The following is a 64,548-nucleotide window of genomic DNA, read 5'->3' as shown; positions in this document are numbered from 1 at the left end:
GAAAGATTTAATGAAGAAAAAACCCTGTCCTTTACACTGCTATATAGAGAAGACAATTTCAGATTGACAGCACGTAACAGCTAAAACAGTAAGTTTAATTACTGTCTTTTTTGTGCCCTGAGTGAGCCTGCAGTTTTCTCCAAGAGCTTCTGTGTTTGGATGAGTGTTCTTCTCATATGTTAGTGCATATTTAGGGTGAGTTCTGATGCTGATGTTTTGAAGAAATAGCCTATAGGACAGTCTTGGCACAGAAGATTTTGACAGCAACAACCCTGAGATTAGCTGAGTTGCTTAGAGCATGGTGCCAATAACACCAAGGTTGTGAGTTTGATACCTCTGTGGACCATTTATGTAAGAGTTGGACTAGGTGGTCCTTGTAGATCCCTTCCAACTCAGAATATTTTGTGATTCTGTCAATGACAGTGAATTCAGGAATAAAAGTCCTAGAAAAAGTCTTCAGGGGCTGGTAATTAGTATGTGAGGCAGTAGGTGGTGCACAACGCCTATGAAAATGCTGGAGAACCGCTCTGCTGTTTCATTGTGTCTTCAGAATTGGCATTTGGGAAAAGTTTCATTTCACCTAAAAGTCCAATTTCTGTAGCTTGAACACAGTAAGACATTGATAATAATTATTGGAATTTATTATATGTATTTCAAATATTTGTGTTGAAAATAATATTCAAATGATGCATTTGTTTGTTTTGATAGTTATATTTGCCTTAATGAGAATCATCATTTCCTGAGCAGTTGGAGTGTATATATAAGCATGGATTCATAGAAATGTAGGAAATTTTGCTCATGTAATATCCAACCACATGTTTTCCAGGAAAGGCATTCCAGCCTTAGCATATAGGCATGCAGTATTTTCCTTGTTTATGCACTGTAGATTGCATTCATTACGCATCTGAGATTCATGGGGGAGCCCTATAGAAAAATAGTGGATTTCCAATGAGCTCAGAATGAGGCATGAGTAAAGCTAAATGATTTAGGGGTTACTCCTGTTTGCATGTCTAATAGCTTTGTTTAAGCTTGCTAATATCTCATTGGAATTGGATACATGATTCTAATACTGTAAAACACTGCATCAAGAGGGTGGTAGGAAGGCAGATTCTAGGAAATCCTCTGAAATCACTACAAGAAAACGAATCAAAAGTCACGTCAAAAGCTTCAACTTAAACCTGAGTGGTGGAAGCGTAGATATGTTGTCTGTTCATGTTGTTTTGTCACTCACCTGTATTAAAGGACATTTGTCTGTAGCACAGTATTCATATTTTAGACTGATAAACTCAGATACTGAAGATAATTGGCAGTGGCTAGTGTTTCTCCCTATGGGGCTGTGCAGTTGCAACTGCCCCTTCTAGAATTGTGCTACATGGTTTGAGTTTCTTTTTGCTCAGTGTTGGTCCCGTTGATGGTGTTCTCCTTGTCTCTAGTTTTTACTTACTTAGGCCATATTAATGCAAAAGCACATGCTACAGAGAGCCCATTGTGCTGCCAGCTGAACCTACTGTAACAGGAAACTGCATGGATACAAAAAGGAATATTTGCACTGGAGACATCAGAAGTCAGGTTAGATGCAATTTGAAGCACACATTGACAGGAGCCTTTTAATCTCTGTCCATCTCCTGGGGGGATGGTAAGAGAAGCTGATAGACAGAATATATTTATTGATCACGCAGGTGAGAGACATGTCCTGCAGATTCCAGGGAGGAAAATGGTCTGAATGCTGCAGTACTTTGGTTTGCACAGTTGTATCAAAACCAAGCACTACACATCAGCTGTCTCTCTACCCAGCTCTACAGAGCTTCTCCAGCAATTCTGTTCTGGCACAGCATAGCCAGGGCTTGCTGCAAACTTTGCCTTTCACTTAGTTACTCCAGCTGTTTTCCTTTCCTTCCAAGATTCGTTCTTGCTACAAATGTAAACATTAATCTGTAGTTTTAGCTAATTTATGCTAATGCTCTAGATGTACTGCTGCTGATAATGAAATTCTCCAAAGATAATGCTTATTGGGAGGCAGAGCACTCTGAAAAATAATTAAGATTACTTTACCAGAAGTTTATTCAACATCTTATATTCCCAAAACTAGACGATATTAAGGCTCTCTGCCCTGTCTGCCCTTTAGCTCTTATTTACAGCTATGATCTTTGAAACTCTGTTTCTTCAATATTGTACATAGCATAAGCAAAATACTTGATCATGCAATAAGTTCTGATAAGCTGAAAACCTGCAAGGCAGACTGAATATCTGTCCAGTGCGAATGAGGCTGGAATTTGTGAGGTAAACACTATGTATGTTTTCAGGTTTAATTTCCAAATGAGGCTGCTTTTGGAACAAAGATCTGAAAACACATAATTTGGATGTTATCAGTGAGCTGATAGAAAGAAAGTGTTCTCTGCCTAGGAGGACATGCCATGGAATAGACCACAGAGAGCAAAGGAGGAATCAGAAGATGACAAAAGGAGACAGTGTTTGCTAGGTGTAGTTTCCTTTCTAAACTCAAGTGTTCCTTTAGCTGTGCTTTGGGGTGTTTTTTCTCCCTAGACAATAAAGGTCTACCTCCCTTATCCTAGCAATAACCTTTGCATACCTTCTAGTGAATTGCATAACCTGAGGGATGAAATTCTAGCTTTTCAGTCCTTGGAGGAACTTCCCATCTTGTAGTTAATCTATACAAAGAAAGAAAGTCTTTACTGTTTTCAAATATTGAATTACTGTTTTTACAACAACAAACATTTTGAAATGGCACAAAAAAAGCTTATAATATTTTAAGAATCATCATGGTTCACTGAGTAAATGCAGGTATTTACCTACAGTATTTTACTCAGTGAAGAAAAAATGGGTTATATTTTAAAATGGAAATTCCGATTTTTACTAATTCAGCACACAGCTGCAGGCACATTGCAGCTGCACCCAAGATCATGTTTTCATATTTGCCCTATTTTCCTTAATCAGTTCATTGCAAGCAGGAACAACAAAAAAAAAAGTCTTTAGAAACAGATTTTAGTGCTTATTCCCCCTTGTACCATTTGGAGCTGCCTTCAGACTCTCAGCTGCTAATCTTTGGAGTGGTGCTTTCTTCAGGTTACAGGGACTTTTTATTCTGGATATTTTCTTCATGCCACTCTTTGGGGGCTCCGTCTGGCCATCTCACCTCTTGCCTTACATGCTTTTGCTGTTGCCTTCATGATCCTCTGTGGGTTTTCTGAAACACCATCCCAACTACAAAAACATGGCTGTTGAATTGCAGTTCATATAGGGTTTCCAGTAGTCTTTTAAATGGTCTCAGAGAAAAAGTCTTTGCTTCTCATGGTGGTTTGTGTGAAAGTAAATTATTAAGGTTAGTAAAAGCATATGGTTCTGCGACTCATACACAACTGAACAAACTGTAAGGGCCTAACACTAACCTTCCTCACAAAAAAACTAAATTTGAGATTCTTGGCATAGACTTCTGCACATCCTTTCTAAAGTGCACAGGCATGGTTCTGCTGATTACAGTACAGCATCAGCCAGCACAGCTCTATTAACAGCCAGGAGCTTTCTGTCCTCAAGTGAAAGAGAGAAGCTTCATTTTCCTTCCACCTTTAAGTGAGATGATGATCCTTTTTGCAGCCATTAATCCTACTTAGTAGTTGGAAAAAAGGATGGAATTATTTCTGCTCCTGAACTTCTCATACTTTGAGGCACAGAGTCACTGAGTGAGTTTCTTGAGAACTTCTCAGAAGTTAGTGTTGAAATGAAGAGTCAAGTAGACAATCACACCCTTAAGAGAGTTGTAGGCAACCTTTTGAGGCTTTTACAAAATGTTTTATAGCATCATGCTAAAATCTTGGTGTGAGAATCTCCAATGCATCTAAGCAAATAATTAATTAAATAGTTTCTTTTGGAACACTGGACATGCTTTATTTCATTTTTTCACAATTTATTTAAACATCTCACATATACAAAATACATTTTCTTTCTTTTTTTGAGAAATGATGACCTTTTTTTACCCATAGAAGAAGATTGAAATGAAATTTGAAAGTGGGAACACCTGATTTTGGAGGAAGAAGACAAAGAGGAAGAAAAATTATCCACATGCTTAAGCTGTGGGTGAGACAGGACATCCTAAGTTTTAAGACAGACTTCAAAGAAACAGAGAAGCAATACTTTAAATGCTACTAGCACCATCAAAGTTCAAGTATTGGAAAGATACTCTGTAATTATGCAATTAGCACCACTGTATTTTGAGTGGAATTGAAAATACCTCAGATTGTATGGAGAAGTTCCTACAAAAGATGTGGATCACTCTTGATTTAGTGTATGAGGTAGTTTAAACCTTTGGAAGTCATGGATTTAAACTTCCTCTGTGGAAGATATTCAAAGGCCACAAGTGGTGCAAACTTTCATGACTTTTTATTTTGTTTTTTTTTTCTTTACAAAGGTTGACATTTCCCAAAACAAGGTGTTAAATCTTGAAAGACTTCCAAGTCCATTTGGGGCTGTATTAAATTTCATTGCACAATGCTCCAATCAATTCTTCTCCTTCTCTTTGGCCCAGAGTTTAAGCAAGTAGATGAACAGAAGAAATGGAAGGAGTCAGCTTTCATTATAAAAAGAAATGACAAGAGAATAATTTGGGAGAGGCTTTAAGTTAATTTTAGTTCATTCATTTAAAACAGACTGGGCCAATGTCCAAACCGAATTCTTGGTCAGCGCCGCCAATATCCAAAGGTGCAATGTCAAGGATGGGCAAGCGGGATGGCTTATTTGTTCTGTATTCAATGATTGTTTTGCCCCATTCATTGTTCTTTCTCTGTAAGAGAAGATTCATTGCAGCTGTTATTGCATTGTTCACAGTATTAAGAATTGTTTCACCTGAATGGATAATTTCTGAAATAATATCATATTAATTTTGCTTGTATTGTTTGCAAATCAGATACCACATCCAACTATTTAGATCTCCAATAGAGAGAAAATATTTACTTGAATCTTCTGTAGTCCAATGTGATGCTGTATGCAAGCTACCATATTATTCTCACTGATGTTAGATCCAAAGAGAACCCTGCCTGATTCTTTCAGGACTTAATGATCCGACCCCTTCTATAGCATGTGCATTGTTTGCTTCTGTTTACATAGAATTTGGATCTGGTCCCTCTGAAAACTCTTTTTTTGGCCACATGTACAGTACAAGGTAGGATTTTTTTTGTAACCTCTTCCTTATCACTTGTTAAGGATCTACCATGGTTGGGTTTGTAGGCTATGTATCTTCACCAGGCAAAATTTTGCTGGTTTGACCAATAATCTAATTCTGAATTAAAACACAACTCTATCCCTAATCACATGCTTAGGCCTGGGCAGTCACCATGCCCATGGTTTCTGTGTTACTTACAGAGCAGCCATCCTCAAGAACACTGAAAGTGAATCTGCTGTTGCCTTCAGCTCGTAGTTCAACATCGTTGGATCCCTGCAGCACAACAGCCTTCTTAAGGTTGCCAGTTTCTGCATCCATGTAGGCAATGCTGTTCTTGCAGTGGTAAGTGATGTTCTGGGAGGCATGGTTGGCCAGCAGACGCATGAAGGCAAGTTGGGTGGCCATATCCTTTGAGGTCACTCCTTCACTATTGTATTCAAACTGAAAAACAGAGAGGAACCCAGTCAGTTGTATTGTGGGGGAAAGGAATATATTGCAATGAAAATGTGTGATGGCTGCTCTAGTGTCCTGGTTTCAGCTAGGGTGGAGTTAATTTTTTCTCAGTTGCTGATACAGTGCTGTGTTTTGGATTTGGAATGAGAATGGTGTTGAAAACACACTGATGTTTTGGATTTTGCTAAGTTGTGATTATCTTAAGTCAAGGACAATTTTTTTTTTTGTGTGCGTTTCATGCTCTGCCAGTGAGGAAGTGGACAAAATAAACTAGGAGGGAGCATAGCTGGCACAGGTAACCTGGGCTGATTAAAGGGATATTTAACACCATAAAAAATAATGCCCAGTATATAAACTGGGATGAAGTAACCCAAAAGGGCAGCCAATCTGAGTTCAGGAAGCAGGGCACCAGTCATCAGGTGGTTAGCAATGACATTTTGTATCACATATTGCTTTCCTTTTTATTATCATTATTATTTACCATTGTTACTATATTTTATTTTCAAATATTAAGCTGTTTTTATGTCAACATGCCAGTATTTCTTTGATTCTCCGCCCCCTTCTACTACAGTGGATTGCGGGGAAAAAAGAGGAGTTGAGCAAGTGGCAGTGGTACCTAATTTCTATCTGAGCTTAAACCATGACAGCTAGGAACTTTAAAAAAAGAATCAGAAGCCTGCAGTCACTTTTCTATTGCCACTCCAGAGCTAAAGAATATGAAATAAAAGTAGGAGGAGGTAGACTGACAACCAGACATGAGTGGATGTAGTCGAACTGTAGAGTTCTGTTCCAAGGTATGGTGTTAACAGTTTATATGAATTCAGAGACAAGATGAGGTAAAGTTCAAGGAAGACAATCTACTGTTCCCACAGCTACACCCAAACAATGCCTGTCTCAATAAAACTGTGAAAACTTTTTTGCTAGAATTTTGAAACTTTTTTTAATATAATAGTGTCTGTGGATAGTACAAATATTTTCTTCACTCTTATATTCTTTTTACAGCATCTACTTTTTGACCCTCTAAGAAACAGGACCCTAGACTGCTCTGATCCAATGTGATTAAATCTCATCTTAGACACTTCATCACAATATCAACTCAATTTCATTTAAGAATTAGGCTTCTTAGCTGTACAAAAGTGATGTATTTGCAATTTGCTGGGACAGTATCTAATGTGCAACAATTCTGAATGTTATGGTGGCATGCACTCAGAATCTGATGTGTAATAGAAATATTTTCCCAGGAATAGTATTGTATGTATTTTATGTAACAAATACCAATTTAAAACATTGATGTTTTTCTTTAATTTATCTGCTTGCTTCTGAGAGTCAGCAAATTGAGAACTCTTCAGACAGCGCTGTAGGAAACAATCACCCTGCCATACATCACTTACCTGGCTGCCACCATGGATAGTTTCACCAAACCATATGTGCTGCTTCTTGTCCTTGGGATTCTTGTTGATATACCAGTTCTTAGCAGGAATATTGTCAGGGTTGGCATAGATGCAAGTCTCACCATTTGAAAAATCACAGTATACTCTAATGGCATCTGCAGTGCAGCCTTGGTTGGGGTCAATCCAGTAGAAGCCTGCCGTTGAGGGAAGAAATGTGAATCATGGTTCACTCAGCATAAACTCTGCATGCAGTTCATATTCACTTGTCTGATATGGGAACCCAGGCCATAAATATCACAGCTAGGTGCAATATTAAGGTGAAAAATGGGATACAGATATTTTGGATTGTTAATGTATAAGAAACTGTATTTAAAAGCAAGGGTTAAATATTTTTGTATTATTTTGGAAAATTATTGCAGTAATGTGCAACAATATCAACAAAGAGCTTTTCAGGATGTAACTATTTTCAGTGGAGGCAGAAAGAACTTCTTCATTGGTCAATTAGTATTTTTGCCACATGGCCAAGGATACCTTTCATTGAAGAAAGCTAATGCCCTGGAAGTGCTCCCTGAGACAGAAAGGACAAACATTTGGCACTAGCATACCGCTGCTCCATTCTGGGTGGCTAAGTCTGAGGTCACGGCAGGTGCGAGCTGGGTTCTTTCTGGAGCCTTCTGGGGTCAGCAGGGTCTCAATTTGGTTGTTCAGTGTTTTCAGAGTGGCATCAACTTCATAATCCTTGGGTCTGAGAGAAGGCTGATCAGCCCGGTAGTATTCTGCATCAAAACCAACTTCATATCCACCACCATTGGGACCAGGGGGGCCAGGGGGACCAGGAGGACCAGGAGGACCCTGAAGTTTTCCAAAAGCAGAAGAAAAGCATTCTGTTAGAGATATGGTGCTTTTAATGAAATGCTTTCCACACATGCATACTCCTGGTTAACTCCTGGCACCCTCAGCTCTAATTGGAGGCAGCACACATGGACTTGCCCTGTGGTGACTGCTATGGGTTGAAGCAATGGAAGATGCACAGTGCAGGACTACCACATCTCCTTTGTTCATTTGCACTCTGGCCATAGGGAGCAAAGAAAACCTTTTAGTTCAGGTCTATTAAACATTTCCCTAATATTAAATATCTTTTTTTAAGAAATAAAACATGTGCATTATTAAACTGCTAGGCTTCTGAAGTGATTTAATTACTAAGCTTATAATATAACATAAATGTGTTAAATCAACAAAAAAAAAGAGGTTATACTCACAGCAGGACCTTGGCTACCATGAGAGCCACGCACACCAGCAGGGCCAATAGGTCCAGGGAGACCATTGCGACCATCTTTACCAGGAGGACCAGAAGGACCAGGTGGACCCTAAATGGAAATTTGAACAGTTTAAATGACACTAAAAATGCTACAAATAGGGATTCATATGGATGAGAGCATACATAAATATTGCAGAAAGAGAATGGGAGTTACTTGAATATATTCTGTAATTCACTTACCCTTGGGCCAGCAGGGCCAGTGTTACCAGGAGGACCTTGATCACCATGCTGGCCCTATTGGGAAAGATACAGAGTCATCAAAAAAAGAGCAGTGGAACATGTTTGTGTTTGCTTGATTCAAGAGGGAAATGTATGTAATGTGTATTTGGCTTCAGAGAATGGGAATCTAGGGCTAATGACATTTATTAGTGGAGTTAGGGTATAAAATGCTTGTTTTGGGAAGAGAGGAGAGAGGGCATAAAAATATATTTATGAGGATAACCTATACAATTCTTTATATTGTTTCTTCTGATCTTCAGAGAAGATCAGAAAGAATTTAAAACAAAGTCAGACTTCCTAATGTTGATACCCAAAATTAAAGGGAAGAAAATCCACAAATTACTTCATCTTTTCTAAGATAACTGTTTTACGATTTCTGGCCAAAATAAGAAATAATACTAAAACAAAAGTAGAAGATTTTTAAATTCTTTGTTAGCCAAATGCAATTGAGCTTCAAGGGGACTAATGGTAGTCACAGTTCCAATACCAATACCAGAACCTGCCATTTTGTACAAAAAATGTTGAATGTTAAAGACTATTTATGACTCTTCATTTGAAAGGTGCTGCAGAGTGGAGTAAGTGGTATTAACATATCGTATTGCACAGATGTAATTCTTTACTGGTAAGACCTTATTTTGGTTTTCTTTTTTCCTCATTATATTAAAAACCCTGAAAATCATTAACTTACAGCAAGACCAGGAAGACCCTGCAATCCATTGTGTCCCTTCAAGCCAGGCAGACCTCTAGGCCCCTTATCACCAGGTAGACCTTTCTCACCACGTGGACCTTGTGGGCCCTAGGAAGGGATATAGGTGTCAAGGGAATAAATTAGAAGGCTTAAAGAACATACTTCTGTCAAAGCAAAAATTAAGTGTAAATATTCTACATTAAGTCATATCCCAATGTATATAATGGACATCCCCTTAACACATCCAGGAAGAGTGCCAATCCCAAAAGCTTCAGGACTGATCCCACAAAGAGAATGCTAACTGAGATTCTAAGTTCCTAAATATTTTCAGGTCCTAAAACATTACTTTTTGGGCCCCTTGATCACAATTATGAGTCCTTACTTATAAAGCATGTTTTCTCTTCTTGCATCAATGTGGTAATGCATTTAAAAATCAGACTCACAGCAAGACCTCTTGGACCAAAAGCACCAGCAGGACCGACAGCACCAGCAGGGCCCTGAAACAAGAACAGAGAATACATGTCACTGCTGTATATTGTTCTAATGAGAGTTCCATGCTCAACACATCTCTGGAGAAAGTGAAGTTATTATCTACACATTGTAACGGTGGGATGTACTTTGTATATATTATAGACAGGTCTTAGTCCTCTTAGACTTTAATCTAGAAAGTTAAGGTATATCATCATCTCATCAACTTACAGGTTCACCACGGTTTCCAGGCTTTCCAGAAGGACCAACTTGGCCATGAGGACCAGGAGCACCCAGAGCACCACTGGGACCAGGACTACCAGGAGCACCACGCTCACCCTGGGAACAAAGGAATGCAACAGGAGACACATTGTTATTACTGACTTACACATATTGTAATATATCTTCCATGACAATGAAATAAAAGAAAAAGAAACAAGTTACCTTGAAACCAGGAGCACCATCACGGCCTGGAGGACCATCATTTCCAGGATTGCCCTATTAAAATACCATGAAAAAAATTACTAAATTCCATCACCTTTCATCTCACACAGAACTGTGTCTCAGTCTAATTGCTTACAGTGAGAATAAGAAGATATTGAGGTAGGATAGTATAAATCTTAAAGAGAAAAAACTTCCTTATACATGCCATCCTCAAATGCCTTAAATATACTAATGTTCTGAGAAAACTAAAATGGTCTTCAAATATTTTAGGTTTTAAAAGTTCAGTAAAGAAAAAAATTACTGGGCTTTGCAACATTTCTCTAAATGAAAAGGCTAAGACAATAGCGGTCTTCACTAGCTTGCACTCTTTTAAAACTGAGACTTTCTTTTTAGATGAAAATGCCAGTGGAGGGAAAAGAACCTAAACAATAGCCACAACTAAATTACTTTGCTGTGGTACTTCATAAGGTTAAATGGTTTCCTTTGTGAATATTAATTTCACTTCAGCACTTAGGCTGTGTCCAAAAAAAAATCCATTTTCCTTCAGAAAATTCCAATGAAACAAAGTTCAGGATTTTTAAATTACTGTTCTCTTTGAAATTCTGCAAAGTCTCTGCAAGATTTGTATTAGCAACATATTAACTATGCTTCAGGTTATCAAATAAGCTTCCCTGATAAGGCTGCAATTTTTATACTTTCATGATAGATATGCATGTTCTGTTTTTCTTGGCATTTATGTAAAAAGTGAAAAGATTCTGAGAGTGATTTCAGGATGTATTTCAGACACAACTTGTGCTTTAAAACGTCTGTCACCTAGTTGGGCATAGGAATCCATGTCTATAAAAAGCCTGATATAATTTTCTCTAAAGACATTGCTCAAGTTTGCTAGCAGAACAGCCTCCAGTTCCATCCACTTTTTCCGAGTATTTGTATTTGGATCAGAATAAAGAAAAAGCAACCTGAAGAGGATAAAAAACCAGCTTACATCACGTCCAGCTTCACCAGGAGCACCATTTGGACCAGGAGAACCCACAGGACCAGAGGGACCACGGGCACCAGGAGGACCAGAAACACCCAGGGGACCAGGTTCACCCTAATACAGGAACAGTTGTAACAAAATGTGACATTATAATACCACACAAACCAGTCTTACAGAACTTCTAGCTTTCATCTAAGAGCAACATTTCTCTGCAATGAGTTTGGGAAGGAAAAAAGAATCAGGACACAAGAAACATACCAACCTATATAAAATATTATCTTCATTCTAAATCATACTACTAGAAACCTCTTAACATTTCTGACATTCAGAAATTTGCTCACCTGCAGATAATTCTGGTTTGTCTGCAACAAGCCATAATTTCTTCCACTGATCTACGTCTGGTAGGTCCATATCCTCTGTTTCCAACAGCAATGGAAACAGCATAACCTGCATCTCCCTGGCTTCCCATAAGACAGGACCTCATCTGTGTGTGGTTTTTTTCCTTTTTAATTACATGTTATCTGTTTAAAGCAGTTAACTAATCATATACTCACTGTTGCTCCAGAGATGCCTGGAAGACCACGTTCTCCCCGAGAGCCAGGCAGACCAAGGATACCAGGAGCACCAAGAATACCCTGAGGACCTGGGGTACCAGGAGGACCCTATGATATGAAGAGAATAATATTTATATTAATAGACAAAAATAAATGTAACATACACTCTTTATACACAATGTAACATACATTTACACAATGTAACATACATTCTTTATACACATCAGACAATGATATTGAAAACTGCATTCTTGGTTACAATTTTTGCAGATCACAGAAGAAATTTCTATAATTTTTTTGTTGAGTAACAATTGTGGTATTTCACGCAAGTGCTTACTTCAATAAGACAGAAACATGTATGACTTTTAAAAAAAGCCAGTAATTCTGGATGTGCTTAAAGATACTCAAAAGTAATTAATTTATTTGCATAATTCTACATCAACCTGTGGGCAGACAACTTTAACCTTGTGATCCCCACAAATCAGAGTTTCTGATGCAGCTATGAATTGAGATTATTCTAAATGGATATTCACAGGTTCCTTGTTTTTCTATCCATGAGGATCAATTTCAGTGTAGAAGATGTACTTCCTTTTCTCAAACTAAATATCAATTTCTTCTGTAGTTAGAGAAAGATACAACTCACCACAAGAGAAAAAGAGAAAGAGAACCCTGATCCAGGGATCAGGCTCACTTTTTATAGTATGTTTGTCAAGCATACCTATGAACAATTTCTTGTGTCTCAGTGGAACTTCTACTTAAAAGGCTTTGCTAAATTTGTGCATAAAGTTGAAAAGCCCTTCACAAACACCAAAAGTATCTCAGAAGCCATAACATTCACATGAAGAGAAACATATTTAACGAGATGTGATACTCAGTAACTTACAGCAGCACCAGCCTCTCCAGATGGACCTTTCTCACCAGCAAAACCAGGTGGGCCAGCAATACCTTGTTCACCAGTGCGGCCAACTGGTCCAACATCACCACGTAGACCTCGAGGACCATCTTTACCAGCTGGGCCAGGAGGACCAGGGGGACCAGTGATGCCCTAGGATTGAGTATGAATATGATACCATTACAATATAGACCTGAGGATAACATTTCATTTTAAGTTCATGTGAAAAAATAGTCCCCTGCAATAAACAGGTCATCAGCTGCTCCAAAGCAGCAACTTCTATTGCTTTGTTAGCAGTGGAGAGCTGGAAGCAGTAGAATTTGACTGCTTTTTTTTTTTTTTTTTTAAACTCTGGGCAGCTGAAAGTGGCAAAATTTGGTGGGAAAATATAGATGTGTCTCTTGTTGGAGACATTAATTGCAACTAAAAAATCCATGAGAAAAAAAAACCCCAGTATCTTCCAATTCAACAGGATTATTTGCTTTGGATAATGCGATTTAAAATTTATTTAAATCTAGAGTAACTAAGAAAAGAAGTGCCTTTTGGTAAAGGTTGGAAACACCTTTGAAAAGACTACAAATGTCAATCTAGAATGAGAATTTCTTGCTGAAAAATAAAAAATAGTCACATTCCAAAACAGAGTGAGTTTGCCCTGCTCAAGACAGGGACTAGAACTGCAGGTACTTTAGAAAATGTAGACATACAATAACCTTAACATTTTTCTGCAGATTGGACATGACCTTCTTATTCCACTCCATCATGAGTAATTGCATAGCCATTGATTTGAACAAAAGCAAATAAACATTGATTTTTTAAAATGGTGGGTACTTCAAGAAGCATAGGGATGCTTGATAGATGTTTTGATAAAACTCACAAATTAAATGCATAGGTTGTACTCTGGGAGTTTGAAGAATTAGATTTTTTTTTCTCATCCAGTTCTATAAGGATCTGAGGTTATTCCAGTAAAATTATGATTCACATCAATGAAACAAAAGTTAGGATTATCCCTAAGGAAAGCAGCTTCTGACTTATCTCCCATTACATTTCTTCATTAGTTACTTACAGCAGGGCCAGGAGGACCAACTCTTCCAGCAGCACCAGGGAAACCAGTCATGCCCTAAAAACAAATTTGAAAATTAAGATTAGGTTTTAAGGAAACAATAACTTCATGAAAAGCAACAATGTCAGTACTAAAAGCCTGAAGACTTACAGGAGGACCAGCATCACCACGAGGGCCAGCAGGACCAGCAGCACCAGCAGGACCCTAAGTATAAAGGATTGAAAAAGAGAGATGGATCAAGCAAAGATAATTAATGCTCCCTATTTAGAACAAGGGCTCAGTGTCACTATTGTGAAAGCTAAGGGTGATTTTTATACCAGCAGAAGGACTGGGCCCAAAACCAAGCTGCCTATCCTGACAGCAGGGTATTAAATTCTCACACACATTTTGGATCAGTATCATAAGGCCCGAGAAAAGTTGCATAAGGCATTTATGATTCAGATTAATTTCCTTGCAAATGTTACATGCATCTAAACAAATCTGGAAGTCAAAATGTGAAAACAGGGCAAAATCATAAAATCGTCTGTTTGCACTGTGTGACTAATACAGCCACTTAGTGCAAGAGCCTGCTATTGGTATTAAAATCATACAATAATTAACCCAAGCTACGCTATTCTGCAACACTTTGTGGTATTTGAAGCACGTGGGTCTGACTTTCTGCATCATTTCAAGCAGTTCCCCAGTAATATGCATGTAAGGCAATATACAACTTTGGGCTATAAAGGTGCCAGCACATGAAAAGCCTATGTGCAAATGGGTGCACAGACAAATTTGCACATGCTTCTGGATGACTGAGTCTGAAAATCAAAGTGTGACAGCACATCCCATCTTTGAGAGAAAAGTGTCAATGTCCTCAGCTCAGAACTTACCCACAATCACCCCCTGAATGGTCCAAGATAGAGTGATTTTGCTGATCTTCAGAGCAAGTTGAAAATTAGTTATTATTTTGTCTTCATTTCAGTTCCAGACTCACAATCTGAGCCCACATAAATAGATCGATAAAATTTACATAATGTGTGAAAATCAGCATGGTAACTTTTCTCACAGCCTGGCTTGAAGTTTTGTTTCTTTCTTTCATTACCTTCTCAGAATTCAAGGCTTTCAGGCTAATGTATTGCTTGCATGGCACAGTTGAGAACTATGCATTTCACAAAGACACAATTCACTTACTGGTGGTCCAGAAGCACCAACTGGGCCAATGGCACCTGCTGGTCCAGTTTCACCCTTAGGTCCTTTGGGCCCACGCTCGCCTTTAGCACCAGGCTGACCAGCTGCACCCTGTGGGCAGAAAAACAGACAAAACGAGGAATTGAAAACCTTGCAGAGGAAATAGAGGAAGGTTATGGCATCAATATGAGGAAAGTGCAAACAAAACTCACAGGGGGTCCAGCAAATCCACTGGGACCTACAGGACCAGGCTCACCACGTTCACCCTAGAGAGAGGACAAAGAACAGATGACTGGTTAGAACGGTCTTTAAAAAAGCAGTTTTCTGAACATCATGTCTTTGACACAGGAGTAACTGTAGAAATTACAACTTACAGGGATACCACGGGCACCAGCAGGACCAGCAGGACCCGCAGGACCTCCTTCTCCCTAAAAGACAGACAAAACATTTTGACAATGGGAAATGGCTTAACTGCAGCCAGAACAGGAATGCTCCTGTGGTACAGATACATATAGTGAGTCTCCTTGGATCTCCAGTACAGAGGATGTTACTGAAAATGCTGCTGGTTTTCACCCACCCTGTATTAAGATCTAATGATTCTCAGACAGCATAAAGTACCATTCTGAGCTAACGTGTGGTTATTCATCATTGTATCAAAATTTCTTCTCACAGTGCGAGTAGAATTGTGGAGTTTAACCTCAGCTGGGAAAAATTCAGCCCAAGGCTGAATCAGAATCATCTCCAGGTATAACCCACTGCCATGTAGATGTGCATCCCCTTCCCTGCCCTTTTAGAAAAAGGTTTGGTATCCTATGGCAAGCTTCACTGAATAGTCTCAAAAGCTCTTGCTTCCTGGATCTGAAAAACTTAAAGAATTGCTGAAAACTAGAAAGATGGAAATGGTTTTTATGGAACTCATCTTTAATATTCATTTGTGAGTAAATTGTATCAACAAGGCATTTTTTCATTCAAAGAGTGGACTTACCCGATCACCAGCACCACCAGCAGGGCCAGGAGCACCAATAGCACCAGGGAGACCCTACAGCCCAAGAGACAGGACACTGTTTCAAACAAAATGTAAGTAGGACCAGCTACTTTAAATAAGCTTTCTCTTTCCCCCTAGAAAAAAGTGTGTAACTAACTTTCCTTCAGATGTTCTCAATATAAAGGATACATGATTTTATAAACCAAAACCTGTTCTGTTATTTTCCTTCCCAAAGTATGAATCCTAAGAAAGACACCTGAAATCTCAAATTAAGGATAGTTTTGTGTAACTTTGAAGGCTGCCTTTAAAATTAGCTGTCTGGGCTGAGCCCATAAAATGAAAAAGGACACTGTTACATTGAACAGCTGTGCAAGGCCTGTGAAATACTCTGCTCATGTTATTTCTCTGCTTGGATGCATGAGAAGTGATCACTTTTCTCTCTCTCCCCCTGAATTCAATCATCCTTGGACAAGGGGCAACAAAATTACATTGATTTGTATCAAAAATGAGCAGATACAAGCAGTAATGTAATACAGTGGGAAATGCAAGTTCTGAACATTCTTCTCAGTTATTTAAGTTCTGAGGTGTAGCAAGGTAAAGTCAAGTAGAACCAGAAGATACTTACACGAGCACCATCTCTTCCTGTTGCACCTGTATCACCTCTCAGACCTGGGGCACCCTGGAACGCACAGTGGGAAAAATTGATTGGTAGTGAACACAACATTTTGTATGAAAGAAGTCTTGAGCTGTTTGCTGAGTATCTGTGCATTATTTAGATATCATACAAAAACCTTTTCCTAGGTTTTCTGGAGAAATGAGCGTTGATTATTTTATTCTTATTGCTGAGTAGGTACTGACTGGCAAAGTGAATGTTTGGAAAGGGTACTGGCATGCTTTTCAGAATAAACCTGCTTCTGTCATGGGAAGCCTTCTTGGCTTCTCTCAGGTACCAAGAATTCAGAATGGAATTAGAAATTGAAAACCATGTCCATGTATATTACAAATGATGAATATAAATCCCCCTCAAAATCTCTTTTCTTTTGGTCAAGAGATACCCATCTGTAAAAGTGCTTCTAAGTATTCATGTTATACCTTCTATATGAAGCAAGAAAACAGCTATTAAAAACAATGATGTCATATGGGTGGACACATCAAATGCCACATGTTTCATATAACAAAAAGTTATCTTCAGACCATCACTAGAGTCAAGAAACCAGATCAACACTCTGCTCTCTCTCTTTTTTTTTTCTTAATACAGCCTAGTGTTCTTCATTAATCTGCATGTCAAGACATAGTGTTTTTTAAAAATTTTAGGCTGGCATCTTAGAAAAGACAGTCAGTCCGTTAGACCAACAAAACCTCTACTTGCTGACCTTTGCCTAATACAGTTTCACTGTAAATAAACGTCACATTGGGGTAACCTGCAGGTTTTTCCAAGTTAAGGAAATTTAGGCATCTCAAACCTGTGCATGCAATAACAAGCCAGTTGTCCATCTTACCTTTTCACCCTTGCCTCCTGGAACACCAGCAACACCTCTCTCTCCTGGGATTCCACCAGGGCCAGCAGGACCAGGAGCACCAGCAGCACCAACATTGCCAGGCTCACCCTAGCAGCAACAGCAGATCATGTAAGTCAGGGTCAAGTCACTCAAAGTTTGGAACAAAATCCTCATTACTGTTGTGCCCACCATTCTACTTGGTTGTAAACAGTGTGAGTAGTAACATTTTTGTCTTGAGCTATTGTACACGTTTTACTTTTCCAGCTAGTGAAGATGCCGGATGTGAACGCTCTCTGATTCTGTGGGCTCCTGAGGTTTTAGGTCCATTTTCCAAACTAAACTTCTGCAGAAAGACTAGCCATGGAAATCTAGAAAACTAAGACCCAGATTCACTTAGCATCAAGCCAACATCATCATTTGCTAAACAATCACTTATTATTGCCCTAATATTTGGGGGAAAATATTGCTAACTAGAGACAAGAGCTTCCTGTGTACAGGTAGGTGTGGGTATAAACTGAAGTCAGCATGAATTTTGGTCAGAATCTCAGATCCTATTCCAAACAGTATAACAGCATCCCCAGCTGACAACATGTATGCAAACTGATTTCCCCTCCCATCATCTATATTACTAAACATAAACCCATTTAATATTAGTGTGGACTAGTGTGGGATGGAACTTCACCACTTGGAGAGAGGTTTCGGACTGCGTTGATCAGGAATTCAACAGTAAGGCAACAGCAGCTGGAAAAGACATACCTTGTTACCATCGGGGCCTGGTGGGCCAGAGGGACCACGGCTTCCAATGGGACCAGCAGGACCAACAGCACCGCTCTCGCCAGGAGGACCACGCTCACCCTACAGGAGACAGTCTGATCTGAGTGCTCCCTTGAATTGCTCTTTAGCTGAAAGCACTGGCGAGGAGCAATGACAGCGTGTCACATGTTTATCTGAATAAACCTTTAATTAGAATTGGGAAGCTATTAACTAAATTTGTCATAAGAACTGACTCTAGCTTTTGACACAAGAATATCAAAATGAAGTAATAAAGTCTTGCATCATGACAACAGCTGACAACTAAAGTATTAATACTTCTTGAACATGGATTTTGGCTACTGTGCTTGTTCTGTTAACAGACATCCTACTATCAAATGGAGATCCTGTTTTAGGACAAATAATGTATTCTAGTGAAATTAAAGGGATAGTAATTGGCAAACAATTATTTTTGCAGTGGCAAGTGCCTGGTGACAGGAGAATAATAAAGGTAACACCTAAAGCCTACTAATGTGACCTGTACATTATAACAGGTATAAGGACAAATTCTGCTTTATAGATCTGGAGACATGTAAGTAACCAGAAACTCAACTTAAATGCACAATAGATCTAACAAAAATAGAACCAGTTTTACTAAAGATATCTCAAATTATCTCAGAGTGATCAAGCTGGACATCAGTGAATAATCTAATAAGGTATAATGGAGTTTTTAGTTATGCTGGAGAATTTGGAATTTGTAGAAGAACTACAATGTGGTCAAAGAATTGACTTAAGGGGAGTTAGCTCACCAGTAGAAAGCATCAATGATGCAACAGATTAATTTATATTGTAGAGATGTTCCTAAATTAACTTGTTTTATACATTTAGTTAATTACAAAGAGGCAGAAAAAGAAGAAATATGCAAATATCACAAAGGAAGCATTTGTCAACAGGAAGAAGGATTGGCAGACTTCACAGGAAGAAGTGAATAACCTGCTAGATGGCTGTCAGAGCAAAGAGATAAAATTCAAGAGTGCAAGTACCAGGCCATTTATTTAGGCATCAAAACTGCAAATTCTGCTGTAAATGGAGGCTTCAATTGTGAAAATGACTGAAAGGGAAAGGTAATAGCCAACAATATGATACAGACATATAAAATGAAAATATGATCTAGCACAAGCAGTGGGATACTTTTAGGAAGTGTTAATGTTGTGTATAAAGCATCAGTAAGGCCTAATTTGGAATACTGGATGAAATACACTGAGGGTTCGATATGTGATGCTTAGGGCAAGCTAGAGCAGAGGCAAATAACTGCTACTGCTATGACAAAGGGAACTTGGCTTGGATGAAATGGCAAAATGAGAGTTTAGAGCAGACATGGTTTTTGATACAGACTCAGGGCACTAAACCATAGGAACAAAAAGTGCTGTTTAAACTGATTGAAATAACTGATAAGAGTGAATGGGAATATTTGTCACTGGATATATTTAATCTGGAAGTCAGAAGAAAAGAAGAAGCAACAGAAGTAGGTTAAATATCAATCTCTTTAGAGGTGAATTTGGAAAGCAAATACTTAATTGAGCCCTTTATAAACTAATCCTTGCTCTACATAAATGGAATCTTCCTGCCATGCAGGAAGGCATCCACACAAAGTTCTTTGAGGATGTTTATTGATAGCTCAGAATTAAAGGGAACTGGGAGGCAATACCTTCTAATGGCTTCTGGTTTCTGAATTCAGTCCACTCTATTCAAAGACAGTACTGGGGAGGTAGGAGCTGCTTAGCAAGGGATAGTAAAACTGAAATGGTCAAGCTAAGAAGGTGTGTGCACAGGCACTGCAGATGAAAACCCTCATATTCATCAGGCCCCAGTGTAACACTGCAGGATCAGTCCTTTATCATCCACAGTCTCATTGTAAGATTAATACAGGATATCATTATTTGGGTAATATTCATACTTATACAGAAGTTTACTAGCACTGGCAACTGTGTTAACCCTAACTCAAATACCCTGACACCTGCTAAGAGCAGAGAATATTATCCTTCATTCCTGGAAGTCTGCTGCAATACACTATTCTGTAACAGAGAAGAGCTTTTTGCCTTGAGGAACATGGAAACGTACATAGTTACTATCATTACTGAACACATTATTAAGATAGTCTGTACCAAATTTCAAATGAGTTACTCACTCTTGGGCCAGCGGGACCAGGGACACCAAATTCACCATGAAGACCCTAGAAGAGAATAGATATAGAAGTAAAGTTTATTTTACTTGCTTAAATTGTACTTTGTTTCTTAGCAACAAATGGAAATTCTCAAACTGCAGCAGTATATTGAGAAGTTTCAGCTGAATTGTCAGACAATCTATTACATACATGGAAATAAGCCCTTTTCCTCCAGCTGCACAGTATCTCAAGGTACACATTAGATAATATTTTTTCATCTGAAGAATTAGTTATTAAATTACAAGCTCTTTTTTCAGGTATATTCAATGTAAACTCTTTTACAGGGACCGAGATGTAACTATAAATGTTAAAGGTGACTCTGACACAAAGGATGCACAATTTGCAGAATACATCTCACACCAACTGTGCAGCAGCTAGAGCATGAATTACAATTGAACTACCTCAACTGGATGCCATTGTACATTCCCTGAAACCAGCTGAGGTGCAAAAACATAAATGGAGTAGTGCAGGTTAGACTGAACCTTGAAGATTTTGAAAGAAATGTGAAGCAAAATATTTTTCATGTACTGTCTCTTCTGGGGGAAGAAGCATATTTTATTGCTACTTAAGGCCCAAAAAGCAAAGGGCTATCTTTGCTTTGTTTCATACCAAAACTTTTAAAAGGAAGTATGATGCAAGTTCCAATGCAACAGGGACTTTTCCAAATTAAAGTCTTCATGTTACCCTGATTGCTTTGTTTTGGCAAATAGATTCAACAGGCTCTTGCTCCACCACATGTGCCATTGCAAACACAGCCCTCATGCAATTCCTGCCTCATCCATGGAATGCTGTGTCTGTCACTCACCCTCTCGCCTGGTTTACCAGCCTCTCCAGCGGGACCCGAGGGACCTGGCAGACCCTGAGTGTAAAGAAACAAGAATACAAATATAGTTAAGGCAGAAGCTCTTCATGCTATGGGAACCATAGATAAGATTGAACAGAGCACACAGTTACTTACCTGGAAGCCAGGAGGGCCAGCAGGACCTGTTTCACCCTTTCCACCTTGGTTGCCCTGGATGGAAAAAAACCCCAAATGATTAACTTGGAAGAAAAAATACAGGGAAGTGGATTTTACAATGGGAAGTCCCATTAATGAAAAGTAAATAATGAATTGGATTTGTGTGGAGGCTGTTACTTACAGTGACTCCAGGAGGACCTTGGGCACCGTTGTTTCCCTCTGGACCAGGAGCACCCTGTATATGTTCAAGTAGAAAGCTATTATCAAAGTTTTAATTTTATATGAGTAATATTTCTAAATTATTATGTGCCGAAACCAAATGTCTCTGGCTGTGTATTTTGAACTTAACAATTTACTTTCAAGAACTTCAAAGCCAGAGGTACTAAAGATGCTTAAAATTTTAAATTCTCATCATTTTAGTTATTGCAGCACATTTATATTTAAGAAAACTTATTTGGGAAATACAGAATATAGAAACCTTGCTAATAGCATTTTTCCCACACAAGACTGTTTTTTTCAGTCCCTTAAATGGAAGAATTAGTAAGTTTCAACTATGAGTAAAAAGTTGTAAATTCACAGGATGAATTAGAAACCATACACTGTGCTCTAAGAATTAGGACAGGGCGTGCTATTTTTTCCTCTTCATAGGATAATACCCCATGATTAATTACCCAACTAATACCCAAGAAGAGGAGTTTTCATTTATCCATTAAGTAATAGTCCCCATCAACAAGAGGCTAAAAATAATGCATTCCCAAGGGCTTTTCTAATTTCATCATCTAGTCATACTTGCACAAGCCAATGCTATCTTATTGCAGAGGTTTGGAAAATCTACTTTTTTTTCCTCTTTGGAAGGTGATAAATAAAATATATCCACGTACCCGTGGGCCAGCAAGACCAACGTTGCCTTTTTCACCAGGTTTGCCAGGTTCACCCTGAAGTTGAAAGAAAAAGGTATAAAAATTAACCAACACTTCATATTAGATTCAGTTTAAACTACTAAGCAGAGACTTACACTCTCACTGCAGATTTACTGTAATATTTCTTTAACCCAAATTAAAATACACACAAGCTCCATCTGTCTTTTTGGATCACTTAGATTAGCTCAAAAATATATGTCTTTTCAAAACTCGATGCCTTTATGTTTTGAGATTGTAATTTGTGGCACTCCATGTAGTATCCTATGCAATATACTATATATTTGCATGTGCGTGTATGTACAGCAACAGCCAAGTCCAGGACATGATTGTTATCTGTGGTCTCTGTGGGACATGTAAAGAACTCCACTGAAGTCACTGGTAGCTTTTATTCTAAATTGAGTAAATTGAGTGAGCTTTGGATAGTGCTCCATAAGTAACAGTACTCTGAAACTAGTTTAATGGCCAAACTTGACAGAACTTTTACAGATGTGAATATACAGAAATGATAAAATGGACATACTGAAATCATAAAATAGACATATATTATTCTAATCACTTCAATATCAAAATATCCCTAAGCTAATTAAATTGCTTTTTCATTTCTTTAATCATATTTTAGATAACTGGAAAATAATTTGAAACAGAGCTCTTGAATGTAAGCAGATGCCACCCAATGAGCAGCACAGGAGCATATAGGTAGATGTGTTGGATTAATGATAGTTGGGACCCTACACATTAGTCTGGAAATACTTTCATAGTAATACAAAGCTTCTATCCTGTACTTACAGTGGGACCTTTTGGTCCAGGGAATCCAATGTTGCCAGGCTCACCTCTATTACCAGCTGGACCAATTGGCCCAACTCTACCATCTGCTCCAGGGAAACCCTAGAAAAAGAAGTCATACTATTAAATGGCTCAGGTAATTTAATTAGACTTCAGCTTTAGGAGAAATATGTACTGACAGGAAGCAAATGTAATTTAACTTTTCACCATTGTTGATACATCGCATGCTCATGCATCCCTCCCTTTTTCTCCTTTTTGTAGAACTCTGTATTTTTTCTTTCCCTCCCAGGACACAGAAATGAATGGAAATCTTCACACTGATCTTCTGAGTATTACAATAGAGAATCTTGCTGGTTTTACACAGTTGTGTTAGAGCTCAGTGCTGAGATGTCTGCTTTATGCAATTGTACTTCTTTCTTTCCCATGCAACGGGGGAACAGAATAAAAAGCAAAGTACTTACAACAGGACCTTCCTTGCCAGCAGGGCCCGGGCTTCCAGGCTGACCTGGGAGACCCTGAGAAAGGAAAAGTTTCATGTTTTTAGGAGGAAACCTACTCACCCAATACATAACCACAATTTTTTCTACATGCATGCATGCACATACACAGAGGTGCCAAGTTATCAATATACACTATTTAAAGAGGACTGTAGGTGCTATCACATTTCCACCTGAAGCACAATGACTCTTAATTTGACGGTGTGTGCTCCCATGCCAGTTGAAAATCAGTATAGGGAAGCACCTGTTTTACTCAGAGAAACTAATTTAGGGTCTGCTTTGGAGGATAGTATGTTTCAATGTCTGCAGATGCCTAATACTCATATGTGCATTGCAAACCTTTACTTCACAGGGTAGGGTAGGAAGAGAAAGAATAAGGAGCATAAATATAATGAGAAAAACATAATCTGGCTGCAGCCCACACCACTAAAAGTAAATGGCTGTTTTCAGTGAAATAATTTGTAAAATAAAAAAGAAATAATTGACATCAGCCATTTCACATAATTTAGGGTATAATTATATAACATAATAGGGTCTGCTTTCCTTTGAGTTCATTAAAGAGAACACACATGCCTTAATTGTGATCATAATGATCACATTCTGTAAATTATCACAAGTGGAAACCCCTTACAGAAGTCAATGCAATATCCAGTACAAGAGGACAGTGCTCCATCCCATAGCCATCAAATGCTACCCTAACAAAAGTAACTAATTTCAATAAACATTTTGATGCTTCTTAATTGTTCCTAATTTTTTCCTGTTTTTTTCAGTAGAGTGGTGGATGTGCCCTAACTGTGGTTAACACATGCTGAATTTTTGCAGTTGGATTTTCAAATAATTTTGTCCATTATAAGTAATTTTCTTCCTATGTAGTTCACACTTAATCCACAGAGTTTGAACTTACTCTTGGACCCATAAGACCAGGCTCACCAGGACGGCCAGCATCACCATTAGGACCCTTAGCACCAACAGGACCACTAGCACCACGGTTACCAGCAGGTCCCTACCAAAAGAAAGAAATAAAATTAGGCAGAGGTAGCAAAAAGCATTGCAGATCTGTGTATAAAAGATGGTTCAAAAATAGTGACCCAGACAAAAGTCTTACCATGACACCAGCTCTGCCATCAGCTCCAGGGAGCCCACGAGATCCAGGTACACCCTGCAAGTCAACACAAAACAAATCAAGAAAGGGAAAGGAAGAAATCTTCCTGTGAGGTGTATAGTGCCTACTAGATTTCAGCCTTCCAAGCAGGTCTGCTGAATTTGAAGTAAGTGCAGCTTTAAGCACACACACCTCAGTGTAAATAGGTATTGTGAAAGAAATCTCTCTCACTTCCTGTAGATTTCTTTAAATTCTAATCTGTTTGTACCATTTTCAGTGTCCATTGTAACTAACAGTGGCTCTAGCCAGCAGCTAGGATCCCACAACCTGCCCCACACAGTTCCACATTCCCTGTAGAGAGTTACTGACTGAATTCTTTATCTCAGAAAAAAAAAAAATCTGGGGGAAGCGCTGCCATTTTTCTTATTATTTTCCTGTGAATTCTTTTCCTTCACGAAGCTACATGAAGTTCATGGATGGCCTTCTCACCCAGTGAAAAGTTTATTGGGCATCCTTGAAGACATTGAATTGAAAGCTTTTGCCTCCCATTATGTGTGCACCCATTATCTGTTTTAAGCAGTTAAATCCCATCACAAACTTTTAAGAGTAATCACAAGATAATTCACTAAATATTATATAGTGGATAAATCAAAGCAATCTCTAAATACTTCAGGGATAAGAGAGTAAACAAGCATTAATGCAAAGCAAAAATGGGATTGGTCCCAACTAATCAAAAGGTTCAGAATTGAAAATAATCACTGCTTAGGAGCTTAAATGTAAATTTAATTACTCCTAATTATTTAATTTGCCTGTGGGACTCTAGATTGATTTTCACTTTCCTTTTTGCTTCTAAGTCTGGAACATGAAAAGAAAACCTACTCTCAGACCAGCAGGGCCTGGGGGACCAGCAGAGCCAGGTTCACCAGGGCTGCCTCTCTTGCCTTCCTCACCACTAGGGCCAGGAGGGCCAGCAGGTCCAGCAGCACCCTATTTTGAAGAAACAGAGAAAAACAAGATATCAGACGCTGTGTTGCAGATATTATCAGGCTTTTGATTGAAAAAGCTTTCACATTTTGCCATACTTACAGGCTCACCCTTCATACCACTTTCTCCCTTGGCACCAGCGGGGCCTGGTTCACCCTAGAGTCCATAACAAAAAGAGATGACAGAATTAGGCATCATCCCAAAAATCAAAAATCTCTCTTCTACCTGGAGAGCTTAATCATGACTTAAAAAATACTTTTATCATCTAATGTCTCTATCATGAAAATGGCCAATGACCATGACTGTATTTTTGACTTAAAAGGCACAAAACCAAACATGTTAAAGGTGCTTAGAAATGACAGTATTGAACAATAACATATCTAGGGCTGGTTCCTCTACTGAGGATACCCACTGGGGCCTAGCTGGGAGATTGCTGCCACATCTCTCTCAGTCCTATCAACATGAACAGAGCTGCACAGTCACATAATTGGAAGGGACCCACAAGGATCACTGAACCCAACTACTCCCTGCACTCATAGGGAGTGAAAAGGTGAACCTTTTCAGTCTCAGCACCTAAAGCAAGTAATGAGACACAGAAATTAACTACAATGTTCTAGTACAGTGCATCAAGAAAAGATGTCTACACTATAGCAAAATGTATCCAGAGATCTTATACAGCTATGGACACTGTGTCTGGTTTTCAAATACATGCAATACAGGAGGTCACTTACAACAAGTCCTCTAGCGCCACTAGGACCAGCAGGGCCAGGAGGACCAAGAATACCACGGGGACCAGGCAGACCAGGAGCACCAGCAACACCAGGAAGACCCTGTCCAACAGAGGGGGGAAAAGGCATTGTGAACCCATTGTCTTTTCTGCTGCATTAACTGAACTGGGCTTTTTTAGAGGAAACATGAGTGAGTGTAATTGTACTTACAGCTGCACCTTTAGCCCCTGGAAGACCATTAGCACCAGGGTTGCCCTGTTAAGAAAGGTAACAGTACTGGTTAATTCAGAATCAAAAGTGCACACATCTGACAATAGATAAAGCTTGGCAAGTTACTCACTGGAGGGCCGACAGGACCACTAGAACCAGGAAGTCCAATCTCTCCTCTCGGGCCAGCAGGACCACTAGGACCAACATTACCAGCAGGTCCAATTTCACCCTGTTGGAGAGAAGGACAGAACCCTCTGTCAGTGTACACAGCCTTATGGCAAGAGTGAAGCAATCCTCTATCAGCCTGGCACGAAGATAATCATATTTGTGTATTCCCACTTCAGAGGCCAGGAAACCAAGCAGCTGAGAGCTTTTAATTGATTTTAAAGGCACTCAAGTTGAGATGTCTATTTAGGCTCCATCTAAGGTAATGGCTAAGACAGGGAAAAGCAGATGCTTATTCAGAAGGTTGACCAAAAAAATCAGAATTAGAATTCCAGTCTCATTTGCATCCATGTGCCTCCAGAATTGGCCTGAGGTGCTACAGTACATAAGACCTAACTGGCCATTATCTTGCACTTTCGGATGCCATTTGCATTGATGCAAAATGCAAAATTATGCCTGATGAGAGTGTATAATTTAGTGTTTGCAATGGAGTAAATGACAAAAAAAAAAGGTCCTAGCTTTTATTTTCAGAAGGCTGTATTCCCTAAGTTTACTACAAGAACATGAATATAATGACAAGTTCTCTTCAGCAGTTCAGTCAGAGTTCATCCTGAATATGTAGACAGTCTTCTCTTGAAACTATATGCTATAACCACGTTTACATCTGATTAGAGAAGACTTAGAGAAGGTTTTCAAGTCTTGCCTTTTGAAAAGAATAACCAGAATGGGATCTCAATTTTTTCCTCATCTTCCCTGCAGTTAAAGTGTCTAGAAAAAAACACTTTTTCTTCTAAAAGAGGATTAAGTTTTGTCTGATACACAAAATGATATGGATTTTGTGACAAATGGTCAGCAAAATTTGTAAATGAAATATATGCAATATTCTTTCCTCAAATGCTCTGTCCTTCCTTGGTCACTCAAAATATTTACGCTCTTACTCAGTTAAAAAATGCTAAGATTTGAGCAATAGAGTGAATAATACAAATTACAGTCCACAAGAGCAAAATGGTGCTGCCCTAAACCTGAAAAATTTCAATGCAATTCCTGTATTGCAATTTCAGGGACTCGGAAGTAGCCCAATACTCGAATACAGCTTCTTTGTCCTCCACTATTTCTGTAAAGTGATTGAACTGCTGCCTCACTTATTTATTATGATTCATGTCACCCCTGGAAAGTGTATATAAGTGCACCAATTAGGAAGCAGTAGAAGAGTTTTATCTTCCTGAACCTGCCCAGCTTCAATTTTCAGCTGTGAAGTAAGTGCTGACTTTTAAATTAGCATTCATATCTGATGTTCTCCAAATACAGATCAGGATGAGGATGAATCCCTAGAGTAACTAATAAGAAAGCACTCTTAGTTCATAGAGGATGGGGTTTTTCTGCTGCCTAGAAACTCTGCTTAGCACATTTCATCTTCACAATCAAATTACCAGTAGAAGCAGATGTTCATACCTTAGCACCAGGAGCACCTGGGAAGCCTGGAGGACCAGCAGCACCAATAGGGCCCTGGGAAGTGAAAGGGAAACAGTTGTGTAAAGGTATTCACAGACAACAGAAACATCTTACTTGTTGAAGTAACCAGATTAAAAAAATGCACACTTACTAATTCCACACATTACCCCTTCAGCACACTAGTTGCCTTTTGCAGGCCCAAACTGACAGATTTTGTTCACTACAAACAGTTAAGAGCCAGGTGAATGCTTAAACAACATTTGCAGTGCAAATTAAGCAAGAATTGGTAAAACCTTGCCTTGAGGCCAAACACCTGAGAAAGAACAAACAGAGGATGAGCAGAGGCAGGCATCTGCTAGGCAAGATGACTGATTCTACTATGTTTACCTATTGCTGTGATATTTATAATTACACTGGGACAAGGTTCCAATGTACTAGACATTACAAGAGAAGATACACTGATGGATTAATAGCCTTAATTTTTTAATGCATACAAATAAAAAGGGATAGTTTCTCTTCAATTATTAATTAAAAAATTCAACTCATATTGGGAATCTATATCTATTTTTTTTGCAAGCTAGTATCTTACAATTAGAAATAATTATAATAAAACTGCCTCACAAATCCAAGGTAATAAAACATGTCAGCTGGTATGACAAAGAGGAATTGGCTTCAAACATTCTATAGCCTACTCTGTTATAAAGGGGGTACCTGGAATTGTCACTAGTTTTGCAAAAGCAAAAGAAAAAAAAAAAAAAAAAAAAAAAAAAAAAAAAAAAAAAAAGAGCCAAATTTCCTTTTGGATGTGTTTCAAAGCATAAACTTCCAGAATTTTCATTGCAATGACTTATTTACATTTTAAATTTTAACTGGATAGATGGATAAAACATTATTTCTGTTTTAGTTTTAAAAAATGAGTGTTATAACTGCTTTGCAGTATATTTAAGGTATCATAACCTTAAGTGACAAATAACTTCAGCCTGGGACAGACACTGGGACATAATGCAAAATGCAACACTGTGCCCATTGTGAATAACAACCTATGCAATCAACAGCTTCAGAACATTTTTCCTATAGCAACTCAACTGCCTTTATTCAAAATGCCTTCAGCTAAAATATTTTGGTTCTACTATGTCAGATCTTAGCTGCAAGACTTTTATTTGCCTGCAATTTAACTGCCCAATCACAAATTTTTTAAATACTCCACATGGGAGAACTTAAGAGAAATTCATACCCATGCTCACATTCTACTCAGTTAAAGCACAACAGGTGCTTAAAGTGACAAGGGGTATTAATATCTACTCTGGCAAAACAGAACCAAATACAGCTTCATCAAAAGACTCAGTTTTTGAAGGTAGGAAGAAAAAAACCCTATTACCTATTATTACTATTGTTCTAGTGTATTCCAGATTTGTTTTTACACTTTCAAAACTATATCCTTGTACTCATATTTATGTGGCTGAGATAAATGAGGTTTATTTACTCATAATTTACCCCTTACTGAAGTCAGGGGTAAATTATGGCAACACTAACTCCTTTTAAACTGACAAATTTGCATTGGATTAGCTCTTATTAGAATAGTTACTTTTTACCAGTCAGATCAGGAGAGTTGGATCTTGCTGACCTTTCACACTAGCTCACAACTCAGGTATCAGTAGTGAATGAAAAAGGTTAGTGCCTGCAGATGCAAAGCTATGTCCTGTTGTGCATATATAATTTACAGGATGTACATAATTATAGCCATCTGTAACACATGCATGATATGTATCTGTTAAAAAGAAGAAAGTTTCTAGCTTTTGGATGAGAATTCTTTTGTTAGACTGCTGGAAATGAGAATTCTGTGCTCTGGTTATTTCCCAGTGAGATGTGCTGGAAAACCTCCTCATGAAATCACCAGTGCAAACAAGAGAATATTTGGTTCCTTTGATATGGATGTGTTTAATATAAATCCTGAGGCTCTCATGATACTGTCTGCAAAGGGTTTATGTTTCACTAATTCTCTTTGTGATGTTCTGATAAGCAACAGAGAACTATGTTAAAAACATCAACACAATCAACTTCTTAAGAGCCCAAGAAATCCTCTAAAAACAGGAAAAGAAGCACAAAGCCTAATGGAACCAGGCTGCCAAAAAGCAAGACTGAAACTTACAGCAGGTCCAGTGGGGCCAGCGCTGCCATCACTTCCACGAGCACCCTGTGAGGAAGAACATGATAAATAGTTTGAAAAGAGAACTGAATATCAGAGGAAGCCACAGTAAGTGGCTGGCACATGATGACAGACAGATGGGAAGCCACTTACAGCTGGTCCAGGGGCACCTACTCTTCCTCTCTCACCAGGGAGACCACGAGCACCCTTGAAAAAAAATTAAATAAACTCATTTATATATTTTTATTGAACATAGATATATAGGCATTTTTTCCTCTGTTAAGTCATATTACATTAGAGTATCTGGGTATCTGGAGTGTCAATAATGACAAATATCGAAGAAAATGTTGGCTGAACTAAATATATCAGATTATACTTTCCCACAGCAGCAGTGAATACTTACAGGTTGTCCTGGGGTACCATTTTCACCAGGGGCACCAGGTTCTCCCTATGAAAAAGAAAGTTTGGAGACCTGAGTTACTTAAAGGATGCTTTGGACAGATAGTCTAACACTATCAGAGAGATTTTCAGCTACTGAATCCCATTGCCTGTGTCTTCTGTATCATTTTATAAGACAGCACTGTCCATGTTTCCACATCACATTATACAATAATAGCACATCAAGTCCTGAGGGTGCAGAGATTGCAACTGGCCCTGCATATACTGGAACACAGCCAGATGGAATCCTTTTAGAAGGGGAGGCCAGAGAAAGTTCTGTCACTTGCTCCGCTTTCTTTACCCCCTTTCTTTATGCTGATATTTACTCTGTGGTACACATTTAAGAGATTGGATCTGGATAGTCAACTACAAGATCAGCTGCAAGTCAGCTGCAGATTAATCAGCAGCTGTTTTTTAGCTAATGATGCTTTCTTTTGCCTTAGTATAAGTTGACAAAATCCTCTCAAATGGCTTAAAATAAGGATCTGCCTCAGGTATTTTTAACTTAAGACCAATAATACTGAGTATTTGAGTAACAGCCATTAATAGCTGGCTCCTCTCCCTTCAGTACTGTATTCTCAACAGCCTTCTCAACAAGTCTCGGCTGGTCTACAGTGACAAGATTTGTCTTAGAGCACTTGTATCCTGAATGCACCTAGTCTTAAATGCTGCAAAGAGAGCAAGTTTTTGCCTTCATTGCTGCTTTCAGCACAGTTATATCATGATCAACCTTTATTTATTATGCTAGTATTTTTTAGCACTTTTACTAGTAACTGTTCTATCCTTTACTTATGTGCTTTATCTGCTTTAAATCTCCAATGACTGGACAGACTTTGCCAGCTAAACTTTTTCTGAAGGTTAACAACTTGCAACGATATTGAAGATTGTTATCTTACAACTAAAAACACGATAACCATGTAGTTATAACCAAGTAGTGCTATGCTCTTAGAAACAAGCAAGATGGAGAATTAGTATTTGAATTTTTCATTGTTATATTAGAAGTCTATGAACACAAATCTCCTGTGAATCAGTCAGGATTTCCTACAACATAATGATGCAACAGCAAATTTTTCAAGAATGCTGATATTAGGCACTGAGGTGGAATGGGAGGAGAAAAAAATAAAAGACAAAGAGTTTACCATAGATGTTTCTAGACTATATTTCACAATATATTATTAAGGGTTTTTTTGAAGGCTAGTGTTCAAATGTGTTCTAATATGAAGATGATAAAAAGAAAAAAGACTGTGAGGATCAAACAGCCTTAACTCAGAAAAGCACTGCATGTATACAATTTTTTTAGCAGGAAACCTTACACTGATCACGTGTCTCACACAATAGAGTTTTGTAGAAAAAGGAGATGTTTTCATTTTAGCATGCTTAATAAAACCTACCCAAATATAGAAAGCAATCCAGAGAAGAGCAGAGATAGCAAAATCAGTCTGAAGTGCTGCTGAATAGTCAAACATTAAGAGCCCAGTTCTGCAGCCTTTATTCACTGAAAGCACTAACTTGCTTACAACTTGATTGAGGGCTCAAGACTAAGGCCCCAGGAATATTTTCTCATGACAAGGTGCATGTATTTGTTCTACATGGATCCACTGACTTCTAGATTACTGCAGCTGGGCAATGTTTAATGGCAACATGGAAAACTGATTGGATGGGACTTCACATGTCTTTTGCTAGGAAGAGCTGCAAATTCATCCTACATTTTTATATTTTGTCTTTACCTTGGTGCCAGGAGTACCAGGTTGTCCCTTTTGACCATCCAGACCATTGTGTCCCTATAATGAGTAGAAAAATAAATATTGATACATATTTTCTCTCAAATGGCTTTATGCAAATTTTTAGTCTTATAACAAAACCTTCCTCTTACATAAAACTATTTCCTAATATAATCTTCTGATGTTTCAGAAATAATTAGTCTTTTATATCAGGCAATATTAAGAACTTTGAAGAGGTTCATGCACTCTTCACTTTCAGAGGATTTCCAGGGGTTTTCAGTATGCTGCAGTGATGCTAGTCTTAAATATTCAGGGAAAAGTATATATATGTACTCACCCTAATTCCCTTAAAGCCAGGTAGACCAGGAGTTCCAGGGAAACCACGAGCACCCTAAAAACACACAGTGCATGAATGACTGCCTCTCAGAGTACACCTTGCAGTTAAATGGAAAGATGATGACTAAGTCTTTCAATAAAATTAACAAGTAGATTATCATTCAAGGAAGAAATAGAATCCAGATCCTAACCTCTCAGGACCAGACTTGTTTCAAGACTAACAGTAATCAACCTGATTTTTCCCATTCTGAATCTCAGAAATTTCATGCATTACCATGTGACAGCAAAGCTTTTTTAAACTTTCTATGCCAAGGTGCCTGGTTACCTGCTCCTGTGTAATTCCTCACACTTCTGTCACTGTTATGCCACTTCTGTTAGTCATTACTAGCTTTAGTGGGAATGGGGTAAGGAAAGAAAATAAAAACATAACTATATGATATCCCTGCAGGTAAGGGCTGAAATTGTATTCATCCATATAAGGAATATTACTAGACTGCTAATGTGGTGAAATTCAGAAAGGTTGTTAGGTTTCATTGATTAGTGAACTGGTTTTATTGTATCCAGTGGATCACTACACACCTGAGGGCCAGCAACACCCCTCTCACCAGGTCTTCCAGGTTTGCCAGGGTGACCCTAAAAATGCAAAAAAGATGCACTAAGAAGGAAAGCTCTTATAAAACAGCAACACAAACCACTAAGAAAAAAGAAAGTACATTGGCAAGGCTTCTCTTTTTCCATAAATACAGGGAGATTCTTAACTTTGAAGTTTTCTTCTCCCGGTACTCAGGAAGTTAAATAACATATTTGGAGTGGTTTGGAAGTTATCCAGTTTTCTGTACATTTCCAGCATACTGCATCTCTTGTACTATAAAATAATTATATCAGGGGTTTATTTATTTAACAATGTATAAAATGTGGCCAATAGAATGCTTAACTTAACAATAATCTGGCTGTTGGAGTTGAATCATCACCACAAAAGAGATGAAAAACACTTAATAACCACTTACATCTTCACCAGCCTTTCCTGGAGGACCAGGGGGACCACGAGGACCCTGGGGACCCTGTCAAAAATAGATTGAGAATTACTTGAAGCATCAGTCTTTATATACATCTTCCCACTGTTTTCTGACTTGAGTTGGGGCATAATTGGAGACTAATTGACTTTGCGCTTCATGATTCCAAGTCCTGAAACTGAGTTCAGCTCTGTTTCTGTAACAGGATCAAGCAGGAGTATCCAAACATTCAGAGAAGTGCATATGGGTAGGAGAAATGGGCCTAAGCATTACAAGCCTACTTTGGTGTGATATTCCTAGTGCTAGCAGCCTCTGTATGTGATCTGTACTTACAGTTTGACCAGGTTCACCAGGCTCACCAGGAAGACCTTGGAAACCAGGAGGACCCTTGAAAATAAGGGAGATATCATTGGTTTCCAAACAAGATAATTTGTAATTTTAAAGGTATGTCAATGTCAGTAAGAGAGAGAAGACTGTACTCACAGGGGGTCCAGATGCTCCAGGTGGGCCTCTGGGTCCCATTAAACCCTAGGGAAGAAAAATCACAAGATCTTTTTAAGAACATTAATTATATAAACTCATCTATAAGACCAGTTCCCAGCATACCTAAAACATGGCTAGCATCACAGTTCCCATTGTGCAATGTTCAAATGAAATTAGAGGAAGTTAAGAGGTCTGCATGAATTTGCACAAGCAGGCCAAGTGCAAACATCTAATGGCAACAACCACCACAGAATCCAGAGGCATGATTAGAAATGTACCACTATGTCTGTGAACATCATGATTCATCATCTTAATCTATTCTGGCTTGTTAGAAAGTGACCTGGTTCATTCTTTTTTAAATTCTTCCCTCTACCCTTCCTGTGCAGAAACTTTTAAAGAGGAGGGTCATAGTGCATCAGAAAAGGCTCTTATACACATTGTGTATACATCTATTTCCACTAATTATCTACTTCTATGTAAATATTTCATTGTTTCCTGGTGTTTATTAAATTTTCTTCATATCACTTGCAAAATAAATCACTAATACACTCTCCTTGACATAATTTACAATTTACATACATGTGGAAAACACAGGGTGAGAAAAATCACTTCTAAAAAGGAAATTTCCATAGATTGATGAGCTCTCTTAACAGTTATCTTAAGGTTTACTAAACAAGCAAACAATTGCGAACTGAGATTTTAACGTGGACTTCTATAGCCCGAACAAATTATTTAGGAGATGTTTCAACAGAAATAATTATGTTTTAATAATTGTTTTAAATTTGTTTTAAAGCTTTCTTGGAAAGTCTTTTAGATTTTCTCATTACAACATTAAAATCATATGCCAACTTTACAGAGGTTTACGTAGCTTTTCCATAAGACTGAAAACCTTTTATTAAAAGGAATAAATTGATATTAATTACAGGCATTTACTCATGGAAGTTAAAGCAATGTTGTGGATATGAAAATATGCAGTAATTCTAGGAAAAATAATTTCTAGACAGTTGGAATCATATGTGCTGCATAAACCCTTCTCAAATTTCTTGAGAATTTCTTCTCAAATTATATTCTATAACTACTTTTCCCTTCCTGAATTTTACATATTATTTATGAAATAAATATGTGAAACTTAAATCTTCCTCACAATAGGTAGATTCTACTGCTTTTTCTGTCAAATGAACCTAACTGACTCAAAAATTGGAATCTAGAAATGGTGATCTCAGATAAATCTTCGTCTTTGTTTTCTGATTAATCATCAGACACTGAGGGCAGAACTTGATTAAAGGTATTCCTATTTTCTATATTTCATAACTAAATGGATACCAAAGTATTTTCCAAAATCCATTTAATATTAGAGTGTTTTTGGAAGTGGAAGCAAGCACTTGACCCAGAATAATTCTGGTCATCTTTCATCCTGCTTCTCACCCATCAGATGCACTGTCTGTGACATCAGTGAATGTGGTGCATTTAACCCATATTCTGCTACATATGTATACTGAAAGTATTTGCTAACGTAAGGAAGGCTTAGAAGTTCACATGGAGTGGCAACAGACCCCTTAAATTCCATTTGTACATAGTATACAGTAAGCTTTAAAGAGTCCTCAGAACAGCCTTACAGTATCAAGTACTAACATTCAGATGTTGTGACTCAAACGTGGGAGCCAATTTCCTAAAAAACCAGAAGAGTATCAAAAGAGTTGTACAGCCATGGAGGAAAAATCCTTACCAACGGCAGCCTAGATGCTGAGTTACTTTTTAGGCCTGTGTCTGCTTTACAGTTTATCTCATTCCTAAAACACAATCTTCTTACTCAATATGGGTAAAGTAATACTATCTCAGAGTACATGTGTTATTTAACATCAGATTATGAGATTTATTGATTCATAAAAGTGTGGTCAATAAACAGATTTAAATCACAAGACCCAGCAGTGCTATATTCAAGATAAATATACAGATCTAAGACCATATTTCAAACCCTCAGATATTTAAAACACTTATCATTGTCCTATATTAAAGGGTCAGTTTCCAGTCTGAGTCCATATATGATCAAACCACAAATTTTAACACTATGTTTCTCATTAATGCAGCTGAATTAAAGGAAAATCCTAAACACACTATTCATGTGAGTTATCAAGTGCTATGTCATATACCTACCATTGGTCCTGGGCCAAAATCTGCTGCTTTAGATGGATCATATTGAGCAGCGAAGTTCTGTAGATAATAAAAAGGTTGAAATCAAAATACGAAAAACTTTACTTTAAAAATGATTTATAATCAACATTCTGTATCTAAATATAATCTGGTTTGTTATACTTGCTATGAGGTTTGTTAAAGCAGCATACATATAACTCAGTAAATATAGCCCTATTATAAATACATTTCTGTTCACTTGTTTCCAAAAAGACTTGATTTTACTGGGAGGGCCCTTTCAAACCTAAATATCTCTACAGAAATGATAGAGAGGCATTCAATAGTGTGAACTGAAAATTAGGAATATAAATTCAGTGCTCATTTAAAATTGAAAACTATCTTGAAATTCTCAAATTATTCTGCCTAATTTCCAAAGAGGGATGTTAAGCAAAGCAGTGAAAAAATATGCATAAGTAAAATTAATGTAGCAGCTCTGAGTAGCTATTGCATGAGGTGGGCCCTTCAGTTTCAGAAACATCTGAGGAGTGTGCAGCCTCAGAAACACTGCAATGGATTTTTGATATTTTATCAAAATAGAAAAAGATTCTCCACAACACAATTAAACCTCCTTTTCTTGCTTGTCTCATTAACACATTAAAATAAAAAAAAATAAACAATGAAAGCAGTTTGACATTTGCAACTAGCAAAATAATGTATTGAAGTAAAAAAGAATATTCTTCCATGCAAAAGGACTTACTAAAGTTGATCAGTACAACACTGTCTATGTCTTCATGCTCCCTATGTAGCTAATGTCAAGCAAAGAGTTAAATTCAGTATTCTGCAGAGAATACATGATGGACACCAGTGCACAAAGTATGTATGCACAGCAATATTGCAGTACTGCAATATGAATACAGATAAAAAGAAAAATTTCTAAAGGACAATACTCTAAAATTCTATAGCACTTTTAACTGATTTTTAGCTTAAGGAGTCGTCTTCTTTGCTTATTCCAATACAGTTGCTGTCTCTGAATCCAACACAAAGTTTTCTTTTCCCCATCTACTTAACAGCACTGGTTTCATTTAGTTGATGCCTAACTCATACACATTATTGCTGTGTAAATTTAATGCTAAATAACAGGCTTAATTTGCTCTTCTTCCTAAGTCCCTGTTGAATACAGAATCCAAATTTTCCATGGAATATATACACCCCAAGGAGGGTTTCATTGGAACTGGGCCATCAGTTTCTTATGGCTCGCAAGAGAATGTTTCTTCCACTCTTCAATTCAACAACAGTGCTTTCCAGCAGATATAAATTTCATCTTGGTTACAAAGCACAGCTTATGAGTTCTGGTAATAGAAAGTTTGGATGCCTTACTCCGCCAAGACCTGGAGGACCAGGGGGCCCTGGAGGACCTGGTAGACCGTCTTCACCATCTCTGCCTGGTGGACCTGGTGGACCCTAGAGTTAAAAAGAGAATTATACAGTGAAAATTAGTAGTTGCTGAAGAAATCTCTGATGTGGTAACTTCACTAACAACCAGGCACCCACAGCACATCCTAACATTTCAATAAACAGTTTCAATAAATGCTTAACTTGAGAAAATAAATATAGTCTGATTTTATGTTACCTTACTACACCTTGTATCAGATATGTACTTGAGCTTTGTATTTGAAAAGATTTAAAGGGGTAATATTGGATTTACACTACCAAAGCATAATGTCCAAATTGGGAAGTTTCATCTTAAGCTACAAACTTTGGACCTACGAACCCCAGTGATTCATGCGGACCCACACAGCCTGGCAGATGCTGTTATTGAGAGCCTAAAGCTGTCCAGCTGAGGATTAGAAAAGGTCAGCCCTACTGATATGAGTTAACATGGATCCAGAGTAAGTCCAATGCCAGTTTTTTAATCAGTATAGACAATTTACTGTTATAATTGCAAATCCAATTAAAGTTTAGCAGTGCTCTTCTACAGATTTTTGATACCATCCATCTGCTACCACTGTCAGAACTTCTTTTACAACAGGTTGAAATTACCTGTGTTCAGTTCAGTAACATTTGTCCTTACATTCTTTCATCCTCAGTACATAAAGCTGGTGAAGTTTTGGCATCATGGCAATTGATGTGAGGTATTTAATTTGTTGAGTTTTTTGGACCCAGTTCACTACTTAATGAAATCCATAATAAATGGATTTCTAAAGGAGCAGAATTAGGCTTGTTGCCTTCAGAACAAAAAAAGTATGTAATTTCATTAAACAAATTTAGTGAGCGGCAGCCCAAAGCAAATATCCAGCTCACCACACTGATATAGTCTTTCTAATAGTTTTCATTACATTTGTCAGCACACAGATCTCAGGAATCTTCAAGAGCTCCCTCATCAGTACTATGGCATTTTTATTTTCAGATGATAGAAAAAAATACACATAACTACACACAACCCGGGTAAGTTCAGAATACCACTTTACAAAAAGCAGCAGTGATGCAGAAGCAAACCAGAAAAGCAGATATGAGCAATATGAATGAACATTACAATTAAATTATTCAACTGTCCTTATTTATGGTTACTTTTACAGTAGAGCCTTCAGCAGTATAACATGCTCTTTGACTAGCAGAAGGTAGTTAACAAACGCCCAGCTGCCAAGAAAAGAGCTTTTCCAAAACATCGTTGGAGGCACAGATAACCAATTATCTTCAAAACTGGCTTAGTCTATTCAGGTTTTATGTAGAGAGCTTACCCATACACCATATTATTCAAAGATTACATGTCAACTTTTCCCTCTGCATTTCTATGTGTTATTTCCACTGTGAACAGCTGAAAAAACATTTTTCAAATCATCACTTGAAGAGCTAGGCTGCCCTATGATCTCAACCGTATCTGCTCAGGCACAATGACCATAATTAGGCTGAATTTGGCACATATGTAACTTGGTTTCTTTTTTTAATTAAATTCCACGTGCAAGCTTCTATAGGTACAATAATTTGATCTCTTCTCTTTAAGAATGCTTAAACTTAGTTTTTTTCCTACTGGTCTTCCAACAACTACTGTTCAAAGATCACAAGTAAACGTCAATCTAGTTCCTTACCCTTTCTCCCTGTGGCCCTTTGTCTCCTCTAGGGCCCTGCCGGAAGAAAATAACACTCAGTGAGTTACTGTGGAAATTTTCCAGGACAATACAGGGAAACAGATACATTAGGAAAAATTAGTGTACATTAAAAAGGAAAAGAGGGCTGCACATTCAGGTCCAACAGCTATTTTCTGCAGACAGTGTATTTTTGTCCACAATAACCTACTGGAAATAATTAGCCACTGCCACTGTTGTGTGAATTAAAAGTGTCACTCCACAGACCACAAAAGTACTTGCAAAATTGGGGTTTGTTTCTACTGAATAACTAGTTCTAATTTAACAGTAGTGACTTTTAGAAATAATATAGAATCAATTTAGCCTTTTAGACCTGTATGGTTATTGCTACTATTCATTCCATTTAATTCTTTACAAAGGAACTCTGTTTAAATAAGAATGATACTTTGATGCCATTTAGGTCTTGGTAGGCTTAGTTCTTAGTTCTGCTCACAGGTGAAGCACCTTTGATTCAGTACTTGAATTTACCCTGGTGTTAAAATGCTGCATTGATAATTTCCTCCTTTTTTTCCTATTATTCATCTCAGCACTACTGCTATTTTCAGAGAACACTGAAAATAAGCAGGGTAGCCAGTTTTCCTTTCATCCAATATTCAACAAAATATTAATCTGCTGAAGACTACCTGATATCATTGTTATTTCCACACAAGAAAAATAAAAATGCTTACCTTGCGCCCTGCAGGTGCCTGGAAAAAATAAGGAAGAGAATTAAAAAAAAAAAAAAAGTTACAATGTCTACCAGTATTTTAAACTAAAATAATGAATAAACTTAAATTCATTTTCTTACATAACTATACTTTTTTTCAGTCCAATATATTTAACTATACCCTGTGATTTAAAATGACTTTGAAGGCTAGGTGGTTATATACAGCAAAGATGCATGTAACTGTATTAAAAAGTTGTGTTGAAGACTGACAATCTTATAGCTATTACAGCCTAAAATATTAGAATTAAAAAAAAAGTCACACCTGAAGTCTTTCATAATCCTACTGAGGAATGAAATTTAGACTGTAAAAACCAGCTTTAAAGTAGAGTCATGTCCAATCCAAACTGCCAGGTACAATGTTCAAGCAGCACTGCTCCGTTACTTTCTCCTCATGGTCTCTACACCTATGAAGGCAGTCTCTTAAAAAGGCCGTCCCACTTGTGAAATTGGGGTGGGTACCTTTCCAGGCAGTGCCTTCGGATTTAATCACCACTTTTCCATTACCATCTTGGGAATGAATGTTAGAAAATAATACTGCCACCAGAAAAGAAGCCTAGCCTGTTAACTGGAGTGTTACATATAAGATAAAAAAATTATACTGACCTGACTCACATCTGGAAAGAGAAGAGAAAGAAAAAAAAGAGATAGTTAGAGCAGGGATTCAAATATTTGCAAGTTTTAAATTTTAAACTTGCTTTCAATTAAAAATTAAATTTGCTGCTTTTAATTCAAAATGCAATTTTGTTGATTTCCTTAATGCAATAAACATTTTCCTAATATAATTTCTTCCTGTTAAGATGATTATCTTATACTGGAAAGACTCAAGGGTGAAATTGCCATGTATTTCAAATTCAAAATGGACTTGCTAATTAAATCAAAACAAGAAACATGGCTGATACAGTAAAAAGGCAGATATCAACTATAAACCTGCTCTAAATATGTTTCAACATACCTTCATTGAAAACCCCCCACACCTATGTATTTCCACATATGTGTTCATGCAAGAGATTAATAAACCCAGGCAGACTGACACATGTGAAGATACTAAATTGTAGGAGTAATCTGAATTTTTCATATAAATGGCCTAATCCTACTTTTTATGGGGAAAGGTTCTAGCCAAACATCCCTATTTCTACATTCTCCTGTAAAACTGTGTAACAAACAGGGAACACTTTGAAGCTATTAAACAAACACCAAATTGCAAATAACTATCTCTGTGTGTTACGCACTGCTAAGTGTGAGTATGCACTTTTTTCATTAGTTGGAGAAACAAATTTTCTGAGTTTCTTAATTTCAAGGTATTAAAAATCTATTTTGACTTAAACTCACTATAGTAAAAGAGCCACACATCACACCTGAATTTAACATTACCACTAACAGGTTGTTGGATGTTTTTCCACAACGTGTCACTTTGGCAGTTCATGATCACACTAAATTCAGATGATTCGCACAGTCCAGAAAAAAGGTAACAGTGCTGAAATGCTTAAAGCTCGGAAATTCCGCGGCAGTACACACAGAGAGCCTGTGCTAATCCAACACAAAACTAAAGCCATTACTGCTCGCAGGTGACGGTGACAACGGAGCCTACCCAAACTCCCTGAGAAAAGTGCGGGGTGATCGGTTCGGCGACCCCCACATGACCCGCTCCGCCTCCTTTGCGAAGGCGCAGCTGCCTCCCGTCACCAGGGTTGGGGGAATGTCCCCAGAATGCTTGTCCAGAACGACCCCACCGCTGTCTCCCGCCCCGGCGAGGGCGACCCGGGGAGCATCATCCCGGGGAGCATCATCCCGGGGGCTCCCAGCGCCAGGAGCGGGCAGCGCACGGCTGTTCCCTCCCTCCTCCGCCCTGGAACGCGGCCAAACGCTGGGTCAAAGCCACAGTGGCTGGGGGCTCGGGGGGCCCTTCACAGGGCGCTGCCCTACAGGAAGGCTCCGCTTCGCCCTCAGCTGAGTGGCGGGGCGCGTTTCCCTCCCATCTCAGTGTGCGGGATATGTGTATGTGCGTGTGTGTGTGTGTGTCCGCGCTTCGCTTAGAGGGGGCACTACATCCTCATCCAACGAGAGGTGGAGAGCTGGGCTGCGCCCTCGGGGAGCCGCGCTCCCTTTTCGCCCTAGAGCGGGGCACTGTTCCTTCCCTGCCTCCCTCCTCCTGCCCCTCACGGCGCTCCCCTCCCCGGAGCCCCCGGCAGCTCCGCCCGCCGCGCTGGCTCCGAGCGGCCCGCAGGGGGCGCCCCGCGCGCGGAGCCGGCCCCGCTCGGAGCCCGCGGAGGAAGGGCAGGGGTGGAGGAGCCGCCGCTCCCCCGATCCCAGCTTCGGAGAGCGCTCCTCAAGTCCCACCAAGTGCAGCCTGGGTTCTTCCGCTCGCAGCAAGCACTCTCCTCCCAGCCCGCGTCTGTATCTCCTCGCAGCATCTGCGCTGGAGGTGAGGCTTTGTGTCCTCCTGTAGGTATGAGCCCGTCTGGGGAGGAGGTGGTCCCTTTTATTTTATTTTTTTCCTTTTTTTTTTTTTTTTTTTTTTTAGAGGGGGGATCTCGTTGGCCATTTGCCATCTTTTTCTGAGGGAAAGAAAGGATCTAAAGTCTGATCTGGGATGGAGATGGCAGTTTATGAACTGGTCTCTATCGTTTGGGAAGCAGCAACTCCCCGCAGACTGCCGTGCGTGGGGCGGGCGTCGGGACAAAGCACAGAGCGCAGAGCCGGACAGCCACCCCTGCCACCACCCCTGCCACAAACAAGCGGAAAGCACTTACGTTGGCCTGTTGCTAGGTATGAAGTTACTGCGAGCAGCAACCAAATCCGTGTATCCACAAAGCTGAGCATGTCTAGTTGCAAGACATGCAGACTCCTTGTGGTGCCGAGTCGGTTGGTTAGCTATCGCCTGTGGGACGCAGGCATACAGTCTCGAGGAGTAACTCCAACCTTAGCAGAAACCTGCTGCCAGGGACGCTAAATTAACCCAGCCCCGGACCGCCGTACTTATACCGCAGGAGGGTCCCGGCGCCGCCCAGGCCATCACGTGCCCCGTGTCTCCAGCCCTCCACAGCAGCCTTGGCAGCGGCAGCGGCGGGGGGGCGGCGACGCTAAATTGGTTCCATGCTTTGAGGACGTGGACACTGAGGCTTTCGGAAGGAAAATCTGACTCGTCGTCTCTCTTTTTTTTTTTTTTTTTTTTTTCCTTTTCTTTCTTTCTTTCTTTTTTTTTTTTTTTTTTCCCCTCAGCCGTCCCACCCCCCTCTCGCCCCGCTTTTCTGGGAGTGCGGCCGGGAGCCTCGCCGGGCAGCCGGCTGGCAGCGCCCTGACGGCGTTCAAAGCGGGAGCTGTCCAGGGCCTGCGGCGCCTCCCGCCCCGCGGGGAAGCGGCCGGGGGAGCCGGGAGGACGCTGGATCCCAGCTCAGCCTCTCTCCACAGTCCCACTGCAACCAAAGGCAAAAGGCGACGCTCTCCCCATCCCCAGACCCTCTTGCGCGACCCCTTTAGCACGGTCACTCGGGTCCCTGGCTTTTCCCCTTGGACAGCGAGTTCCCCCTCAGCCCGCCCGCAGCCGCGGCGGAGCCCGTTCGCGTCTCGGCTATTTGCTCGTCCCGGGGAAGCATCTCCGTCCAGGGCGCGGGCAGAGCCTTGCCCGTCTCCCCTCCCGGCTTCGCGGCCGCTCGGGCAGCGTGTGTGTGCGAGGGGAGCCCGGAGTGCCCGCAGCCGACGCCCCGAGCGTTCCCCGCCTCCCGGCCGGCTGAACGGGACTCTGCGGGCGCAGGGAGGAGATGAGCACTGCCGGCAGCTCCCCTTCGCGACGGCCACCCGCCCACCCAGCTGAAGGAAAGCTGGCGGGCTTGTTTGCCACGTCTGCTCTGCAGACGGCTTCTCCCTTCGCGGGGGAGGGGGCCGAGGTGGGCGTGAGAGGAGTTGCCCGCGCTGTGCCCCCGAGGGCCGGCCGCCCCATCGTTCCTCTGCCCCGGGACCGGGGTCGGGGCTGCAGTCACTTGGGGTCGCGCATCGCGGCCCCCGCTGTGCGGGACGCTGACGTGGTGCCTCCGGCCAAGCCAAGCGGCAGCCGCAGCCAGCCCGCCTCCCCGCCCAGGGGCTCCTCCAAGGAGGGCAGCCGCCCCCTCCCAGGCCCCCTCCGCTCGCCGAAGGGAGTCCCGGGCAGAGCTAACGGCGAAGGCAAATAGGAGCCCCGCCTCAGGGTCGGGGGGGGGGACCTCTCCGGGGCGGAAAAGGCCAGGCGGGCGCCCATCCTCGCTCCCCTTCCCTCCCCCAGCTGCGGGTCGCCGAGCAGGCGGATCCTGCCCAGGCACGGCAGCGAGCCGCGACAGCCTCCGGGAGAGCCTCGGCGGAGGGCGCGGGAGGGCTCCCGCGGCGGCTCGGCACCGCCTCCTGACCGCCCCGCAGCCAAGAGGGTCGTCTCGCCCTCCGCCCGTCGTAGAGGAGGTGCCCCGCGTGTATCCAGCCCCTATTTATCAGCTGCCGTCGGGGGCACGTGTAGGGAAAGAATGGGAAAGACGGGTCATGGATGTGCACCTGAGCGGGGACCCCACAGGCGATGTGTCTCAGGGGCACTGTCAGCAGCGAAAGCAGCATTGCTGTGCCACGCATCCACGCGTGTCCGGGCGAGCCGGCCATTCCCGGCTGGACAGCCTGCCTGAAACTGTCCCCGCGGACAAGACAGTTCCTCGCTATCAAGAGTGCCGACGAAATGGAAAAGCCTGCAGTTTGCATAGGAAAATCCACGGCATTAGGAAAAGGTGATCCAACGAAGTGTGTCTGACCACAAAACGGTAGCACAACAAATGCTGTGATTGGAGCATTGTAATAAAAGTATACGGCATAAAAGGTACATGAGTATTCTTTCAGGTTATCTTTCATGTGAATGGTATCGATTTAGACCAAGAAGGATTTTAAATTAATCTGGACAGTGAAGATAACTACTTGGAAGTTTATACCAGTATAAACCTAAAGTAGTTCAGTGACCTTCAATTTCAAACAAGTTAAAATAATAAATACATTATTATTATTATTATTATTATTATTATTATTATTATTATTATTATAGACTCAAAGCACTGTGGCTCAAGTCCAAGTATTTCCTGATACCACTTTCAGTGAACTGTTTGGTTTTTTTTCCAACTTGTTCATTGAAATCAGTCATTGACTCTGTAGCCAGTTTTTCTTTATTTTGACTCTGATGCATCAGCAGAATAGTTATTGACCAATTTTTATAATAGTAATTAGAGACTTCTGGGACAAACCTGTTCTAATTGCATATGTATAAGCCTATTTTATGCACATTTTCAATAAATGATAGCCCTTTTCCATTAAAGAAATACGTGGAAGGTGCAAGGATGTAGGCACATGTATCCTGACCAAATCAAACTAAGCCACTGTTCCATCCTACCCATAAAGTTTCACACAGGAAGGACAAGCTCCCACCCAAAGAACAGAAAACCCCTGCAATGACGAGGATTTTCAATCACCATGTCTCCCATAACACAGGTGGCTGAGGGAGATGTGGAGCCAGAACCTCAGCAACACACAAAAACAGCTGATATGGTATGAGATTCCTCAGGCTTCCAAAGAAATGAATTATTGGTATGCTCCAGCCATTTCAGGATTGTTGTATATGGATAGAAAAAAAAGAGATGCAGAAGAATAATTCATTGATATGTTTCTTTTCCCATGTCAGTCGCTTTTCAGCAGTCCACCATGCTGAAAAATCCATACATGAAATTCTCTAGGACTGACCGCTTTGCCACAACAGTCTCAGATTCATACCTGACCTTTGGATCCTATGGAGTCCTTGGCCATTTTTTTTTTCACTTTCAGTTGTCCATTGTCTTTGTATTTCAAGGAAAGATGAGGAAGGAAAGAGAGGAATCTCTATTCCCTCTCACATCAGCAGTTATGCAAGCCACACCAAATGATTTTAGGGTAAGTGGCAAAGGCCTATTAAGCTGATCTTCCTGCAAGGTATCTCTGTCATAAAGGCACTGTCACAGTTTCTGTTGTGACAACAATCTACAGTGCTTATCTTCTCTATCTAAGCATGCAAAAATAATCTTAGAAACTTGGGGGAAAGAAAAAAAGTACTTCTTTAAACAGGTAGTGCCTAGTAATTTTGGTTCTATAGTGTGAATTCAGAAATACTTTTTCCATAAAATACAATCATGGCAAATGGTTGCTGGTGTGCAATATCATTACTAGTACAAGTATTTCTGAAGTAACAGAAGTAACATGAAAGCTTTTGGAGCTCTTAGCATACCAGATTTGATCAACTAGCTTAAACAAGTAAACATCTAAGAATTCCTTTTCCCTTTGGATCATACCTGTTTAAAGGAACTATTTCACACTAAAGCCAGTAATGCCTATGGCACAATTTAAATTGGAACTTTCATGATAACAAAAAAAAAAAAAAAAAATGTCTGCAAGATTTGCTGTTAGGGCAGATTTTAAAAGAGGAGTTTCCAGGTGATGTCAACCCGGATTTATGTCTCATTATTTTGAAAAATCATTAGAATACAGATAAAAAAATTATGAAAATGGTAAGTTTTTAATGCATACACTGGGAAGCATTTTCCCTGCATACTATTTCAAAACTTACCAGCCAACCATTAGGCCATTATCATAGAATCATGGAATGGTTTGGGTTGGAAGGGACCTTAAAAACCATCTAGTTCCAATCCTCTTGCTGTGGAAAGCCTTTCAGTAGACCATGGCCAACCTGGTCTTGAACACTTTCCAAAGATGGGCATCCGTGACTTCTCTGGACCTGTTCTGGTGCTCCATTCCTCTAATAAACTTGGTGGCCCTGCTCTGGACTCACTCCAGCAGGTTGATGTCCTTCCTGTGCTGGGCACACCAGAGAGATCGCACCCCAGTCAAGGTGGGATCTCACCAGAGTGGAGTAGAGGCACCAAACAATTATCCAGCCAAGCAATTTAATACTGTCTGGCCAGCAACATACTACAAGAAAACACAGAATAATGCTTGAATTTGGAGAAAGATGTGTGTCCTTTTAGGCTGTCCCCAAACCTCATACCCCAGGGTTGATATCTGCATTTGGTGTGCTCTCAGATCCAAGTTCTCCTCCAGCTGATGTGAAAGGGAGAGCAACAGTGGTTTTGGTTGGCACAAATAAGTTATTAATTTCTTTTCATCTGTTCCAACACAAACATTCCCACATTTGTTCAGATGATGGATGCATGCCCCAACCACACAGCAGCAGTGGGTGAGCAACAAAGGTGCTGAAGGGAAGCAGTTTCCCAGTGGGACGAGTACTGGGGCTGGTTCAGTGACATGGCCTGGCTTCAATCTTCCTTTTGTAGATCATATATCCTTTGTATGGATATACAAAGGTCTCTGATTTCATGCAGCACTAAGGTGAACCTTTGATAGTTTTTGCTTGATGTCTGCTGTGTAGCCATATCAGCTTCCCTAGAGCTATCTTTAATGGAATTATTTATGATTATGGACTTCACACGTTAGCTTGGTTAGTCAGTATTTTTCATGAACAAGGAGAGTAGTACATTGGCAGTGGTGAAAATATGGAAGTGGTACCATGTATCTTCCTCACTGCAACTCATTGTGTCATGCTTGCTGTTTTCTTCTTGACAGCTTAGTTAAAAAAAAAAAAACAACAAAACAAAACCAGAAAAAAACCTAGAAAAAACCAAACAAACAAACAAAAAAAAAAAAAAAAAAAAAAAAAAAAAGAAAAAAAATTGATGGAGACAAGATACTACAAGATACTACAAGCACTAAAGATACACATAGATGTAAGAGCATGGCACAGGTACATAGAGTCATGACTTTGCTGCTCCAGGGATCATAATTTAGAGGGAGTCCATGGGATGCCAGTAAATGTTAAGGGAGCAGGAACATTGTTCTTTGTGCAAACAGCTCATAGCCATTGACTTCTAATACTTCTTTGATATTTTAAGACAGCTCTTTTAGAATAATTCAAAGTGGGATTTGAGAAGTAGTCCAGCAAACTGACTTTTAATGGGAATTAAACAGGTTCTGTGTGAACAGCTATGGCTACTGTTTCATTTAGTTTCTGTTCCCCAGTGGCTGTCTTGTGTCTGAAGTAAATCATCATCCATTATCCTCAGCATGATTAATGGTCATGAATTCTCAAAAATGAGCAACTGATAGGCAGCTCTTGTGAGAGTGCTGTTAGATGGATCAGTAGAAAAATTTAATAGAAAATTTTTCTCAATTTTCCTTCAGTAAAGGCAAACAAGATAATGACTCAAGGCTGCTTTATTAAAACTGAGATGTCTGTTTATTCTTCTTGAAAGGGGTAAACCTCCACAGCAGCAGTCAGTGAGCTTTCTGGGTGGTGTTTAAGTTATTCAAAGTATATATAAGTTTTTCCTTTTCCTTTTCCTTTTCCTTTTCCTTTTCCTTTTCCTTTTCCTTTTCCTTTTCCTTTTCCTTTTCCTTTTCCTTTTCCTTTTCCTTTTCCCTTTCCTTTTCCCTTTCCTTTTCCTTTTCCTTTTCCTTTCCCCTTCCCCTTCCCCATCCCCTTCCTTTTCTTCTTTTCTCAAAGATTACACACTAAGGGATTGAGGAGGTCAAAAGGAAAGGCCTAGTTCACCTATTGATAGAAGGCTCAGTTGTTTGTTACTGAAGCCAAACCAATTTATCATGTTTAAATAAATTCAGGACACACTGACCTCTTTTCATGTTGTTATCAACTCAATCTACTGCTCTGTGACACTGATATTCATCCAATAAAATAATGAAATTACTCATATGCTAATTTACTTTACATCAGAAAGCTAATTTGAAAACTTTAAGATCATTTGGACTTCACCTCTAATTCATTTAATAAAGCCATAAGCCTGCATGTCTGTTATAAACATTCTTCCACACTAGCTCTGATTCTGTTCTCATTCTGGTAATACAGTGGAAACTCACACTAGCTTCAGTAACAGCAGAGCCAGGCCAATATTCACTATATCACAGAATTTTTTTACTTTTCATTTTTTTATTTCAGCTTTAATCATCTCATTGGTTTTTATCCCTGTTTTATTTCCCAGCCTTACAATTTGGCTCAAGGAAATAAAAATTTTCAACTAAAACAAGAGGCAAGATGAAATAAAGGCAGGTGGTCCTTCGAGATGCTCATCAATCTCAGCAAATACTAGTCAAGCAAATTAACATAGTGCTGGTGAGAAAAATTTCTGTTTATGAACACACAATAATGGATGTGTGTAGACAGACTGTAAATAAGTTTGTGATGTGGACATGGTGTCTGGTATACCAAGCTTGTACCACTGTTATTTAGAATATTGCTGAAATGGGGATCAAATCACAGTATTAAAAGGTTGCACTGCATCTTTATGGAATTGACATCTACAGAGCCTCGGCTCCTGGGAACTTTCAGAATTTTCTATATGAGATAAAAATGCAATGAATATCACTCGTAGAGAATCAGTATAGATCCATTCCTTTACATTCTCAACAGGATTGGGAATGATAAGAACTCAGAAGTGCATGAATCAAGAATGCATTGCAAAATGTAAAAAGTAGAGATGAGTAGAGTAACTGAAAGCAAGCAAACATGATCATGGGCTCTATTTGGTCTGTCTTTGAAGATGTCTTTGTACAGAATGTTGTGGACAGTATCATAAAAAGCTCTAATTATTGCTTGATACAATTATTGCAATCAAAATCAGACAGGCAATATTAGAGGAAACTGCCAAATTATTGGTACCTTGCCTTGAAATTAACCATTGAAAAGTTTGCTGACAAATTAGAATTAAAAAAACCCAAAACCATCAAAAGAACCCTCAACTATAACAGTTTACAGCAGATGGGAAAATAATCAGTCTTTTTGTTATCTTCATGTCCTGAGTTTCAATTAGCATAGTAATAAATGGTAGTTTTCAATATCAAGTGGTAATTTTCAGCTACAACAAAGAACATATAACCCATAATTTAATGGAAAGAAATCTGTGTCGGTAAAGGAAACACCTTCAACCTGATCCTTCATTATATGGATACCACTTGGTATGCACACTGACAGTCAAAAATAAGCAGCAGTGCAAGTAAAGGCTTGTTTCAGACAGTGCAGATCACTGAAATTAGCTTTTGAAGCAACTAAATTCCCACAGGCAGTGGGGGTAATTTTCAAGTGCATTTAAATCTTACTTTGAAAAATGAGGCAGCATACATATTTAAGTTGCATTCAGCAACAACATTGCCTGGTCAGTCCAGGTTTTTCCATGACTAAAACTTTTCACAAATTGTCATCCTGAAATGCTTTCATCTCCTACAGCAGCTGTGGACAGATCTATGTTCTGCTTCACATGGAGTTAGAATCCCTCATTCTGGAAGGAGAATGCACAGGAAATTTTATAACCAAGCCAAGATCACAGGTTCTTCACTTAAGAGCTGGACTCAATGGTACCAATTTTTACACAAATTTTGGGTTCTCATTCTTACTTCTCCAAAGTAACAATTGCTCTTAAGCTGGGATCAGAGCACGAGCAGGTGCTCACTTATAACAGACAAAGAATGATTACATTCACACCTGGTGGAATCTATTGCAGCACACCAGAAAATCTCATTGGTGCAAGAATCACACTGCTAAAAATGACAACACTTTGGCTCTCATTCTCAACATCCTTGCCAAAATTAGGCAGATAAAAGTGAAGAATACCTTTCCATATACTTGCTACAGTATAAGTTTCATAGTTTTCTTCTCTTGGTTTTTAACTTATTTTGCTGTTTTACTCACTATGCTCCAGATTACTACTTAAATAAAATTTCATTTAGAAATCTAACTAATGATTTACATGATAAAAGTGTTGTATACACCAATATTCAGTTTCCAGGCCATTAATATAGTCAAGACACAGATCAGAGACACTATTTTCCAGTTCAACAGACCTTAGAATCTTGTTATTTTGAGGAGTCATTTAGCTCCCAGATAATTTCTTGATTTCCAACAAATGAAGAGTTTGCATACAAGATATATGAAAAGGGAGCATGATGGCATTTGCCATAGGACAGGCATTTATCACCACCTGAAGTCACTGATGGAGCAGCTAACCTCTGAGAGTTCAGCTCCTGGGTCCTTGTTTCTGACCCTGCATTATGCATACAAGAGCCCTCATTTACATGATTTGCAGAGGTGTGATACACACTAATAGTTTCATGCTGGTGGAGGCTTTGAAGATACGCAGTTAACAAAGGTGGTAAATATTCTTCTTTTAGTCAGCCCATCCTTAATTGCATGTGACACAGAAATGTTAATGTTTTGGCTCAAGTAGACTTTGTGGCTGAGCCCTAATACCAGTCGGAATCCTTAGTGTTGTATCTGTTCACTCAGCCCTACCTGCACTTGGCCGTTACATCTCTTCAAGTAATTAATAATTCAAGAGCCATCTTTCAGTCATCACCTGCACACTCCTGTTAGACTGCTCACCACAGTTATATGGGATCCTTGAATATTTAGACTTCCACCCAGTAGAATGGCAGGCTTTATTTATGGTTGAGTTGGTAAAACAATAAGGTTGGGAACAGGCATTCTTGCTATCTGAATTTAATAGTGGATATAATTCAGCTTTTCAGCCATCTTTCTACTACAAAGGTGTCTGCAGAAGTTGTCTGCCCATTAAAATGCTACTTAGAAGATGTTGTCTTGATGACAACATCTTTATTAGTCAGTTCTAAAGAAATTTGTGGCTGATTATGGTTCTGAAGGCCTGAGACATTAGCTTTGATACAGCAAGGTGGTTGTGCTCTAGCTATTTTTTGTATTTCTTACACATGCTTTTTAACGAGTTTGCCAGAAAAGGATTGTATTGTCACTTGCAGGAGCTTTGCTCATCAAGTAAGGCTGTAAAAGAACCAGAACAAACAGGAAGCCCCTGTCTTCAAGCCCTAATTTGAACAATATGTGTTTACAGAGAACCACCTAATAACTATTTGCCATATGATCAGGCTGATCAGAGATTTACAGAAGTCTCTTGGGTAGGCATAATGTAAACATATCTGGCGTTTCAATGCAGGGATAGAAAACAAATTGGAGGAAAATGGTGCAGAGAGGGACCTAGAGGGGGCTACGGCCAAGGTATATGCATGTATGCATGTGTGATGTAATCTTTCTTGAGGTCTGGTCCTGCTTGTATTACTACCTTTCAAAGAAAGTGGCACTTCAGAAGAGTCTGTAACCTCTAGATTTGCCCCATAATAAATAAATGTTCCAAGACTTGTCCCATAATTAGCTGACCTGGGTTCTCATACACTTCCTGCACAGCATGTGAGTGTGTAATTATCTGGGTTCTGTGTGGTGGGAAAACAGCTAGGCTCACTCAGATAGCATGGAAAGGTGACAGGAGGAAGGTGAGGAGCTTTGTGAAATGGCTGCTGTTCATCTGACACTGACATCAAATATCTGCTTCTCTTCTGATGAGCTGGGAGTTGCAGGGAAAGAAGAAGGAACAATTTGCTGTGTGGGAAAGACTGCAGCAGGTCATGAGTGGAGGTGCAGTAGCAGGCAGAAATGGGGAGTGGATGCAAACACTGCAGTGCACTGGATCTCACTTCCCACTTAATTTCTGGGTTGTTCTCTATGAGCTGCTTAACACAACTGGGTCTGCACAGCTGATAATTGACAGCTGCAGATCCTGGATGTAAAGTGAATTGGCTTGCTCCAGCTAATATAGAATATTCTTCACTTCCTTTTCTATAAGCTCTTGTATTTCCCTGTTATGAGATATTAAAATTTCTTTACCATACTGCATGACCTTTGATGGCAGATGAAGCATATAGTGCCCCTTGAAATAAAATACTCTGTAGTCACTGTGACTGGCAGAAGAAACACAGAGCCTTATCTGTCTTCACAAGTCTTTATATACAATATAAGCACAAAGATGTGAATTGCTGCCTACAGGTGGTCTAACGAATGATCTGTCACCAGCTGAGCTGTGATCAGTGTCTCTGAGCATGACAAATCATCTGTGACAAACATGGGAAAATGAGATTACTTTGTCCCTACTCCCTGAAGGGGTCTGATAAATTGTATTAGTTTGCAATTTACATGATCTGAGTGCATGCATGTTGACAGTGACATAAACAGCTCGTATGTAAACATGTCTGTTTGTTTGTATGGATCTGTACCTGTGTCCATCTAAAACTATGTACCTATGGAAGTTATTTGTTCTCTTTATGAGAGAGAGGACATAAATCTGTACTGCATGTAATGGTTTGGTAAGTAAACACATAAATGAAATTATGTTTTGCCTTTGGTTTCAATATCAAAAAACTCTCCCTGCTACATCAAATTTTTTCTGTTGCTGGCTGTATGGAGTGGTCAGCCTTTCTTTCAGAACTGGTTGAAAGCTACTTTTTGATGGATTGGTCCCAAAATCTACTAAAAAAAAAAAAAAAGCTGGAGAGAAAGAGTTCTTCATAACCAGCTATGAATCATCTCATGTCCATCTGAGTGCAATTAGGAAATCTAGGAAAGAGCCCATGTTTCCTCCTCACATGTCATGCAACAGCCAGCACCCAAAGTGGTGACTTACTTTGGACTGGGCTCCCTGTGCTCAAGGAACTGAGGAGTTGCCTTTTTTCCCCAGCAGATTAGGAAGAGTGAAACTTTTTTCTAGTTGTCTGGCAATTAAAGGTTCTAAAGCAGCAGAGAAATCATGAGTCAGAATACATGCAAGGAATGTTTTCCAACCCAAATAGTTTATTTAAGAATAGTGCAGCCTGAAGAATGGGGGCAGGGAGGGAGACAGGACTTCAGCTCAGACATTCTTATGATTTCAGCTGAAGTTTTTCATGTCCTGGGAGGAGTTAGTTTTCTTAACCCTCTCATTAGAGGTATCCAAATAACTTCACACAATGTCACAGACAATCAATGCATCTTTTTCTTACTACAACAGGGTCTATACTTTTGTGGAGAGTCAGAGAAAGAGAATAAAGACACACTCTGACATTTATACTAGTTTTAATCTGGAGTAACTAGTAATCTAAATCTAATTTCTTCAGAGTGTCACTAGTTGGAGAATCAAAATTATCTACATCCTTAGATCCCTATACATCTACTGCTGTCTCTATTAGTAGATTAATACTGCAGTTGATTAGTGCATGAATTCTACCCTAAAAACTCAGCATGTAAATCACATATGACAATGTAACATATGACAATGAGCACTACTGCCAGCTACCTGTATATTTACAGATGCATACACACAGTGTCATATTGGCACAGAAGAAGGTTTTTTTTCTGTTCCCTTCTCCTTCCTGTCCTCTACCATTTAAAAAACTAACACCCAAACCAGCCTTGTCTGATTTTTGTTCCCCCTGTGCTCTAGGGAGCTGCTGGAAAACTATTTTGTGGTTTGCCTTGATGCGGTGCAGCTGTTGGGAAGTACAGGCTCTTTCCAGCTCTCCGAATGCTCTTTATAGCTGCAGCCATTTCCCCCTCCTCCTTTCTTTTACTAAAACTGCTTGCAACTCCTTGATTTCAGTCTCCAGGCAAAGTTCATGCTGAGTATTCCCCCATCATGAAATAGTGAGATGGGAGGGTGAAAATGAAAAGAGCGCAGGTAGAAGAAGCTACTAAAAACCTATTGGTGTTATGAAAAATTATGAGATACTCATCACTGACTGCAAATAATTGTATTTAAACCACTCTTCTTTCATGCAGCCCTTCAGAAGAAAAGGGCTGTTAGTCTCAGAGGAAGTCTGAGCAGAAATGCTCAGCAGTATGCTAGGCTTACCTGAAAAGGAGGGGGCTTATTATAATACAGTGGTGTTACCTGCTTTGTTAGAACCCACTTTTGCCAATAAAGTCTTTTGGTTTTTTGGCTTCTCTAACTCCCCTCAGTGCTGTGCAGCATTTCACAAGCAGTGAATCTTGTGTGAACTTGCAGCATATGAACGTGGACCCTAAAGTTGAAAGCTCAGAGAAGGGCACACCCTTTGGTCAGCATAATAACCATTTATCATTCAGCAAAATCCACATGACTCATAGTTTTTTAAACACACACATTAAAGAACTAAATATATCTCTTACTCTGACATATATATATAAAAGGCAGCAGGGATGGACTGGTTCAACTGTAGTCTCTTGTTGTGGAATCCAGCAGTTTTCTCTTGTTTAATCATGATGTCCAGTGAAACTCCCATTTTAGCCTTCAGTGGCATTTGACTCAGAGTAATTGCTTTGTGTGCACCACACTTCTTGAATGAAGATGTGTATTGTTGGAAATTACTTTGGAAAAATGCTTGAACGCGCCTCTCCTTTTAATGGCATTGTATAACAGATAATGCTGTTTCCTTTTTCCCTCTTATTAGTCCAGAGTAAATCCATAGCAACTATCACCAAACAGCCTGAAAAACTAAGAGTGCTTTAATTTTTAAAGAAAGTCACGGTCAGAGACACCTGTCTAGCCCATGAAGCTAGTGATACAGATGCTAAAAAGAAATAAGCTTAGAAAAGATTGTTCTGATTCCTATCAGCATAGTCTTTGAGTGCCTTGGCAACCAGTCCCTCAGAAAGGGACTTGAAAGAATGAAGAAGGAGAAGAAGAGGGAGGAAGAAAGCAAGGAAGTACTTCCATAAGAAAGCCCAGTCAGTTTCCTTGAAATCCCTCCATCTGAGAACTGGAGCCCTGGTTTGGAGAGCTTACTGCTGAGCCACGTTTGCTTGTGTCTTAAGGAGGGGCCTGGAGAGCAGTGGCAGGATTTGCTCCAGCTAGTTAGCCATGTGGCAGTGCTGCTCCTGCTGCAATACGATTCCTTCACCATTACGTTTCTTCTCTTGGGCTCCACAAGCAACTCTCAGAATCTATGCTTAAAATTATGAGGTCTCAAAAACAGGAGAGAAGCCACATTCTGCCCTCCCCTCCATAGTCTGAACATGAGATATTTGCAGTAGCCACACGGCTCCAATTGAGTAGTTGGGGGACTGTTGCATTAAATTAAGCACAAAGCAGTCTCTGCCTCTCCCCAGAACAGGCTGCAAGTGCTCTGATGCTGTGCCTGCAGTACCTAGAAAGCACATGGCAAGCTCTGTGTGCTTGACCTGGAAAGCCAAGTTCCCCCAGGGCCTGGGTGGAGTTGGGTTCTGGGGAAGATTCACAATTCACAACATGATGAGTGGGGGTTTCCTACTCTGGCTAATAAGGCAAAAGTTGGAAAAAAGTTTGCATGAGTTTTTTTTCCTTCCCATGTGGTAGTAGGATTAATGCATTGAAATCACATCCTGGATTTAACCTCTGGTGGCTGTCTCCCTGGGACTGAGTAGTTGACTTGTGCTTTTCTTTTCTGACATGGGAGCTGCTGCTTGATGTGCAGATTAATCCTAGCTATTTCTGCCTATTCCTGGGCAGTGGTGATGCCTCAGAAGGGCCAGCCTCTATTTTATCATGTGTCAGATATGCACTGAAGCAATAATATTTTAATCTATGAAAGACAAATTAAACACAAACAATCTGTCAGAAATTTATTGTTTCTCTATATTCCATAGTTTTGTAAAAGCTTTTAAATCAACACATATAGAACTAGACGTGTCATGCATGTGCAGAAGCCAATGTTTCATATAATGGTAAAATACTTGTAGATTTATGACACCTTCCTAAGTTTTTTTTTAAAGGGAGGAAAAAACCTTTTTTTTTCTCTGCAAATTCTTTTGATTTGCAAGACTGAATTTTAAAAACCCTAAAAACCCAGACAATTATTTCTCTGATTCTAGTAAATATTTAAAATTTATTTCATTAATGTCTCATGGTTATGTGTTTACTCTGTACTCAGCTGCTTCCACACACCTCTAAGATTCTGAGAAAACATAAAAATACACTACAAAAAGTCTTTACAGGCTGACAAATTAAAAATCTGTGGTTATGGAGCCAATATAGATCTAAAGTCTATTCACTTAAGTAAAAGAAAAAAAAGTAGAGGATGATTTTTAATTTTTTTCCCCCAAAGTGTCTTGTTTGATATACAGATGATACTAGGAGCAATTGATGCAGCATGTTGCTACTTTCACCTGTGGCTCCCAATGTGTTCTATCTGGCTATATCATATGGGGTTTACTGCTTTTACTGAGATACCCTCTCTGTTATGAGGATGGGTGAAACAGTTTGAATAAAAGGCTAAAAAATGAGTTCTTTACTATTTCTGTAATACCTATACATACTGCTTTTTATGTGATGTTTCCTTTTATGTGGCATCTGTATCTGTATATTGATAGTGTGAAGAATGGCAGATTTAGTGGATTTTAAGGACAAACTCTTTGAAGGACCTCGTGCTGTTCCTACTTATGATACAGTTGCATCTGATGGTCTGAGCTGGTCTGACATCTCAACAGCTGCCAAAAAATGAGATTCAATTCCCATGTGATCCTGACCATGTAACCCCTTATGAGATGATGACAGGTTGAGCTCTCATCAAACTTTTGTTGAACAAGCTCTGTTCACTAAACCACCTGAAAACCACTACTTTTTATTTTTGTACTTGTTTTTGGGCAGTTTAGTAAGCTGGTGTTCCTCACAAAGTCATCAGACAAATATTGTGCTGCAAAACTGCCCCTTTCAAGCTGTAAGTTCTCAGCTTTAACCAGCTCCCCATTTAAATGGTCATTTTTATTTCATATTACTTAATTTGAATTTACAAAAATCAGACTAAAAATTATTACATTGTAGTCTGGGATTTCTTACTGGAATCCCTACTTACGAACTTTCCACCTTCATTTCACATACAGAAAATCTTCTACTCAATATGTCACCTTCCTTCCACATCCCTTTGCTACTTCTTTTGTATTAAAATTAATCAAAGCCAACCTGTACTAAGGTCTTCTCATTTAAGAAAGATTATGTTATTGGAAACTTTTCCTTTCCATTTTACTCCAAAAACAGCTTCACTCCACCATTCTTTCTAGGACAATTGAAAATTTCTCTTGTTTGGTGTTCACTAGTTTTCAGTTTTTTTTAATTCTTCCTAGGAATATAGGAATGCAGTCACAAACAAAGGAACAAAAACAAAAATGAAAATCCTAGATGAAATAGAATTGACCTACAATGAAACCCATTAAGCTGTGTTTGACTTATAATGAAGCTTACTGAAGAGTTCTCTAAGCAGTTTGCCATAGGTCTGATTTTTACTGTTTGCTTAGTTGAAGGTGAATGTAAAAATGGGAGCACTATTTTTCTAAATAGTTCCCAATCTGCTTGGACTAGTCATGTCAGTAACAAATATAAAAAGAGGAAGGATTGTCCTATAGTTAGAAACAGTGAATCTTATTTCTGAATGAGTATGGATTTCTTGACTGGGTGTGCAGCTCCTGTGACCTACAGTTATTTCATATGTATTCCTGGCTAGAGAAGCTGTAGCTTCTCCCTAAAGCTACACCTCTGCTTTGTAAGAGCCAGGTACTGCTGGGCTGAGTTGCAGGATGCTTTTACTCCACTCAGTGCTGTCTGTCCCAAATCATAGAGGAAGGGCTTAGTTTCAGTTTAAGTGCAAGGGAGTTTAGCCCCCTGGAGACGAGCTCTGTTGAGCCTGTTGCTCACAGGCCCAGGAAAGAGAACTTGCTCCCTATACTTGCTAATATAGGGGCTACTACAGATAATTAGTAGGAAACATAGGACATCAGAGTATGACCCGAATTTTGCCTCTCTTCCAGAAGTTACATACCACATTGTGCTTATTTAGGAGCTTATGTGAAACTGGGATCTCCAGGACAAAACTGTATGATGACACCTTAGTGCATCCTTAGTATAATTTCATCATTCTTACATTCAAAATGTATGAGGAATTGCTGAATCTACAGAATCAGTCTTGTGAGATAAAATGCTCAAGCAATCTAAGACATGATTTTCTCAATTTTTCAGTTTATTCATGCTGCAGCATGAGAAGTTACCTACTTAAATGGGAAAATGTAGCTTGTTCTGGTACAGGAAATTGTTTGGTAAGGAATTTTCTGCTTACTGAGTTATTTATATATGAAAGGCTTTTCACACATACAAACATACGATGAACATTTATGTATGAATGTGCAAACATACACACATACACATCACATGGTATTCCCAGCTTCTGTACTTATAAATACTTATAAATGATCCTCTTAAATGCAAAACTTACCAATCTGATGAACATGAACATGAATTCTTTTCTGAATTGAATAATGTTTAAGCTCTCTTTTGGCATTACAAAGAATAGTTCAGTTATAGAACTGAATCCTATGGCTAAGGTGGGGACCCTGTTTTTCCTGTGCAGAAGAGTTGATTGGACACAGAGGAAGGGAAAAGGAAGAAAATTTTAGAAATACAGGTCTCCAGAAATGTACCACCACATTATTAGTGGATTTAGCTGCACTTCTCTCAGTGGAGCTGCATCCATTTACCCCAGTCAAGTCCCAGACCCAGACTCACTTCCACTGCTGCTCTTTGAATCCATGCCAGAGTGAGGTATAATTTAAACCAGAAACAGATGTGGGGGACTGTAGCTGGGCTGCAGAATATATAAAGGCTCCATACGTGCTAATTTTCCAGGCATTTGTAACAGGATTGCTGAAATAACTGTAAAATCTTGTAACTAATGGACCTTGAATGGTGAGAAAGTCTTCTCCTTCATTTGCTGCAAATCATCTTTCATTTCTGCCTTCCCTGTTCAGATTGCACCACATTTATTTTGAATTGTTTTCAGCCTTTTCTGCTAAGGATCATGGGAGAGCAAAGCTAAGTGATTGCAAATGTTTCTGCGGTAATAATTTCCACTGCAGAAGCCAGCTGGATCATCCCCCGTATACTAGCTGAAACTTCTGTCCTTTTCGAAAAAATAAAAATGTGCTGGGATAAATATTTTAATTTGTATAAATACAGTCCTGAAAATGCAGGGTACAGGTATATAGGAATGTATAAAGTGAGCATTCCTTGAAGCAGAGAAGCACCAGAGTAAGAATTCTTTTTCAGCTCACTGTGGTTTTGGAAGGCAGACCAAAAGAAAAATGAGAGGTCTCCAGAAAAAACAGAGTTATGGGCCAAACTAAGCAAAATACTTAAAGTGAGCAAAGCAGAGCTCTGTCTGCTAACAGTTTGTAGCAAGGGAGTGTATTTTCTTTACCAGCCTCCTACCCCAGGAACTTTGTCTTAACATCAAATAAAAAACACAATAGGAATAAAAAGATTTCTGGTGATGCACTGCTTTGCAAAACCAGGCTAATTCCAAAGCTAAAATAATTACCCTTTTCAGAGTCCATTTTTAATGGAAAGGTTGCTCCTGCTGTTCACTTATGAATTAAGAATAGATCACTGTACATAACTGTGATCATTCTATCAGATTTCCTGTGATTTTTTCCAAAGAAATAACCTTTCTTTAATAAGAATGGGTGTAGTGGCATTTACTTATTGAACTTCAGGAGTATGTAGAATGTTTAGGAAGATTCAGAAGTCCTCACTATTTTTTTTTCCTGTGATATTTGTTCAATCTGAAATGAAGGTGAAGAGAGAGTCCAGTTTCCCCACTGCAAGAATTTCCATGGCTGCATTTCCTGCTGAGTCCTCACAGTGCACAGTGGCTTCTGCAGCTTTAATGCTAAAATCTAAAGCAGCATAGCTGCCCACTTGTTCATTATTCCATTTCTCTTCACCATTACAGAGCAGTTCTGCAGGGGCTGTCAAATGGACTGAGCTTGCAATCGAGACATTCACTTACTGACCCATCTTTTATGTTGAAATTTGCTTCCTGGGCATGGCACCAGCACTGTGCCCAACTTGCCACGTATGTCCCATCTCTGTGTGGATCATAGGAATGTGAATAAGTTATTTTGGCTCCCTGTGCTTGTGGAAGTGTAGTGGTGCCACTGGTGGTTTGCAGACCGGTTTTGCATCAGAAAAGAGCATTCATCTCTCTATGTTTATAGCACAAAAAAAAGGAAATGCCTCCAAATTTCTGAAAAATTTCCTGAAGAGTGTACTATTCTGCAGAGGTGACATATACAGTGTATGTTGTGGGAAGGCTGAGACAGTTCTGTATTCTGTTTCTTATTGGACTGTTCAAAGCAATGGCTAATGAGACAGACTGGGTATGGTCCCAACAAAAATGTCCTAATGCTCTTCCATAGTAGAAGAGCCTAATTCTTCAAAAGGGTGAAAATAATATCAGGCCATTGCAGGTGAAGTGAGGAGAAGGTTGAAGAAGGCATTTTTCAGGACTCTGAGGCCATTAATAAGCCTGAATGATGACCAATCTCACCCTGGGGCCTCCACCCTCACAGCCCCCTTTCAGCACAGCCTTGGGCCATGAGTCCTTACCTGAATTATGCTGTAGGTGTTCTCTCTTCAGCTCTGCTTCTGGCCCTGCCTCCTGGATGTACTTGGGCCCTGAGCAGTAGCTAACTTGTGTCTGCAAGAACTTTTGACCCACAATGCAACCTTGTCTCTGACCTGTCTCTTATTGCTTGCAACAGGACTTCCTAGAAGGACCTTGGACCTGATTCCATGTATGCTGAATTTCCAGCTCTTGATGGACCCCCTTGTCAGCACCTGACTCTGTGCTGTTGCAGTCATCCACTCCTACCCTTCTGGAAACTGTTATTGGACAAGCTTTAAAACATTTCTAATTTATATTTGATTGTGGAATAAAAAAAGCAAAACAAGCTTGAGTGGCAGGTTTGAGAGTAGTTTCAGGAGAATTATCATATTGTGATGACTCAGAATATTTTACTTTAGTTAGCTAAGCAAGCAAGGATGTATCTGTAGTAGAAAAAAAATGGTCATAAGCTATTTAGGGAAAAAAGGAATTCCTTTATTAAGGTACCACATCTCAGATGATGTCTAGAAATGAACACACACAAACTAAAGACTCCCATGATACCCTGCATTGTAAAGAAACCATCCTTTGAGTTCTGCTGAAATTCAGTGTTGTGCAACTATATACTCATTAGTTAAGTGCACTGTATCTTGTCTTCTTATGGAACCTGTGTCTTCACATTACACATACATCTCTTTTTTTGCTGTTAACTTCAGTTTCCTTCTGCAGTGAGAAGTACAGAAAGTCCTAAAGAAGCCAAGTCCTTTAGAAGAATGTCATGACACCTATTTATCATCCTGCTAATTACTAGACTGTTATGAAATAATTGGATAAAATCAGAAAGGCAAGAATTTTTTTTTCCTTTTTGACTGTGAAATTGATTTTTTTCTCAGCAGGAATTCTGCCTGGTCATCAGTTGTTCTAAAACTGATATGAAAAAATAAGTTAAGGGAGTGCTGTTTGAGCAAGTTCATTTTCCATACCAACCTGCAGCTGACCAGTGAAGACATCAGTGTGTCTGGATGACAAGAGGAAGTGTGTTTGCAAAGTGTTTGTGTGCTACTAGGATTGAAGTGATGAGCTCTCAGGTGTGAAATTCAGAGAGGGTAGAAACGTATATCAACTGAACCCTTCACAGCTTCCAGGAGCCCCACTTTCAGAGCAAAGCTAAAGATTCTGAAATGGGGAATTCTCTGCAGTGGTGAGGGTTCACTCCAGGCAAATCCCTATCCATACAGAAATAAAAGTTCATGATGCTTAGCAGTACACTTGGCTCCCCAGTCATAGGTGGCTTCACTCTATGAATTAATGGCACTGTAGAGCCTCCAACTGAGAAAAGTAAATATAAATGTGGGACCCCCTCCTCCATTTCATAGCCATAAAAGCAGCAGTCACATGTTGGAGCTGAAATTCATGCAGGGCCTTTCTCATTAACCTATAAACTGTAGCCAACTGGGTGCCATAGCCTGAGAGATATGCTTCAATGTATAAACAGAACCCTATGGAAATAATGTTTCAGCCTGCTTAATTTTGCTTGCTTTCTCAAAGTGGTTTTTTTTAAGAAAAATATTTCCTTATTGTTTTTGCAAGTTTTCATGATGCTGTTATCTTCTCTGCCTTAGATAGAGAGAAAGAAAGCATTTAAGCTGCATTTATTGTTGTTATTACTAGTTTGATCTAGAGAGAGAAAGACCAAGCTGGAAGCTATAGGAAAAAAAATTTAGCCTGGCAGTTTAGGGGTGAACTGTGGTATCAGTGCTATCCAGGTTCTGGGCTCCTTGGACAAACTGTGTCTGCAGGAAAGCAGAGCAAGTGCCACCACTCTGACACTGTCCAGTGACTTGAGTCCTCTGGTCTCCAGTCTTGGGCTTGTTTCTTTGGCAAACCAGGGCAATTCCCATTTCTGCAGCTCCATCTACACTAATGACTCTGGCACCAGCAGGGCCATTAGCAGGAGCAGGTGGAAAAAAATGGATGAAAAGACAGAGAAATTTTAATGCTTGAATTCATAATTACTGTTGAACTGAAAATATTTTTTTTTCTTTCAAAGAAAAATGGTTTTATTTTGCCAGAAGGACAGTAAAATAGTTTTGTTTGGATAATGTCTGGTTTACAACAGGAACAAAGGCATGAAAATTCTGTGTATATGGTGTAGAAGATTTAATTATAAAATTTAATAATATATGTAACATACTGAAAAAAATAGGTTAATGAATTGTATTAAAGTCACATACCATGAATTAAGGTGTAAGGAAAATCCAAGTAAAAAAGGCTACTTGAGAAGCCCATACAGAATATTGTTCATATTAATTAGAGTGAATGGAAGTCTAAACAATTGCATCATACTTTTGTCAAGTAAACTAAGAAAGAAATGTTGTGAACACCTAAGGTACTGCCAGACTGTGGTGCACGCAAGGAACTGATATTCTTCATCCAATAGGTTGGTGTTTAAAGCAAGTGCTTGCAAGGTGGGAGACTTAAACCCTTCCTATTTTTTTATCTCTCAGAAGGAAACTCACCTTTCAGAAGAGAGGATTTCTCTGCTTATGGTTTATTCTTTGAAGGCTGTTCAGTCCGGGAGTTACTAATCAGAGCCATAATTCAGAATGTAGATATACACCCTTCATTTTCTTTCCTTACAGCAACAACACAAAGCCTTTACATATGCAAGTGTGGAGGGGCTTGCAGTCCTGTTGGACAGGGAAATAAAAGGACAGAAAGGACTCCCAGATGGGCAGAAGCATCCTGTGATACAACAGCTCACATTCTGCATCCAGAGGCTATCAATCCTCCTCACTTCCACCAGCCCAACCAATTCCAAGTCTGGGGTTTTCTCCATCATCTCTGGACTCAAAGACTGCACATATTTCTTCCATGTATCACTGCCCAGCAGAAGGAACCCCAGCCCCAGAGGACTGAAGGGATGGGGCTTGCCTTCGGCTGGTACTGGGACATGGCTTGAGTCTAGTTTTTCTGATTCAGCACTGTGCATTCAAATTTCTGGGTACACCACTGTCCCAGTGAAGAAGGAACGTAATTTGGTCAGAAAAAGAAAGGAACGTTCCGAAAGATCATCCCTGCACCCGAGGAACTTCCCAG

The 64,548-nt window shown here is 39.5% G+C and overlaps 1 protein-coding gene across 1 annotated transcript; it reads right to left on the bottom strand.

Annotated features, from left to right (window-relative positions):
- Positions 1-3,877: 3,877 nt before the first annotated feature.
- COL1A2 (collagen type I alpha 2 chain) lies at positions 3,878-43,097 on the bottom strand. Its single transcript, XM_053993021.1, has 52 exons — positions 42,930-43,097; positions 40,783-40,793; positions 40,142-40,159; positions 39,417-39,452; positions 37,708-37,791; positions 36,355-36,411; positions 34,201-34,245; positions 34,051-34,104; positions 33,712-33,765; positions 33,284-33,337; positions 32,706-32,759; positions 32,375-32,428; positions 30,613-30,657; positions 30,363-30,416; positions 30,213-30,257; positions 28,064-28,117; positions 26,577-26,675; positions 26,447-26,491; positions 26,240-26,338; positions 25,611-25,664; positions 25,404-25,511; positions 24,528-24,581; positions 24,327-24,425; positions 23,387-23,440; positions 22,929-23,027; positions 22,104-22,157; positions 21,404-21,457; positions 21,223-21,276; positions 21,070-21,123; positions 20,229-20,273; positions 18,047-18,145; positions 17,291-17,398; positions 16,417-16,470; positions 15,792-15,845; positions 15,181-15,234; positions 15,019-15,072; positions 14,810-14,917; positions 13,790-13,843; positions 13,643-13,696; positions 12,571-12,732; positions 11,688-11,795; positions 11,140-11,247; positions 10,155-10,208; positions 9,942-10,049; positions 9,686-9,739; positions 9,243-9,350; positions 8,516-8,569; positions 8,277-8,384; positions 7,623-7,869; positions 7,018-7,211; positions 5,372-5,614; positions 3,878-4,795 (listed from the first exon to the last, which is right to left on the bottom strand). The coding sequence occupies exons 1-52, from the start codon at positions 42,997-42,999 to the stop codon at positions 4,649-4,651; spliced, it is 4,095 nt and encodes a 1,364-aa protein (XP_053848996.1). The 5' UTR covers positions 43,000-43,097; the 3' UTR covers positions 3,878-4,648.
- Positions 43,098-64,548: the final 21,451 nt, after the last annotated feature.

This window comes from Vidua macroura, chromosome 1 (genome assembly GCF_024509145.1).
Source record: "Vidua macroura isolate BioBank_ID:100142 chromosome 1, ASM2450914v1, whole genome shotgun sequence".
NCBI lineage: Eukaryota > Metazoa > Chordata > Aves > Passeriformes > Viduidae > Vidua > Vidua macroura.
Note: the sequence above shows the minus strand (reverse complement) of the source record. Positions and strands in the feature narration are given on the sequence as shown.

What these genes read in the sequence shown, in the direction of transcription:
- COL1A2 (XM_053993021.1), bottom strand. Translation starts at nt 42,999, where the DNA reads ATGCTCAGCTTTGTGGATACACGGATTTGGTTGCTGCTCGCAGTAACT. An exon ending in CTGGTAAACCAGGCGAGAGG is followed by an intron (nt 20,274 to 21,069) that starts GTGAGTGACAGA and finishes ATTCTCTTCTAG; the next exon opens with GGTCTTCATGGTGAATTTGG. An exon ending in CTGGCCCTGCTGGCCCAAGG is followed by an intron (nt 8,385 to 8,515) that starts GTAAGTGAATTA and finishes ATTTCCATTTAG; the next exon opens with GGTCCACCTGGTCCTTCTGG.